This window comes from Coptis chinensis, chromosome 4, assembly GCF_015680905.1.
Source record: "Coptis chinensis isolate HL-2020 chromosome 4, ASM1568090v1, whole genome shotgun sequence".
Lineage (NCBI taxonomy): Eukaryota > Viridiplantae > Streptophyta > Magnoliopsida > Ranunculales > Ranunculaceae > Coptis > Coptis chinensis.
In genome coordinates this window covers 65,022,179-65,094,267 of record NC_141459.1, presented here as the reverse complement: position 1 = coordinate 65,094,267, position 72,089 = coordinate 65,022,179, and the positions used below count along the sequence as shown (strand labels likewise).

The 72,089-nt window shown below is 38.2% G+C and overlaps 4 protein-coding genes and 1 pseudogene across 4 annotated transcripts; 1 reads left to right on the top strand and 4 right to left on the bottom strand.

Moving 5' to 3' along the window:
- Positions 1–2,984: 2,984 nt before the first annotated feature.
- On the bottom strand, positions 2,985–3,913 carry LOC147504404 (putative RNA-binding protein ARP1; annotated as a pseudogene).
- A 12,555-nt stretch (positions 3,914–16,468) lies between these two features.
- Positions 16,469–18,866, top strand: LOC147504403 (sugar transport protein MST8-like). The gene is made up of 4 exons (XM_086604060.1): positions 16,469–16,801; positions 16,892–17,214; positions 17,492–18,124; positions 18,280–18,866. Exons 1-4 carry the CDS (start codon positions 16,669–16,671, stop codon positions 18,727–18,729), a joined length of 1,539 nt encoding a protein of 512 aa, XP_086460186.1. The 5' UTR covers positions 16,469–16,668; the 3' UTR covers positions 18,730–18,866.
- Positions 18,867–24,015: 5,149 nt separating this feature from the next.
- On the bottom strand, positions 24,016–25,879 carry LOC147504402 (uncharacterized). The gene is made up of 5 exons (XM_086605190.1): positions 25,845–25,879; positions 25,025–25,694; positions 24,926–24,976; positions 24,302–24,353; positions 24,016–24,173 (listed from the first exon to the last, which is right to left on the bottom strand). The coding sequence occupies exons 1-5, from the start codon at positions 25,877–25,879 to the stop codon at positions 24,016–24,018; spliced, it is 966 nt and encodes a 321-aa protein (XP_086461316.1).
- Positions 25,880–27,015: 1,136 nt separating this feature from the next.
- LOC147504401 (uncharacterized) lies at positions 27,016–27,537 on the bottom strand. Its single transcript, XM_086605188.1, has one exon. It carries the CDS (start codon positions 27,535–27,537, stop codon positions 27,016–27,018), a length of 522 nt encoding a protein of 173 aa, XP_086461314.1.
- Positions 27,538–40,434: 12,897 nt separating this feature from the next.
- Positions 40,435–40,878, bottom strand: LOC147504400 (uncharacterized). Its single transcript, XM_086605187.1, has one exon. The coding sequence runs from the start codon at positions 40,876–40,878 to the stop codon at positions 40,435–40,437; it is 444 nt and encodes a 147-aa protein (XP_086461313.1).
- Between the last annotated feature and the right edge of the window lie 31,211 nt (positions 40,879–72,089).

The window sequence follows — 72,089 nt, the reverse complement described above, 5'->3', positions numbered from 1 at the left end:
AAGGATTTGGGGGACTCGTGGGGTTTAGAATCTTATTTGTGGGGGACTCACCACATAATTCCTTATTCCTCGCAAGTTTTTTTTCCCTCTCTTGATTTCTCATGAATTTTGGGTTTAGGGAAATGGGACTACTATAATATATATATAAAGATGTATCTGTAAGTCCATGTATTTTTTTCAAATTTATTTATCTTTTTTACAGTGTTAGGCCATTCACGGCCAAAAAACACAACTCAAATATTGTACACAAAGTACTTGATAAGAAAAGTAAATCTAGGTTGTCAACAGATGAAAATTTTGATTGCTATTAAGGTCATAATGAAGAACACATTAAAAAGCTTTATAAAAATATTATTAATGCAGATACAATCAAGATGATGAGAGCAAGACTCAAGAAACCAAAATTAAGAATTTGCGAATGCACAGTTGCACACAAATATAAGCCCGTGGAAATTAAAACACAGGTAAGTAAAAAATAACTAACCATCCATTCAAACATTGTGTTGTTACAACATCTTCCCGTCCCACAAAGCATAGAGGTGTCCTCTTATTTCCCTACCTTCCAATTCTTTCAGTTACTATAGGTCAAGTTTTATAAGACAAAGCAAGCATACATACTTAATTAAATCTGAACAACATACCTTGATAACTAATCTGTCAGTAACTGCAAAAGGAAACTGAACACCTTTACCTCTTGAGAAATAGATTGAGAGATCACCACGACTTGACTTGCCCTGCACAAAAGAGAATGAAACTGAGCATCTAGTATTTTGTTAGGAGTTCATTTCAACTGACTGTTATTCTTCTTCTTTTTAGGCGAGGGAGTTCCCGTTTGCTTAGTTAGGGGCACTTATCTGCTGTATGTTTTCGGTGTATTTGCAATTGCACACTTGGCCCATCCCATCCCACTATATTATATTGTCCAATATATAATCTACATTACCAACCAAACTACCAAAGAGACAAAAAAAAAGATAGGACAAACTTGTTCAAACCTTTCTCTTCTTCTCTTTGATGCTCGACAAGAACTTAACTCTTTTTCCCAACAAAATTCCAGAACTGCAGAACGGATAGCTGTTCAAGTTTATGAAGAATGTTACATTTAGAATTAGTAAAATAGAAAACAATTAAAATGTCTATGGCATAAAGTGATCGAATAACCTTGTTATCTGAAGAATCAGACCAGGTAAACACCAAAAAAGATAGGAAATTTTAATACCTGATAATTAAGCTTAGTGTTCTTTCGTAGCACCGTGAGACGAAACAACATATGGCCCCAATAGGATTTGAGGTGGGGAATCAATTAGCGTAGGGTTTGGATTTGAGATAACAAAGTTTTTCATTATGATGCTGCGGTCAAATCCTATTTAACCCAAATGAAGAACATTGTTTTCTATAATCATTATCAAGTGTACCAATCCAATCGAGTTATAAGTGTGTGTGTGCTCAACAACTGTTTAAAACAGATGGATGAAGCAAAAGTGAAGAAGACCAATAAAAGTAAAACTAACAAAGAAACTTCATTAGAACAAAACCTTAAAACAAAATTCTACTTATCGTAAGGATTTTTTGAGCCTGAAAGATATCAAAGAAAACTCAAATTATAGGTTACCTAAAACAAATGGCAAGACAAACATGAAACCACCTTGAGGAATCAGCACAGTATCATGTTCATAACTTCCCAAGTAATAATCCCCTCATCGGCTTTAGCTGCAACAACATTGACTATTAAAATCTGATGCAATAAGTCTTAAAACTATGCAAATGATTCCCAACACATTAGTCACTCAGTAGCCACCGTTTTCATACAATCATGAATGACATACATACTTCCTAAAAGTCATTCGCCGAACAAATAAATAATCTTTATATTAAGCCCTGGGATATAGATAAATAATTCAATGAAGCTTATGATGCCAAATTGACAGTTTAATATGGCACGTAAAGCTCAATGTAAATGGGTATATAAAGCATATCGATGATCAAAGTACAATGGTGCGGAGAGCAACAAATCATTAAATCCTTAGCAAGGTTCAAATTAATTGTCCCAAACAGGAGAGGTTCTCCTATACTTTATCAGGTTCTTAAACTAACCAATTCCAAGTCCACGCAGAAGAACCAAATCTTAGTTTATAAGAAATAATGTCAGAAACCACTACTTTTTATGTAGTAAACAAAAAGGTCTGCACTGATCAAATGATTAAATCGTAAAAGGAAGCTTACTATTCTTCATGGAATAGAAACACAGTAACCTCATTATCTAAAAACCTCGGTCGGGGTATTAATTTAGCCTGAACTAATTAAGGAAACATGTATAATAGCACCACCTAAAGGAATCAGTTTTAAATCATTTAAGCTCCGCTTGAAATCAACATTTGAAATTGTTGCGCCATATCTCATTGACATCACCCTATGTAAATTTAATGAAGGTCCACTATCATTAAATAACCTATAGAGAAAATTAATTTCTAATGCAAACAAACCTGTATAAAGGCAGAGTACGATGCAAGTCCTATTGTCCTAAACATTCAACTTTGTAAATCATATTTCAGACCAACAGTTCAACGTAGTAAAACTTCAAGGTTATAAGTCTGTTTTATTTTGGCCACGATCATAAATTAGACACCACAATGTCAAAGAAGTGTTTTTACAACTTCAACATTATTATTGTATTGGTTATGTGATGGTCCTGAGTTTTTGGAAGAAGAGATTTTCATGTAATTTATTGCTTATCTCCATATATCTTCTTTCCCACCATTTTTTAACCTTTCCCATTATTTTTTTGACCTTTCTTACTATACAATATAATGTAATGTGTTCATATAGATGGTATCGATAACAATATAGTGTAATGCGTTTATATGTGCAATATAGACATTCTTTGTTTATTCAAGGTTTGACATCAAAGTAAATTGAATGAATAATTCGAACTTTGATACTTAATTGGCGAATCATGAATAGTGTGAGATCCTGGAGAAGACTACTCACCCATATTGAGGGTATGCAAACCCTTGTTGGTAGTTGTAAGTGACTGGCTGGTGGTAACTGGGGCTTCCAATGTAAGGCCTCGAGCTTTGCCCACTTGCAAAGTAAAGGGTCATTGCCCTCAAATACCTTAGGGGAAATAGTAGAAACATAAAATTATACTTGCCACACAAATTGCAAAAAAAGCTATTATACCTATACATTTTACACCTACTGTAAAGGTAGCAATTAAATGATAGAAAAAGATAAGGGTTTAGCCTCAAATACCTTAGGGGAAATAGTAGAAACATAAAATTATACTTGCCACACAAAATGCAAAAAAAGCTATTATACCTATACATTTTACACCTACTGTAAGGGTAGCAATTAAATGATAGAAAAAGATAATTAGTTCTGAGATGACTCTCAAACATCTATATATCGTATACATTTTACACATAAATGACATTTTTGAGCCTTCCATTTAGTAATCACGAAATAATAAGGAGGAAATAAGATATCCATAAGGCAGTAGAGGGCGAGGTCATCCAAGTGAAGCCAAATTGCAATTCACTCGTCTCCCGTCAATAACAGGACTTGGGTTAACACAGGCTCTCTTGGCAGCTTCGAGATCACGAAAAGTCACCTAAATAAATTAACTTTTTTTAGCAAAATGAAGAATAATAAGTCAATCAATTGTTTAAAATAAAAAAGAAGGAACACCGACAAAACCATAACCTTTGGATCTTCCAGTGATCCTATCGGTAATGACGACAGCCTCGAGGATGTCTCCGAATTGGTTGAAATAATGACACATGGTCTCGCTCTGGGTCTCCCAAGCCAATCCCCCAACAAAGACCTTGGTATAGGTTGTATCTCCAAAAGGGGAATTGAAGAGATGAAAGCCAGAACTGGAGCTCGATGGACCCAGAATCGATTGATAAGCCATGAAACGAAAACAAAAACAAAAGCAATAGAAAAAACTTGCCATATTAATAACTGGAAGAGGAGACTGATTTTTCTTCTTCAGAGAGTTTTTTTTGTGAGAGACTTTGGAGTGTTTGACGAAGGTTGGGTTTTGTTTTATTGTTGATTGCTATTCTTCTGTGAGATCGATTAAAACAAAAAGTGAAAGGTGAGATACATACCTGAGATATTTCTCTTTTGATTAATTGATGTGTTGGGTTTTGATATTGGAAGAGATACAATCTAATATAATTGAGAAGGGAGACGGAGAGTTTTAAAACGAAAATGAAACCAAGGTTTATTGGGTTTTGCTAATACGTTTTCCATTTTAAGTGGGACACTTTTTATAAGTTGTTCGCCAGTTTTTTCTTCGTTTTTTTTGTAACAACCCTGGTACTTAATACCCTGGGTATTTAAGATTTGCCTACATGGACATCCTTAGAGAGGTTGAAAAGAGACTGCTATTATATATATATATATATATATATAAAGATATATAGGAAACTATAGTTATGATCGTCGATATCGGCACCGTGAATCTAGTATAAGACAAGGAAACAGATGATGTGGTCGATTGACCTATGTAAGTAAACTAGGTCGAGCATAGTAGTAGCCCACTATTCAGGATTATGTCATTCACATCGAGCGAGTTGTACTACTACAATACACATGCATATTTGAATCTAAAGAGGTGTGTCCTGATCCTTTAAAATTCAAAGCAAACATGTCTTGATTGTAATAAGAGCTTGTATAGTTTAGTTTAGGGTTAAATAATTAGGGTTTATTCTTGTAGCCTCCACCTCCATTAAACCTCCATTAATAAATCTTAGTTTTATTCAATTTATTGTTTCAATGTCTTTTATTTACTATTTTGATATTGTTCATCTAATGAAACAAGGCTAAATCTCCATTAGAAGAGGTTTATGAAGTCATGTGAGGATGATTGATTAATTAGAATGGTTGTTATTTAGAATAACGTTTTAAGTTTGATTCGCATGTTTGTTTAAAGATAAAAACCATAAGAGTTGAACTAGAGTTTAGAGTCACTATCAAAAAGATTTGTGGTGGAGCTAAACTCTCATGCTAGTGGAATCTTGATCCGAGAGAACTTGGTGTTCACTTGGGATCAATAGGCAATTCGATAATCAACCTAATGATCAATCGAATCGTGTGGCGGATTACCTCTCTCTAATTATCTTTCTCATCTTTAAATTTACTGTTTTCAATCTTAAATTTATTGTTTTTATCAAATTAAATTACTCTCTCATTAGTGCAATAGTTTGATTATTCTAAATTTGTTACAAGTATGTACAAGAAAGAGTGGAGAACACGATTACTCGTCTTTATCACATGATATTTGAGAGTATTATTATAACTTGATTACCATGTTTTAGTATGTTAGAAACACTGTTTTTTACACATATTAAAAATTACTTGTCAAATGGTGTCGCTTGCCATCTTGCTTTGTTACGTATTGCGTGTTTAAATTAGCAAAACTATTTTCACTATTCACAAAAACCAGCACGGAAAACAATATTCATGATTTCTTCAATTTTTTCTGCTACTGTTCAAGAACATATGAGTTGTTCAACCAACTCTCTGCCCTCCCGTGACCTGACCCTAAATATTTGAAACCCTAGTTTTAACTCACGAGCACAACCCTCCTTCTACATCTTAAGCGCGACCTGCGCCCAATATAATTAACTTCTAAGCGCGCACGCGCCCTAGGTTAATTAGCTTAAATTAATTTTTTAATATTATATCCAATATTATCTCACAAGTACAGTACAGTACTCGTATGCTATCAACTACAAAATTTTAAAAAATTGTTTTTCTTCATTCTAAATGGTGTCTAGAAAACTGACAGAATTTGGGGTTCTCTAATTAAGGGACGTGCACGCACGGACAACCTCCCTCAAATTCCTAAGTGACCTGGCCGTTGGTTTGATAAAAAATACAAAAAAAATATAATTAATTAAATATTAATTAGAAAGCTCACCCACTATCAAAGCCTGTTTCATAGGCCTAACATCAAGGCCCAACACGAAGCCCATAGTAAAAAGCATTTTCCTAATTCTTAAAAATTTAAAAACTAATAAGGTTAATCTTTTTACAGGACTTCACTATCCACATTGTGTACCAGGACCTGTACTCGTATAATTGTTCAAGTAACATAAACGTGCTTCAAGGCTGTTGAAGAAGTTATTTATACGCGTAGCAAGGACGCTCCAGGTAACACCTCTTTATATCCTCGAATTTACTGTCAGAGGATTCTATTTCTAGTAATAATCAGACTATTTTTTGCATGCTCGTTAGGACTTGCCTATTAGACTTAAAACTTGCATGAGATTAAGATCTGGTACGCATAAACCTACCATATTAGTTTATCGTAGACGCAGAAATAATCGCCTATCTAGAAATTCACCAATCACCACACACACATCACCTACACCCACCAACACTACATTTGTAGCAATGGGTGAAGAAATAATAGAGAGGCCCCTCTTTGATTTTTATAAGGCTTTAAACGATGCACCTGAGTCCTACATAATTCTTGCAGATACTACGGGAGATTTTAGAATTCCCCCTAATATATTTAATATGCTACCTGTTTTCCATGCCTTAGACCATGAGAAGCCTTATCAACACTTACGTAGGATACAACAAGTAATTACTACATTTTATCATCCTAACGTAAGACGAACAAATAAAGCTAAGGGTGTTTCCTTTCACCTTAGCTGACAAAGCAGCAGCTTGGCTAACAGCACAAAAGCCAAACTCTGTCGACACATGGGAAAAACTAATTGAATTATTTATGAAACAATTTTACCCACCACAGAAGACTGATGAAATGCTATCACATATTAATTTCTTTCGCCGAAAGCCTCAAGAATCCTTTTCTGAGGCTTGGAATCATTTCATTGATCTTATAGTAGAATGTCTATATCATAATCTTAGTAAAAACACACTAGTTCGTGCCTTCTTCAAAGGTTATCCCAACACCATAAGGAGACTTTAGATATAATGAACGAATGTACTTTCTTAAGTAAAAGAGCCACAGATGTGTATAACTTCTTAGATAATTAATTCAAAAAAAGTAACAACTGGAGAGGTAACGATTACTCCTACTCCACTTCGTCTTCTTCAATAGTTAAGGCAACTAGTATGTTTGAGGTAAAACAAGATCCTAAACTTAGAACTTTAATTGAATCCCTCACTCGTAAGGTTGATGCCCTCCCTGTCAATAAACATAAAGCGAAACCTACTCCTGTCATGAACATAAACTCTTCTTGTTGTAATTTCTGTTTTAGTTTTAAGCATTCCGACTTCTATTGTCCTATTGTCTATGAACAACCACCACCATAGCCAGACAATGTCTGCACCTTTAATAACAACCCTAACACACAATGGAGGCAAAACATTATTTATAATCAACTACAACAAGCTACACCTCCAGGTTTTAATAATCAAAATGTTAGGCCCACTACAAACTTCCACCGATTTAACCAACATCTAGGACAATGACAGTTAGGTGACCAGAACAGGAGTTTAGTACCCGTGACCCAAAACGATCAACATCAAGACATGACCATGCACCAAGCCTTAGTTCCAGTCACTCCACCAGTTAAACCATCTACAGAGGATGTAGTAGTAAACTTTGCTACAACATCAAAATCAAATTATGTAATAAAACTCCAACTTGATGAAGGAACAAAATGAACAAAAATCCAACTTGATGAAGCAACAAAATGAACAAAACTCTAGATTTATTAAAGATTAGCATGATCAAAACTCTAACATGCTACAACAAACGATGTAAATGATGCAGTCTTTGTGCCAAAAGGTACTTGAGCTGTCTCCTAACCAAAATAATAACCAAACAGGCGTGTTTCCAGGTCAAGATGTGCCTAATCCTAAGTCAACAAATATTACCTTCGAAGTAAACAGTATTTAATGTAATTGTAATATAAACCAAGGGGACCTATAGGCAGTCACTACCCTTCATTCGGGTAAGATAGTTGATAACAAAGTGACTATGCCTAAAGATTGCCTCCAAACTAAGAGTGCAACCATACCAAATACTATCATAGAAACTGAAGACCCTATAACTGTAGAAGTTCCAGTCCAACCACAACCAAAAGGGAAAACCTTACAAAACCCATAATAAAAATTGATGATTCTACACCTATAGAGGCTCCAATATGGAAACCTAGTTTGAAAACAACAAAAGATAAAAACAAAGTTAATAATATTGTTGACCCTTATGCTAAATATAGAGAAAACCCACTGTTTCCCCAGAGACTAGTTGTGTCTAAAAAGGACGAGAATTTTGATAAGATTAGGGAAGTGTTTAAAAATATGACTATAAACCTATCTTTTCTAGATATTATAAAAAGTCTACGTGGACACACAAAGTTTCTAAAAGAGTTGTACACCACGAAGAGGAAAACCAACATACCCAAAGAAGCCTTCTTAACTGAACAATAACCTTTTTTATTTGAACAAAATGGAATTGTTAAGTACAAGGATCCTGGTCGTCCTACTGTACAATGCACCTTAGGCGATAACTTTATAACAATTGCACTATTAGACCTAGGGGCGAGTGTTAGCTTACTCCCTTTTTATTTATATAAATAGCCCCACGAACTAAAACCAACCAAAATGACTTTGTAGTTAGCCGATCGTTCTATTAAGTATCCCAAAGGTGTAGTTAAAAACATTATCGTTAAAATTCAGGATTTTTACTACCCGGTTGATTTCGTTATTCTTGACACCGAAGTTACTCATGATTCTATTCCCATCATCTTAGGGCGTCCTTTCTTGGCAACTGCCAATGCCCAAATTAATTGTCGGGATGGATCAATGACTCTTTCCTTTGGAAATATGTTTGTAGAGGTTAACATGTTTAGACTTAAGCAGGGACAACTAGGTTTGCCTGTAGAAGGAGAAGTAAAGTCTATTGAGAATTTTGTATCTAACATTAGTACGATCGATACATTAGTCCCCATCCTAGTAGATACCCCTCTTAGGGAAGAAGACAAATTCTACTCCTTGAACATAATTAAAATAGAGAAAGAATTTTCCACCCTGCCTTCTGACCCTATGGGAGATAGAGTCAATCTCACAATGAACGAGATAGATGAATTCCTCAAAGATGTAGATGAATACCTTAATTATGTGGATGTGAACAACCTAGATGAGGAATTCAACGAGTTTCTAATAGCCTGTGATGATCCACCCTTTCCAAAACTACCTAAAGCACCACCTGACCATCATCCACCAGAGCTAATCCCTAATAAATACCAATCATTTACCACCACCTCGATTCTCCTCCCTCCACCTTTTCAAAGGCACCTTAAATTTGCACTCAACCTTCTTAATTTTCCTGTGCTTCATGATTTTCTAAACCCATCCGGTGAAGAAGTAATACCCAAGGACAAGCCACCTGACACTTTCTCATTTTTTCCATTCCTTCCTTCTAAAACTTATCTATATTCTAAGTATTTTCAACAACCATCCATTTATTCACGATCATTCACTTGGACACCCTTTCGTTTAAGGAAAAAGAAGAGAGTACACGCTCGATTAGGTTCTAGGTCCATTAGACTTCACTCTCATTCTGTTAAGCTATGTCATAAGAAATCTTGCTGCTTAATTCTATTTGATGGTGCAATCCATGTTAACTATTTATGGAAATATCCACAACTATTTAGATTATTGATATATGGTAAATTGCATGCTAATACATATATTTTAGATAAAGTCTCGAGTATCTGACTATAAAAGACTCATTGTATTATCTGGTGTACTCCATTTCATTTCATATTTTATGGGAATGCACCTTTCATGTAACTCACGCATTCATCTTTTGCACTTTTTCTCGTTGTTTGAGTAGTGTTTCTCTATGGAGTGAGTTTCATTTTCATTTTATTTATTTCTCGTAATTTTGTTTTTCCAAAAATCAAACATATAAAAATTTTAAAAATTAAAGACATAAAAATATATTAGTAAGTCTAGGGAATTTGATTTTAAAAGACCCAAGTTTTTGTAAAATACCACCTTTCTGGAGTATAGGCCCTAAAATTTTGCAAACTTAAAAAGAGTTTTCAAATTTTGTTTGGGGGTGGCGTATTTTGGTCCTTCATTTCAAAACTCTTTGCCACCCTTTGCCTGTCATGTTTGCTCTTATAGAGTCTAGGTTAGTTAGTTATGTAATTTTGAATTATTTCATAAACCCCATTCTCCCAAATTGTTTGGGGGAGGTATATTTAATATTAGCACATTGTACGTTCACATATTAAAGCTGCATGTATAAATATTGAAATATTGATGCATAATGTAATTAGGCACCTTAATTTCGTGAAATTCCACTATTTCACGGAATTTCGGAAGCTAATCATATAGGAGCCACGATATGTGCATACTTGATTTGTGAACGTATGATTTTATTTTATTTATGTTAGAGTCCGCTTATGTCTCAAGCGCTATTTATTATTTTATGTTATACCCATAACGGGAGGAACTCATATAGGAGTTGCATATGTTTTTATTTATTTATATTAGTATAGATTAACATTCTTTTTCAGGTGCTCCCATTTACAAGCACGTTTCTATGGTACTCTCTATCTTTTATTTTAATTCCATACTTTGAGGACAAAACATGATTCTGTTTGGGGTTGGTATAGGAACACGCTGTAAATATTTAAGCACATATTAGATTGTATATTATATATTATTTGTCGTATAAAAAGTAGAAAAAACATAAAAATAGTTTATACTATTCACTTAGTGATAATGGTATTATTCCCTTCTCCATGATGATATTAGTCTATAAATCTCACGTAGTACTAGAATTAGGATTTAATTTTTGAAGTTTAGATTAATATGTAGGTAATAGTCATTTCATCTTTTCACAAACATCTTGCATGAGTATCTTTGATTGTATTTGACAGTATTTTTCTGAGACCTAGGTTAGAGTACTTAATACATATCCTGTGAGCATCTAGCCTAAAAGCCTCATATGAGTGAAATATCTTAGTAATGACACAAGGGAGAAATAAAATCCGAGTAGAAAAATCACACATCTACTTACTTGATCACCATACCATATCCTAAGCGAGAATTTAGCCCTCTTTGGATCAATATAGCTAAAAATTCATATCTATAAGTAATTATCCGATAGTCGCCCCGCTGAGCCTTTCAATTAGCCTTTTCATAACCACAAATTTTTTACCCATATTTTAAACCAATTAAAATAAAAATAATCCTACCCATCTTTGAATGAGTCTAAGAATAGGATTAGTAAAGAGAATAAAGAGAAAAACCTATGAAAAACCAAAATTAGTTAGTTGCTTCAGAAAAGAAAAAAATAAAAGAAGTTTCCATCCAAAGAAAAGAAAAGAAAAAGAAAAATAGAAATAAAACAAAAACTCCAAAAATAGAATAAAGGGAGTCAAAAAGCCAAAACAAAAAGGTTAATGATGGAAACTAAATGTAGAAGCAAAGTAAGAAAAACACCTACTCCCCGTATTATCTTAGACTTGTCTTTTTGAATATCCATTTTCTTCCTTCTTAAACCAACACCTACGCCCTGTATCACCTAATAAAGACCTCTAGCTCAATTAGGAATAGGTTGGTGTGACAGTAAGTGGTAGATGTGTTTAATCAACCTCGGCTTCCTTGGATTGTCATTGAGATTGTGAGAAAATGTGTGCCCACTACACACTGGAGTTAGCAAACTTGAGTAGAAAAATCAGAGTGTTATGTGTCTAGACACATTCATTGTGAGAACCTACTTAAGGCAAGCTACCCAAAAGTTTCAGAAATAGACCTGCCATTGCATTTCATAGCATAGTTTATTGTATAGTTGTTTATCTTAAGATGATTTGATTATTATGCATGTATTATTTTCAGAGTTAGAATGATGATCCTTGTTTAAATGCTAGTAAGATGTATAGATTCTGAGATAAAATTAGGGGACAATTACTTTTATTTCTTAGTCGTTGTAGTATAAATGAAGTTTGTGAGTATCTTCTCTGGAAAACTCTCACAATACTATAACTCGTCCACTAGGGAATTCCTATTGGTTTAAGGCCTTATTGCATATGGTCAATGTAATCGCACTCTGCGAAATGAGATTAGTTATAACCACATTGTTGGCCACTTATCTGTTTTTATTTCTCATCTTTGCTTGAGGACAAGCAAAATACTGTTTGGGGGTGGTGTGATAAGCACCCAAAAGTGTAATTTAAGGGCCGCAGTATTGACACCCCATAAAATGGAATTGGCACCCCTTTCACCAATTCAAAGGTACTAGCACCCCTCCATTAATCACATAAAAAACATTGATGGCAAGCAGTTGTCGCAAGATCGCACAATCCACGGCATCGGATTGCTGCGAGATCCCATATCCCACGGAATGTGGTTGTCGTGGGTCCTTTTTTCTTTTAAATTCTTTTTAATAGCCATAGTAAAAAAAAGTTAGTTGCCGCGAGATGGTTGTGTTCACTAAAATGGAGTCTTTGCTTGTGTTAATTATCAAAACTCTTTTTCATTAATTTGATCACAAAATTTTCTTATAGCTAGCATATGAAAATATTTGGCGCAAGATAGTAAAATTATGCCTCGATTGTACATTTTTTTTGTCATGGTTTTGGTGTTATTCTTGGAGTGTATAAAGAAGCTTTAAAGAAGAAAATTAGGTATCCATATATCGTGTGTGTTCAATACGCAAAATTTGAAGTGGAAAAAAACAAAAAACACAAAAAAAAAATGTTCCGCGGCAACTGCTTGCCGTGGGATATGGGATCTTATGGCAACCCGATACTGTGGATTGTGCGATCTCTCGGCAACTGCCTACCGTGGGATATGAAATCTCGTGGCAACCCGATGTCGTAGAACTACAGGCATGTGGGGTGTAAAAGGACATATAAGGAATAACCATTATTGTTTTCCTTTTTGCCAAAAGAGTATCAATCCCATAAAGTGGGGTGCCAATACCGCGCCCCTAATTTAAACCCCTCAATAGTATTCTGTTTAGGCCAATTATGTTTATAATAAATAAGAGTTAGTAATGTTTACGTGTTTTTTTGTATTCCAGGTCTTGAAGTTGTTTATGCGCTTAAAGGCGCCATTTTTGCATGGAAAATGATTCAAGATGATTGCTGGGGAAGTTCTACATTTAAAGCTCAAGAATCATGAAGAAAAGCCTTTTTCAAGCCCAGTCAAAGTCAATTCGGGTAGAAAAAGAACATAAAAGTTAACAGAACTTCAAATAGGCGTATCTTTGGACTTGGGCCTCAGAATTGGGCCTACTTTATGTCAAAACGACCATCTTAGAATAAGATTTCCAATAGACATAGTCTTGCCCTAATCAGAGTTATAAAAGTGGACAAAAATGGCACTGAAGTAATTTCCAACGTAATTGGCTCTTTCAGATTTAACCTAATGAACTTTGGGCTCATTTTAGAGGCCCAAAGTCTCCCTTTTTGGCCAAAGCATGAAAAATGTAACCCTAACCCTCTCATATATAAAGAGGGTTAAAACTAAACGTATTCTCTCCTTCCCCTCTTTAGTTAATAATTAGTTTAGTGTAGTTATAGTTTAGTTTAGGGTTAAGTAATTGGGGTTTATTCAATTTATTGTTTCAATGTCTTATTTATTGTTTTGATATTGTTCATCCAATGAAACAAGGCTAAACCTCCATTAGCTGAGGTTTATGAAGCCATGTGAGGATGATTGATTAATTAGAATGGTTGTTGTTTAGAATAACGTTTTAAGTTTGATTCTCATGGTTGTTTATTTAGAGATAAAAACCATAAGAGTTGAACTAGAGTTTAGAGCCACCATCAAAGAGATTTGTGGTGGAGCGAAACTCTCATGCTAGTGGAACCTTGATCCGAGAGGATTTGATGTTCACTAGGGATCAATAAGAAATTCGATAATCAACCTAATGATCAATCAAATCGCGTGGCGGATTACCTCTCTCTAATTATCTTTCTCACCTTTAAATTTACTGTTTTCAATCTTAAATTTACTATTTTTATCATATTAAATTACTCTCTCATTAGTGCAATAGTTTGATTATTCTAAATTCGTTACAAGTACGTACAAACAAGAGTGGATAACACGGTTACTCCTCGATCTTTATCACATGATATTTGAGAGTATTATTATAACTTGATTACCATGTTTTAGTATGTTAGAAACACGGTTTTTTACACATATTAAAAATTACTTGTCATTACTAAAATTAATTTAAATAACGAATATATCCGTTAGTAATTTTTTCCTAAGTGATTGTAACACCCCAGAGCTAACGGTTATAAGCGTTAGTAAAAATATAACTAATGGATATGGCCGTTGGTAAACACCTTTTTTGGTGTAGTGCTTGTTTGATTGATCTTTTCGGAACGACAATCACCATGCTTCGTGGCCTTGAAAAAACATTGAACTAACAAAAGAGAAGTTGAGTTTTCAAGAAATACGACCCGTAGACGACGCCAATGTAAAGGTGCATTTTAGTCACGACCTTACAAGTCTTGGTGATTGGGGAAGTTGATGTTATGATTGAGTTCGAATGATCGAACTGCCTACATATCCAGTTCTCCGGTGAACTGGAATCAAGTCAAACATAGTTCATATTGGAATTGAGTGATTGAATTGGAGATGGAGAGAATGTGAGCATGGAGCTCTGATGTCTCTTGCCTCGCCTTCTCCTCTTCCTTTTGTAGTGGTCTTTGATGAGACTCTTCCCTTTCCTCTGCGTCAGGTCGGGACCTCTTAATTGTTAGACTTCAATGAGCTTAAATGAGTGCATGATTGCTATTACAAAATAGATGTAACGACATGCATTTCCATCTTTGAGCATTACAAGACCTGGCTGAGGTCTTGGTATAAGCGACCTGGTTGTCTTGATATGAGCGACCTGGCTGAGGTCTTGGTATAATCAACCTGGCGAGTTTGTGCTGGACACGTGTATAATATACATTGGCTGTGTATATTAGTCCCCCACACACGGTTTTTATATCTTGTTGTCCTCAACTCGTTAGTACGTTTGAAAGTTATTGGGGTTTATAGTTAAACATTGTCATGAATATATATGGTTCAATAGCATGGTTGGTACTGCCATAGTTAGTAACTTAGAATTTTTAAGTTGCCAAAAGAAAGTTCTACTTATTTGTATATAGTTTCTTAGGATACTCTTGCGTTTTCTATGGCAGCTAGTCAATGTTAGTTTGTGAGACTATGGATCGATCTATAAGCTCAAAATGGCAAGAGAACTCAAATATTTGAGAGGTTGATGGTTCGAATCCATCTGGATCCAATTATATTTTTTTTTTCAATTTAAATTTGTGCTTTTGTGAATCAAGCATAAGTGACGTCAATGAGTTTTTATAACATCACTTTTAAAAAGTGATGTCAAATTGCTAACCAGTACATCCCTAAAAAAATGATTTTGTATTTTTATAACATCATTTTTTGCCATCACTTTTACGAAGGGAAGTCGTATCTTTACCCTTATATCATCATTTCAAAAGTGTTCTCATCACTTCTAGACATCAATTAAAAAGTGATGTTAAAAACACCAACTTTTAACATCACCACTAGTAACATTACGTTTTCAGTGATGTAATACGTCTTTAATTTCTATTGTAGTAATTTATTCGATCTTCAACGTCTTCTTCTTCCCCTTCATTATCTTCTTCTTTCATCCTATTATCTTTAAGTATAAGGCTATTTAGTACCCTACAAGGTCATGTGCCATCAAAGGGATTTTGTTGTTTCTAGGGATAAGTTTTGGGATAACTTCTATTTCTAGGAATAACATAACAATATGTGAAATATCCAAAAAAAATGCTTGTAATTAAACCTTGAAACTATAGTCATCATTGGAATACAATCCATAAAAATAAGCAGGTAGTAAATTGTCTAGGACAATTTTAACAGAGTCGAATGCGGTGGCAAGACAATATATCTTTGAGAACTCAGCAAAACTTATTCTTTTAATTTTTCGTCTTCACTTCATTTTTTTTTTCTTTTTCTCTTCCTAAAGGCTCGACCTAAAGGTTAGTCTTCAGTTCACCACCCTTCGCAGTTTTCTAGTCATAGCTAAGAAATTAATATCATATCGTACAATAAAATTGATAAGAATTATTTCATTGTGTTTTTAAAATAGGACGGCTAGGAAGGTTTTTAGAAATAGTTAAATCAATTTCGCAAAACTGAGCTCAACCAACTAGATGTGAAATTAGGGTCTAGTTGGGATAATACTAGTTAAAATAAGCATATATCAATCAATTATCTAAAAGTTCAAAGTAACTGAAAAAAAAGGCAGTGAGACTCGCATACTCTCGGGCTTCAATTTCTAGGGTTTGCATGATTTATGTTCCATAAGTTGAACTGGTAACTCAATTGAACCAAGTGAGAATCTAATTAACCCGGTATTGGCGTGCTCCTAACAAAGTGGGCAACAGAACTTATCCATAAGCAACCCTAGAATCTCTATGCATACATGCTTGTGTTAACTAGTTTCCGCATCAAACTCAAATAGTAAGGATAAGCTAGCACTTATCTAGCTTTCTTTGTTTTCTTTTCTTTTTTCGATAATCTTATCCAGCTTTCTAATAATATAATTACTTTAGATTTTCTCTATAAATACCACTGCACTTCTTTACATGTTCTTCCCTTCTCTACTTCTTGCATGAAAACAGAATACTAGTTAGTATACAGTTCACAATGGCTGGTGGTGGTGCTGTTCCAATAGGTCCCGGTAAAAACTACCCCGGAAATGTTACTATCTACGTTATTTTATCGTGCTTACTAGGCTCTACAGGTGGATTGATCTTCGGATATGACCTCGGTATCTCTGGTATGATCTATATGCTTAATTAGTTTTATTGCATTGCACTTCTTTCATTTTTTAAAATGAAGATTTGATTTTTGCTTGATATTGGTGCAGGTGGTGTTACGTCCATGACACCGTTCTTGAAGAAGTTTTTCCCTTCAGTATACGAAAAGGAGACTGGTATTCAATCCTCAAATCAGTATTGCAAGTTTGACAGTTCAATTCTTACTCTATTTACATCTTCACTATACCTGGCTGCTCTGGTATCATGTCTTGTTGCATCAAAGATAACTAGAGCATGGGGACGAAAGATCACTATGTTTCTTGGTGGTCTTGTGTTTTTAGCGGGATCAATAACGAATGCTGCTGCTCATAACCTAACCATGCTAATTGTTGGTCGGCTTTTTCTTGGTTTTGGCGTTGGTTTTGCAAATCAGGTATTAACTTCTTTTGGTTTGTACTACAATATCAAAAAATCCTGAGTCATCTAAACCGCAATTCGTAACTTCCAATTTTACCATACGTTTTACTTTTGTGACTTGTGAACCGACACAATTTCTCTCCCATACCTGAAGCACATGAGGAGTAGTACAATGCTATGATCATGTAGCGCTTAAGATATGAGTCATTTTCGGATTCGCCTTGAAATAACTGATGTTTTGATAATTTGTTCTTGTAATTTCTGACAACTTATGCACTTTTTTTCCACTACAGTCAGTGCCACTTTACCTCTCAGAGATGGCTCCATACAGGTTTCGTGGTCGTTTTAACATTCTGTTTCAGTTGTGCATCACAATTGGTATTCTAGTTGCGAACATTGTGAATTATAAGACAGACCAGATGAAGAGTGGTGAAGGATGGAGATATAGTTTAGGTGGTGCTGCAGTCCCAGCTATAATTATCACTATTGGTGGCTTAGTTCTACCTGACACGCCAAACTCTCTAATTGAGAGAAATCATCCTGAGGAAGCAAAAATAATGCTTCAAAAGATTCGCGGAACTAAGGATGTTGATGAAGAGTACGATGATCTTGTTGCAGCTAGTGATGCTTCAAAACTAATTAAAGATCCATGGAACAAACTACTTTTTGATAGAAAGTATAAACCACATCTGACCATGGCCATTGCCATTCCTATTTTTCAACAATTTACTGGCATCAATGTGGTGATGTTCTATGCTCCTGTTCTCTTCAAGACTCTTGGTTTTGGTGGTAGGGCTTCTCTAATGTCATCTGTTATAACTGGATGTGTCAATGCTGCTGCTACATTTTTTGCAATTTATCTTGCCGATAAGAAGGGCAGAAGGTGGTTATTTATTCAGGGTGGGATGCAAATGTTTATTTTTCAGGTATTCTAATCTCATCTTTCGAACTATGTTACAAAAGGCAATATGATTGATGAGTTTTTTAATGTATGATGACTTGCAAATTGCAATTTAGAAGGTGTACACTAATGTTATTTCTACTTCGCTTGCATATTAAAACTAAACTCTTAACATTGCAGTGTGCAGTTGGAGGTCTCATTGCATTTAAATTTGGATATAATGGTACTGCGTCCTTAAGCACTGGTTACGCTGCTCTTGTACTGTCGTGTATTTGCGTTTATGTTGCTGGTTTTGCTTGGTCTTGGGGTCCTCTGGGATGGTTAGTCCCTAGCGAAATTTTTCCACTTGAGATTCGTTCAGCCGCACAAAGTGTTAACGTTACTTTCAACATGTTCTGCACATTCGTGATTGCCCAAATTTTCTTGAAGATGCTTTGCATAATGAAATTCGGGCTTTTCTTCTTCTTTGCTGCCTGTGTACTCATCATGTCGCTCTTCATTTACATTTTATTACCTGAAACGAAAGGTGTGCCAATTGAAGAAATGACGGAAATGGTATGGAAGCCGCATAAGGTCTGGGGCAAATGTTTCCCTGATGATACGGCTGAGAAGAAAGTTGGAGAGCCCTAAGACGAAGGGCTACTTAGTTTCTCTATTTTATCCTAAATTTCGTTCTGTTATAATGGAAACAGCATTAGGCAATTTTGGTTGTAGTACGGGAACAAGAAATTGAAGTAATTTGTTAGGATACAGTCTTTAACTTTCAAGATGTTTCTCATTCATCTATTTATTTTCTTATCTTGCATGTGCTTGTCGATCTGACTTCAAATTTGAAAACTTTCAGTCAGGGAATTGGTAGGTTGTTTTGGCAAAAACCAAAATGGCAAAATTCTATCGAAAGGACTGCTCCCCAGTCAAAACTATGATGAGATGAATCTGCAACTGAGAGATAAATATTACTATTTGCATCAGAATTTTACCCCTGTTTAACTGTGTTTTGGACTTTTGGTTAAATTTCTTAATGGTTCCAAATATGCAGACCACACAAACACAACCTCTATCTCTAAATTACAAGATTAATAATGGGCGCGCCATTGTGCAAATTTGCTGGCCCAGTTTTGACGGTTTACCTCGTTCATTGTAGGATTGGCTCAATTTTCTCCATTGAGAATAAAATTGCCCAATCATTGCCCAATCGTCTGTATTGAAAGTCGAATGTCCGAATATTGCTTTGTACCCCAATTCCTTAAAATCAAAGGAGTTTATCACTTTATCCAAAAGAAACATATCTGTATACACTGTTATTAACCAATAAGATTACTTGTCTCAAGTCCTTACTCTTCACTCTTCTTTCTTCTCTTCTCTCTTTTGGTCCTCTTTTTCTTTTCCCTTCTTTCCTCCTTTATCCTCCTTCTCTTTTTCTAACCTCTCCTCTCTCCTGGTTCGTTTAGGATTCCGCTATCTCTTTCCACGTCTCACGTCGGTTCCAAAGTGGTTAGGATATCACGGATTTGATCCCATGCAGCATGTTCGCCCGTACTATACCGCATCCGATCCATTTGTCACCACTAACCTCTTAGGTCATGAATATGACCACCACAAATGCCCTCTCTCGGTCTTATTGATGGTTCGCGGACATCGATGGGGCCGAGAACTAACATTTCCTCATTCCTTATACCCTTTGCCCGTATATCTCTCTTCTTTTACACAGTCATCACCTATTATTTTACTCTGTCCTCACATTTTCTTTTTCAAGGCACAAGGCACGTACTCCACCCTTATTGCCATGTGGAAAAACGGTGCATGCGCATCAGAACTGTCTCTTCGAATTTCGAGATTCCACGTGTCTCAATTCCCTTGGTCCCTTTTTTGGTAAATCCCTTTTTTGCCCTTGCCCCTTCAAATCCCACTCAAACTTCTCTCTTCTCTCAAAACCCAAAACCTTCATTTTTCTCTTCCACTTCTATTTCCTTCAACCACTTCAATTTCCTCTCCACTATTCTTCCCTCTGGTAGATCTTTCCAGCGCCGTTCGTGTTCTCCAATCTTCCTCCGTTGCTTTGGCTACCTCTTACCTCAGGTTTGTTTTCCACGTTCTTTCTTCCTCTTGTTATTTGTTATCTTCATTTTGGGGGTACTGTTTCACCCTTTTTCTTCTTTTCTTAAATTGCACTATCCCCTTTTGTGTAGAACTCCTATCTTAGCGCTGATTTCATCATGTCGAGATCGGAATCGGTGGATACCTCCGCCACCAAATCTGATAGATCTGAATCCTCTACCCCCAGATCTAGCCACCATTCCACGGACCGATCTGAATCCATGGCTTCTGGCTCCGCCAGTCCAGTCGCTGTTCCATCTACTTCTGGGAGGAAATCTTCTCTTCCTCCTCCGCCGTCCTACTACTGCAGACCTAACTTAGATGCAGTTAAAGCCGCTTATGGCATACCCAATGACGTGGTTCTAGAACACGTGTCTGGAGTCACCCACTTCCCTCACTTGGTATCACCGCGACCTGGTTATCTCATCGCTACTGTAGGACAGATAGCGGCTGGTTTGCGTTTTCCCTTAACTCTTCTTGATGTCGAGGTATTTAACCATTTTAACATTCTGCCAGGTCAAGGCATAGGTAACTTCTGGCGTGTTATGTACGCCGCCAACCATTACAACGAAACCCACACACCTAAAATCCAACTCCACGATATAATTGCTCATTATTATATAAAGAAGAGCACTAAACTTGGGAGTGTGGGATATCAATCCTTTTGTACTCGTCCGCAGAAGAAGTCTTTTATTCTCCACATCACCACTTCTGACAAGGTGTGGCACTATTATCCGTTGTATGTGTCTGGGAGTTTTATATCCGCGGACCTTCCTTTGGAAGTTTCTCTAAGGCATCTCCATTTCCTTTCAAGTGGTAAGTAAGACATTTCGAGTTGCAGTGTTTCTGTCTAACTTGTTTGTAACTTGTCTTTATTTTTGGTGATCCAGGCTGGAAACCCGATTCGTGATCACAGATATACACCGGAGTTTCTTCAGAGATTTTCCAATCCCTCCGCGAATTGGGGAGTGCCCAGTGTGAAGTCCTCGGCATTGATCCCGAAAAAGCGAATCCTCTCTTACTTGACCCTTCTCTAAAAGACATCGGCAAATATCAAGGCCCTCTCTATCGCCTGCCGCCCCCCAAAGAAAGAAAGCCAAAACCTTCTCCCCTCCAAAAAAGGAAGCGCCAAGCTCATAAGTCATTCAAGTACACCACCAAAATTTCTCATTATCGAGCCGTTGCCCAACGTGCCGCTGTCTCCAAGACCCAAACTACTACCACTGACCCCACTCCTCCTTCGTATTCTTGTGTGGCTAACTGGGAAGACAATTTTGCCAACACTGCCTCTCCTCCCACTGCAGCGGATATGGATGTTAACAAATTCAAACTCTAGGAGAGCGACTCTGATGGTGATGCGCCCATCGAAGTTTCAAATAAGAGTCCTCCCCCGAAAAAGGCCAAGACTACTGCTCATCCCAGCACCGATATACGCACTGAACCTTCGCGGTCTCTAGCTCCCGCACGCCGCCTTAGGCAGGACCCAACTCTGGCGGCCCCCCTATCCTCCGGTCCGGTCGAAGTTTGGCATCCCAAATTCAAGGCCAGAGATCGCAAAGTTACAACCTACAACTCAGCTTTGGACAACCCAGCAGTCGCATCTTCCTTGTTTTTCAGCTCTCATATCCCTCGGGACCAAGCCTAAGGAGACTCTGGCACGTTCACGTCACATAGGGTTGCCATCTATACTGGTTGGGAAAAGGTTTGTGTGTTATTACTTTTGCCTTTTCATTCTCTTTACTACTACATATGATAACAATTATGTCTCTACAGCTAAGCCTGGATATTGGCTTTGTGTTGCGCGGCCTAACTAGTACTGTGGAGACTCTGGAGGCTGCGAAGCAGGAGATTCATGGCCCTGATGGCTGGAAAGCTAAGAACGCTAGGTTGGAGAAGGAAAGGGACGATCTTCAGATTGTGGCTCTCAAGGCCCAAAAGGAACTCAAGATGGTCGAGGACAAGGGCCGCGACTATGTAGCGGGGGTCACTTCCAAACTGGACAGCCTGAAGGAGACGGAGAAACTTGCCTCCCAAGCTGCCTTAGACAAGGCTATGAAGGAGGCCGCAGAGCAGTTCCAAAGCCTAGCTACAAAGAAGATTTCTCGTGAATTGAAGTAGCAACTTGATGATCTTACTGCAGCTGGCCGTCTTCTTCCCCTGCAGCCTCCAGGCCCTGATACACCAGGTTTAGTCCCATCGTCTGCGATTCTTGAGACTACTACAGCTGATCTGCCTCTTTCCACTCCCAACGCTGACACCTCCCCAGTTGAGTTGGACAATGATAACCACAACGCTGTGGATGAAGACGCAAATTTCCCTCAGGAAGAAGTGAATGTTGAGCAGCAATAACATTTGTGGCTTTCGTTCTTTGCAGTTTACTTTTTGGACTTTTTGTATAACTTTTACCTGTGTTTGAACAAATATGTTTGATCAAAGTTGGTTTATCTTTCAATCCGCATTCTAGACGTAACCATTCTTCCAATTCAATGTGTCTTTAAGCCAAATCTTCCAGAAATTTTAAGTTCGATTCCCTGTTTCTGATGGGGCTATCTTTATTTGCTTCAAAGTTGTTTCGGATGAAGAGACCGCCAAGCCCCCCGCTGTCTTTGATTAGCCATGAAGCTAGCTAGGGTTGCCCCCAAGTTGATTCGGACATACTGTCCGCGAAGGGCTCATCGCCCCCGCTCTCTTTGATTAGTTGTGAAGCTAGTTAGGGATGCCCCCAAGTTGATTCGGACATACAGTCTGCGAAGGGCTCCTCCCCCCCCACTCTCTTTGATCAGCTGTGAAGCTAATTAGGGTTGCCCCCAAGTTGATTCGGACATACAGTACGCGAAGGGCTCGTCCCCCCCGCTGTTTTTGATCAGCCGTGAAGCTAGCTAGGGTTGCCCCCTAGTTGATTCGGACATACTATCCGTGAAGGGCTCATCCCCCCGCTCTCTTTGATCAACTGTGAAGCTAGTTAGGGTTACCCCCAAGTTGATTCGGACATACAGTCTGCGAAGGGCTCATCCCCCGCTCTGTTTGATCAGCTGTGAAGCTAATTAAGGTTGCCCCCAAGTTGATTCGAACATATAGTCTGCGAAAGGCTCGTCCCCCAACACTATTTTTGGTCAGCTGTGAAGCTACTTGGGGTTGCCCCAAAATTGATTTTTCTTATCTCTTTCCTGACACAGTTGAAAGAAGTGTATCTTTATTTCATAGACATAATAATATTGAATACAAAATATCATTCTGCTGTTCACATAGCTTTATCTAAAATTCTCCACATTTAGAAGACTAAACAAAGACTCTAATCATGGAACTTTTTCAACATTCTGATGTTCCACAACTTTTCTATCTTTTCCCTTGTCATAGTCTGTAATCCATAAGTTCCAGATGTACCCTTTTCCCTAATAACATAGGGTTCTTCCTAGTTTTGACTCAACTTTCCTTCATTTTCTTTCTTGGTAGCAGGGGTAACCCGTCGCAGCACATAGTCACCCACCATAAAACTTCACGGCTTCACACGTGTATCATACTGTCTCTGTAGAGTCTGATGATAATCTTCCAACCGAATGCAGACTATTTCTCTCATTTCTTCAACGAGATTCAAATCAGCAGCTAATATCCTCTCATTTACTCCTCTTTCAACAGCAACGGTTCTAGTCGTGGACTCTATCATCCCCACTGGTATGACGGCCTCTACTCCGTACACCATTGCGAATAGTGATTCATTAGTGGATGTTCGCGGTGTGGTACGATAAGCCCATAGCACATGATTCAATTCGTTTGCCCATGCACCCTTCCGCGCCTCCAACTTTCTCTTTAAATTATCCATTATGATTTTGTTAGAAGCCTCTGCCTGTCTATTCCCTCAGGATTGTAGGGAGCTAAGAACCCCTGCTTCACCCTAAACGCCTGAAGAAACTTTTGCACTTTACCCCCGTGTAAACTGAGTTCCATTATCCGCAATGACCGTATGTGGCAGCCCGAACCTACATATGATATTCTCCGACAAGAACTTTTTCACGTTTTCTTTCTTAACCTGTTGCAAAGCTACGCCTTCCACCCACTTGGTAAAATAATCAGTAGCGACCAACATAAATCTCCTTTTACCGCTTACCATGGGTAGAGGTCTTACAATATCCAATCCCCACATGGCGAATGGCCATAGGCTGAACACATTATAAAATGGCTCAGTTGGTGAATGTATGAACGGTGCAAATCTTTGACATTTCTCACACTTCTTGGCATACTCTGTGGCATCTCTCTTCATATGGGGCCAAAAATACCCCTGTGATAGCAACCTGTGAGTTGTTGTCCGCCCAGTGGAATGACTTCCGCAATCGCCTTCGTGAACCTCTACCAGAACTTCTTGGGACTGCCGTGGACCTATACACTTTAGCAATGGTCCGCTAAAATTTCTCCTATATAAGTCTCCTTTTAGTAATGTGTATCTCTAACTCAGCTGTTCCATTCTTCGCTTTTCTTGCTTATTTTCTATTTCTACTCCCCTCAAGAAAGTTTTTATGGGTTCCATCCACCCCTGTTCAGTTTCAGTGGTTAACCAAATCCCTTCCTCTTCTGATGTACTTGGTTTGCTTAACACCCTTACTTCAATAGATCGACCCTCTGTTCCAGGATGAACCGCTGCCACATAAGCCAAGGCATCGGCGTGTCTATTCTCTCCGCGGCCTAAATGGGCAAACTTTATCTTGCTGAACCTACTTGCCTTTCGTTATAGGACCTCAAGGTATATCGCCATCCTTGGGCAGCGTGCTGCAAACCCTCCATTCACCTGACAAATTACCAAATTAGAATCTGAAAAAATAGATAACTCGCTCACCCCCAGATCTTTGGCCAAATCCAATCCAGCTATCACCGTTTCATATTCAAACTCATTATTTGAAGCCGTGAATCCCAGTTTCATAGATAACTCTAGACGATTGTTCTCAGGAATCACTAACAGGACCCCAATTCCATTTCCCGTATCTGTAGCAGAACCATCCGCGAAAACTCTCCATCCATTGCGAATATCCCAAGGATCCAAAGGATAGCAACTAACCTCCCCTTCAGATTCCATTACCATATCCTCTCCCCAAGTGGAGTCTTTTGCCGAAAATTCGGCCAGAAATTTCGCCATGGCTTGCGCCTTTTCTGCCATTCTGATTTGGTAATGGATCTCATAAGAACTGAGCATCACCGCCCATTTTAACATTCTTCCTGACTTTTTGGCTTTTAAAGCTTGCTTGAGAGGCAAATTTGTCACTACCACCACTGAATGTGCTTCAAAGTAAGGCTTCAACTTAAGAGCTAAAAATATCAAAGCCAACACATACTTTTCAATCCTACTGTATCGGGTCTCGGCATCCAGCAAGGTTTTGCTCTGAAAGTAAATTGGCTTCTCTATCTTATCGATCACCCTGACCAGGACTGAACTTATGGCGTACTCGGTAACTCCCAAGTACAAATACAACTTTTCTCCTTGCTCCGGACATGATAGCAAAGGTGCCTTCCTTAAATAAGTCTTCAACTCCTAGAAGGCCCCTTCACATTCCGCGGTCCAATAGAAATCTGGTGTTTTTCTCAGCAAACGATATAGAGGACGGCATTTGTCCGATGACTTGGAAATGAATCTATTTAGTGTCGCGACCCTTCCAGCCAACCTTTGCACTTCCTTCACATTCTGCGGGGACGACATTTCAATTAATGATCGAATCTGCTCAGGATTTGCCTCTATTCCGCGGTGAGTGACTATGTACCCCAGAAACTTCCCTGAGGTTACCCCAAATGTGCATTTCTAGGGATTGAGTTTCAGTTTATGCTTTCGTAGTATGCCGAAAGTCTCCTGTAAGCCCTTTAAGTGTTCCTCTTCCGACATGCTCTTTTCCACCATGTCGTCAATGTAGATTTCAATCTCTTTTTGAATCTTTCCTTCGAACATCTTCTCTCCCAACTGCTAAAAGGTAGCCCCCGCATTTTTTAAACCAAATGGCATCCTTGTGTAACAATAGGTACCACCCTCCACTACAAAGGTCGTCTTCTCCTGATCTGGCCCAAACATCGCGACCTGATTGTACCCCATGGTCGCATCCATGAAGGAAAATAGTTTGTATCCCACCGTTCTGTTTACTAGCTCATCCACTCGGGGCATAGGGTAACAATCTTTCGGGCACTCCTTGTTCATATCTGTGAAGTCAACACACATCCTAACTTTGTCGTTCTTTTTCGGTACCGAGACCACATTAGACAACCATTCTGTGAACTCGACTCCTTATTATTTCAACCCCCTTCAATCGTATAACCTCTTCACAAATCCCCTTCGCGTACTTAGGTTTTACACTTCTCATATTTTGCCTTACTGGCTTAGCATCTTTATTCATATGCAAGTGATGACAAGCATAATCTGGGTCTAAACCCATGATATCCTCAATCACCCATACAAATATATCTGTATTTTCTATCAAAAACTGCACTAGCTTACTTTTCCATTCCTCCGGCAAGTCAGACCCAACTAATGTAAATTTTTCCTCATCTCCCACCCCTAGGTTCACTACCTTAATCTCATCCAAAGTTTTCGGTCCCGGTGGAGGCTCGTAAACTTCTGTCGCAGCTGCCTCCTGTAATTGCTATGCTGACTCTTGTTCGGGTGATGACTCCTCCCCTTTCTTTCCTTGGACCATTCCCTTTACAGTTACCTGATGGATGTTCTACGACCACTTCATCCCCCCTTATTTCATACGTCCCCCCACTAGTGGGGAAGCGGATCACCTGGTAAAATGTCAATGGAATGGCCTTCATTTTGTGGATCCATCTTCTTCCTAGAATCACATTGTATTAGGAACTAGTGTCCACCACCATAAACCGAGTGAATATAGTCGTCGGACCTGCTGTTACTGGTAACACCGACTCCCCTATGGGCTCTGTCATACTGCCCTTAAACCCATATAAATTTTTTTGAGGAGCTTTCAACTGATCTCTACCAATGTTCATCTCATCCATGGCCCCTTTAAATAGCAAATCCACTGAACTGCCGTAGTCTATCAACACCCTCTTTACAAGATAATTACCCATCGCTATAGTAATTACCAATGCGACCTCATACGGTGAAATTACTGACTTCAAGTCTTTTGGGGTGAACATTATGCTTTCCTCCCCCATCGCGGTTCCACAAACTAGCCGCGGTGTGCTCACCACCTCATTCACCTGTTGTAAACTCACTGTCTTTCTTATCTTGTCTCTGTGCGCATTCCTTTCCAGGATTTCTCCACTAAAGATGACATTGATAGTACCTAAAATTCTAGCCGGCGCTGGCACTCTCTCTGCCTGACGAACCTCCACGACAAACTCCTTGAGCATCCCCTTTCAATCATTCTCTCCACTAACCACTTCAAGGCGTAACATTTATTAGTGGCATGATTCCTGATTTGATGATACGTGCAAAATGGTTTCCCCCACTACAAAAAAATTGAGTTTAGCCGACAGACCCAGGAGAGATACACCGACGGCTATAATCTGTTGGTTGTTTCCAACGGTTTTAGCTCGTTGGCCTCTAAAATATCACCATCGGATTAGTTATTAAACATATTGTTAGTTTTTTTTCTTACCCGACGGATATCCCACTGTTTTAAGCCGTCGATATAACCGACGGTTAATAACAGTTGGACATTTTCGACGGATATTTTATTTGTACCGACTGTTCTTAGAGTTGGCCAACCGGTTGGAATGAAATACTGCTGAAAACATAAGGATTTAACAGAGCGCGAAAAACGTTTCAGTTCCCACCCAAAATAATAGAAGGAAACATAGTCTGAAAATAGAAGGAAACATAATCTCACACAACTACAGCAAACAACAGCCGACAGCAAAAGGTATTCTCTCTCACTCCCTTACACACTTTTGTCTTAAAAATCTCTCACCCCCATTTTTTTTGCTCTTTTTCAGTAAATCCAACGCCTTCTCTATCTTTTCAACGCCTTCAATCAAAGGTAATTTTTCTTCCTCTAACTCATTTTCTATTTTGGTTTTTTGGTTTAAAGGTAGTATTTTTTTCCTCTAACTTATTTTCGATTGAGCTCAAATCAAGTAACTTTATTCATATTTTGATATTGATATAAACAGGTTTGATCTGCGTTCTTACATCAAGGTGCGTGTTTATTTTTTTCCCTCCTTTGGATTTGTGTGGGTTTCTCATTCTAAGCATCAGGTTGTATATAAATTAAGTTGATTTTTTTAATGTGTAGACAATGAGTCTGTTTTGAAGTGTGGGCTTGTTGATTTACGCCAACTATTTGCATGATATTAGATGAATTGTCTTAAAGATAAATCTTTGCAAGTTGGGTGTTGATTAAAATTTGGGTTTTGGGGTGTATTGGGTTGGAGGATAGTGATACATCTCTTATCTAACAGTGTATGTGAATGGTGAATTTTAGTATTGATTCCTTGTTTCTAATCTGATGAGCTTAACTCACTAACCTGAACTATTAATGAAATTAGGCGAAAAAAAATGAAATCTTGAGTTTGGATGCTATGTTTGGGTGTGAGTGATTATAAGATGCATGAATATATATATGTTCTTATTTTATTTTATTTTGTTCTGAATTCCTCTCTTTTCTATTTCTTTTAGAAGTTTATTAAGCTATGGAGTCAATGAGTTTGATAGACAAGAGTTGGATTAACTTGGACAATTTTCGAGATCCACGTTTTATAAAAGGTGTTGAGGATTTTAGTTCCTTTGCCGTGGAACACCATCACAACAAGAATGTTATACCATGTCCTTGTAGAAAGTGTCGAAACCAAGGCCCGGCAATGAGTCACGATGATGTTATAATACATTGTTTTAGCCATGGATTTGACAAGACGTATAAATTCTGGTTTTTGCACGGTGAGAAAGAAAGGCCATAACAACTCAATGAAAGTGGATAAAGTTTTCAAGCAAATGTGCCTGTGGTGGACATGAATGCAGCATTCACCATTCTTGCAGAAGAACTTAGTCTTGATAACTTGGATGCTGTTTTGGGTGAAGATCCAGGAGGTCGTACCGAGGGAGAAGAACTCGTTGAAGGTGTTGAGTTTAATGATAATTTGTGTGAAGCCATGACTGAATTGTATCCTGGATGTACTGACTTCTCTGTTCTTAGATTTGTCGTGAAATTGCTTAATTTGAAGATCACAAATGGGTTGAGCGATAAGGCTTTTACTGATTTGCTTCAACTACTCCGGATGGCGATGCCTAGTGGTAATAAGATACCCGAGAATGCCTACAAAGCAGATAAGATGATTAAAGACTTGAAGTTGAAATGCTAGAAGATTGACGCATGTAGAAATGATTGCATCTTGTATTGGGGAGATAATGAATTTGAGGTTTCTTGTCCTACATGTGGAGTTTCTAGATACAAAACTGCAACCATTGAGCAATTGAGGACGCGGACTAGTAGGGTGCCTGCAAAGGTTTTGCGATACTTTCCTCTTACTGATAGGTTGAAGAGATTGTATAGTGTGGGTTGGGTGGCAAAGGAGATGCAGTGGCATTCCCATCAGCATCAAAGCCTGGTATTAATGAGGCATCCCGCTGACTCGGCAAAATTTGATGTGGAAGCAAGTGGATTCAAGTATCAAGATTTCTCTCACCGAGCCACGAATGTTCGTCTGGGACTAGCCACTGATGGTTTTAATCCTTTTGGTACTTTAGGAACACAATACAGTTCATGGCCTGTAATGTGTGTGACATATAACCTTCCCCCTTGGCTATGTATGAAGTCACAATTCACCATGCTTACAACACTCATTGAGGGTCCAAAACAACCGGGTAATGATATTGATGTGTATTTGCAGCCCTTAGTTAAAGAGCTGCAAGACTTGTGGCATGATGGGGCGATGGTTAAAGATGCATTCAAAGGTTAAGTGTTCAAAATGCGTGCTATTTTGTTGTGGACAATCCACGATTTACCAGCTTATGGAAATATATCCGGTTGTAAAACTAAGGGCAGATTTGCTTGCCCTGCTTGTGGTCCGAAAACTGCTTCTTTATGGCTTAAGCATGGAAAGAAGCATGTGTATATGAGAACTAGACGTTGGCTTCCATTGACATCGAAGGCTAGACATGATACAAGGGAGAGCACGATGATAAGACAAAGGAACTAGACGAAGCAACCAATTAGGTTGGACCGGTGTTGAAGTTAAGAGAATGACCAAGAATTTGAAAATCAAATTTGGAAAAGGCAAGAAAAGGAAAGATGGCGAAGGTGATGAACAAGAAGGCAATGAAGCAGCTTCATGTTTTTCCAAGCGGTCTATCTTTTTTAGGCTCAAGTATTGGAAACACATTGTCGTTCGTCACATCCTTGATGTCATGCATATTGAAAAAAATGTGTGTGAAATCCTTCTTGCTATGATGTTGAATACTGAAAGAAAACTAAAGATAATGCCAAAGCACGCAATGATTTAAAGCATATGAAAATTAAAAAGAAATATTGGGTGACTCAAGTTAACGGGAAACGAGTTATGCCCCAAGGTATTTTTTGGCTTCGAAAAGAAGAGAAGAAGTTGTTCATCCAGACCTTACAAAATCTAAGTGTGCCTGTTGGCTTTAGTGGTAATTGGTCCAATATTGTCAAGGGTGATTGTGTGGATTTGAAACAAATGAAGTCACATCACTATCATATTTTGATGCAACATTTGCTCCCGGTGTTGATCCAAAGCATGCGATATAGAGATGGGAAACGTAAAAGAAGCTCGATCTATTATTACAACTATTTGTACTTTCTTTGGTGCTTTATGTTCCAAAAAAGTGGAGATCGAAACACTGAATGTACTGGAAAGGGGTATGATCAAGGCCCTGTGTGCTCTTGAGAGAATTTGCCCACCCTCACTATTCGTTTCTATGATGCATCTACCTATTCACTTAGCTTACGAGGCTCGTCAATGCGGGCCTATTTTTTGTAGGTGGATGTATTGTTTCGAAAGGTACACAACTTGTTTCTGTTTTTGTTTCCTTTGTTTCAACCTGCTTCCATTGCTTCTACTATAGTTTAATTATTTTTCATTTTTTCCTGCTTTGGAAAGATACATGAAAATCTTCAAGGATTCTGTTACAAACAAAGCGCCAAGGTTGTTGTATTATGGAGCGCTACTTGAGGGAGGAGACACTTATGTATTGTGCTGGATATAAAGGAGGAGGGGGTATGTTAGATAAACTTGATAAGATGGCTGATAATGAACCGCAACGTTTACCAGATTTTTCAGATAGTGTGGAGGACAACCCCGCTACCAATGAGGGTGGACCACTTGGCCCAAGTGCGACGTATAGATTGGAAGGTGTGGAGTATGAACAAGCACGTCAATGGGTACTAAAAAGCCATCTGAGTTATGAGCGTTGGCACATGTAAGTATATGATGTGTCATATTGACATTGTTGGATACTAAACTTAACGAAATAATGTACATGTTATGTGACTAACTTTTATAAGAAATTTGTGTAGGAAATATAGTAGCTTCATTGAGGACAGTAGAACAAGTGCAAGGAGGAGGAGGGGCAAAGATAAAGTACCATCCTCATATGATTTCATCACTTGGTTGACAAAAGAACCCTCAATTCTTGAATCGAACGATGTTCATTTTAAGGATTTGGTTAGGGGACCTACACGGTTTGCTACTGAAGTACCATAAATACTGTGGTCAATGGGTTTCTTTTTATCACCAAGGATTACCGTAAAACTAAAAGGAACCAAAATAGCGGGGGTTAGCACAAGCCGCATGACCACCTTCGCTCAAGTGCTAAGGACAAGAATCCAATTGATGGAGATGCATATTACTATGGTGTCCTAACAAACATTGTTCAACTAAATTATCGTGAAGGGTACAAGACTGTATTGTTCAAATGTGATTGGGCTAAGTGCACACAACTTGGTGTGAAAATAGATGAAGAAGCAAACTTGAGGCTGGTTAATTTGTCTAATCTACTCAGTTCAAACCGTATATGCGATGAACCATTTATTCTTGCAGAAAAAGCTGCACAAGTTTTCTATTCACAAGATCCAAAGAATCTTGAATGGCATGTAGTGTTGGAGGTTCCAAAGAAACTGTATTTTGATCAAGATCAGCCTTGTCTTGCGGATGAGAGAGTGCTAAGTGATTCAGATCTAGGGCCTAGCAACCTCGAGCTTCCCTTGGTGGATGAATTGATATTCAATGCCCCAGAAGACATGGTTGAAGTTGTTGAGAGTTCTAGAAAAAGAAGGATGACCAGAGTTGTTGAGAGTTCCAGAAAAAGAAGGAAGACCAGAGGATAGCGACTCTATATATGTATTGGATTAATAGTATCTTTAATTTACTTGCTCACTTTTGTTGCTTTTTTGGATGGTATTTGTGTTTGTGATTTATTATGGTACTGAACTTGGTCCACATTATTGTCTGCATGTTTATTTTTCTTTCTCAAACACATGTCTATGTGCTAGCTCTAGTCTTTTTCTTTCAACATGTACGCGTTTGTGTCTTTGGTGAGTGGGTGGGTCTTCTTTGCATTTTGTGCATAAGTGTATATGTATGGTGCATGGTATTTTGTGTGTGTTATGCTTAAAATGAGTACTGCCTGATTTTGTTGGTTTGTAAAGCTCTTTGGACCATGGAGGATCATCTAACACATAGCCACTCACATTCACTAAGCAACGACCTTGATGAGGACATGGGTAAGAGCACAACTTTTACTTTTTTTTTTTTTTTTTTCCGTAGTTCTTATGATAATGTATATATGCAGATGACACACACGTTTCTGGTCCATCCACTCGGTCTACAGAGACAAGAGGCCCTTAAATTGGTATCTCGGAGGAAATTCCCGATGATTACCAAAAGAAAGTTCTTACGTTTAACAGTTTGGGCCAACCAAGTAAGCCCAAAAAAGATGTTCATTTCTTCATAACCAAATTGGGTCACATTGCTCGTCGTGACATCCCAATTCGCTTTGAGAATTGGAAAGAAGTTCATTTGGACAAAAATGACAAATGCATCGTAGCCAAGGCTGTTGAGGCTTTAGGGAAAATGTTTGCGTTTGAGCACTTGAGTTCGATTGACATAGATTGGACACGAAACAAATTCAGGCTTGCGTGGAAGGAGTATAAACATGAATTGTATAACAAGTATGTAAAAGATCAGCCTCCTTCCATCGTGAAGGAAAATCCCCAAGATGGAATTCCTTTGCAAGATTGGCGACGATTTGTAGATAATTGCCATTCAGAAAAGTTCAAGGTTTAGTTATTTTCTTTGTTAACTTATTTCTCTCTCTATTTCTCTGTCCTTGGATCACTCTGGTAATATATATGCAATAGGAGAACACTTTTATAATATTTATGTAGTTACTTGCCGGTTGTCAGCAGTGCCACTCATTCACTCATTCATTTAGCCGACGTAGGCGAGTATTGGATCTCAGCCCCACGACAAGTTTTATCTTGGGCTGGACTTCTTTGCTCATTCAAAGGTTGCATGTCAGTTAGACTTCTTACCATCAACCTGAACCGAAGCTCGGGTCAGATTGAGTTGGTCAATGACATGTTGGTCTGAACTCTAAACTGAGTTGCTCGCTCTTCAACCTCAGTCGTCTCGCGTCCATTAAGTTTTAGCCGTAGTCGCAAATGCCTTATTGGAGTATTGGACAACGAGGAGTTGAGTAACACACTACAACAGTGAGGTGATTGTGTCAAATAAGCATGCTGGGAGCTACAAGTTGGAAATATTTTTCTTAGTTAATAGATTGGGAAAGACTTTGTGAGCTGGAATCGTATTTGCGAGATTGTTGATGTCTATCATGACAAATACCAAAGTGATTACAATAAATACTTGCTGACAACCGGCAAGTATATTTATTTATTTTGATATATAGAGTTCACCTCTACTAACCTTCTAAGTCATGCAGGCTTCTAGTCTAAGGAACTCAGCCAATCGTAAGAATCAAAAAAATTCTTCATGTCTAAGAAGGAAATCTGCAGCTGTTGCTCGAGAGGAGATGGCTATGGCAAAAGGCGTCCCTGAATCATCGATTGGAAGGGTGGAGTCATACAAGTTTATCCATAAAAGGAAGAGCGGGGTAGCACAAGATCCAGAATTGGTGGTTAGTATGCTGGAAATTTCTCATCATATCTTATGTACTCTTGTTGGACTGTTAAAAATATAATGTGGCCTATATATTTGACTATGTCATATTAATAGGAAAAACTTGATAATTATACTACTTTGCACCCGGAGTCGGTAGAGACATCGTGGATGATGCACTCACACAGTTTGAAGCTTTGATCCTTGAATAATTAATTGGTGTTTTTGATATATGTTGCAGCTACTAAGACTTTTATCCATTTATAGTAGGTTCTTGGGCGGATAGTAGAGGTCGCTTTCGAGGCCCTGGGGAAGGGGTGTGCAAAACAACGCTAAAGAAGATGAAACCCGCGGATGCAGCAAAATATTGCTTTGATGGAGAAAAATACAAGTCTTGAGAAAAGGTAGATGTGCTTCGGGCTTCAATTCTAGAGAACACAAATGTTTTGAAAGCCTTTATGAGCCAAGGATCTAACCTCTATGCCGATGTTTCATCGCCATGTTCTAGTCATGCACATTACCCCTCTACACCGGTAATAATCTAAGTTATAATGATAAATGGTATGATCACCACTTTGATGTTGCAAAGATTGACAACTCTTTTTAATTTCAGGTTTTGAATGAATTCATTGGTAAATAATGTGACTTATGTGGTGGTTGGCCACTTCGAAGTTGTGGCTAGGGGGTATTGTGCAAGATGTTGATCCTACTATTGAGTTTGGTGATAGGAGATTAGAGGAGGGGAACTTTAAGGTTTATGTCAATGTTATTTATGACGGAACTGCTGCACTTCCACTTTATCATGATGCGTGGAAATCAAAGCTTGGCGAGATTGCTCAAGGAAGTGTTATTTGGCCCAAAGAACTGTTGATGTTCTAATATATTGGTGAAGTTCTGATACATTTGGATTCCCATCCAAATAAATAGGTTTTTGATATTTTGTGTAAGTAAGAATGTGTTTACATTAAAGTTCATACTGCATAAGTCTATGCACTTAAGTCTTTGGTTGGATTTTGTAGTCCAAAGTAGTAAGTAAAATATGTAAACCATGAACTTTTGGTGTTTTATGTATTGTAATGTTTTTAATGGACGTTGCATTATTATAATTTTGTTATAAGCTATATTTTACTAACCCCCCCCCCCCACCCTCTTTTAACTCCGCCAGTGCAAACTATTGTCAAGTTTTACATTGCGGTCCCAAGCCCGGATAAAGGAGGAGGGAAAAGGGCGAAGTAATTTGTCTCTCTGTTAGTTCATGAGATTTTAAGTTATTAATTATTTATTTGGTTTTTGCTTACTCTGCTTATGTTTTTTGGTTTTATAGAACACGAACGTGAAATAGCTAGTGAAGAAGTCGTAGGAGATGGTGTGAATGATGCTAATCATAGTGGCAATGCCCCAGAACTTCTGAGCCATAGAACAATCATAAACCAGGTGATGTTATGTTTCTTCCCACTCGTTGCATTGACAAGGTACTGCTTTTCTTAGTTGTATCATATCTACTTCTTGACTTGAAGCATAACCTGTTTTAGCTATTGAAAAGGAGAAATGCATCGTTTAATAATTGTACCAGTAGCTGAGGAAAGACAAAAAGTAGCGTTGTGAATAATGTGAACAGTAGCTTATAGATGGTTGGCCTCTGCAATGCTATACTTAGGATTTCAAATTTTTTGTGTTTAGTTACTTGGGTATATTGTAACTGTGGGTTATATATGCTTCTTTCCCCTGCCAACTTGCAAAAATTTTATATCGACTTCATATGTTAATCTTTGGCTAACCTTGAAAGTGCTCCTCAAAAAGTGGGGCAGAATTCAATGGGTGTGATAGGGCATCTTGACTCTCTTAAGCTTTGTTTCTTCGATGGTCTCTACAAAGATCCGATGAGAAGCTCTTATTTTATTTACTACTATATTTTTTTTCTTCCTCCGTCCCCTCGCTTCAAAACTTACCAAATGATTTCTAGTTCACCCGGATAGCCTTATTCTCCCGTGTTATCTATATACTAATGGTTAATTTATCATCAAGATATTGTTTATAACCCCGAGTCTAGCTATGGTGCATTAAACATTTTCTTTTTCTGTTCCCTTTTGTTTCTCTCAGGTAAACAAATTTAGATTCATGGAGTCCAGAGCAGTTAAAGATGATGAGTTTTAAAGCCTCCAGAGCAGCTGGGCTCCAGCAAGCTAGGAATACAATGTCGATATGATACCTAAGGTATTATTTTAGCTGTTAATGCTCACTGCTGTTAGATAATAATAATCACTTGACTCTCATCCTAGCAAAAAATATATATAAAAGAATGAGAAGAGGAAGTGTGTGGGCTCTGTTTGATGGGGGTGGCGTCCTTATGTCATTTTTTTGGCTAATATGTTGAATTTTGTTGTTGGTTTATAGTTCAAACCCCTAGAGGACAGGTGGTTGATGCTGAGTCATTTCTCGACTTAACTGGTATGTTGGCAAGTTTTCAACTCAGCATGGATGTGATTCGGGATGTTCTTGGTACGTATTTTATTTTAAATTTTCTTACAATAATTTTTGCGCCTATTGTCTAGCTGAATTGTGTCCTTTTTGAGTTCTTTTGTTTGTTTTGGTTTTGGTTGTGTTTTGCAACTTATGTGTTTTGTATTTTTAATATCAATTTATCTTGATTTTCTTGTCAAATGAATGCGGTCTTTCTACATTGTTTAAGTATGCATTTTAGATGGATATCCCTACCATCAGTCTTACTCTTACATTTACTTTTCTAAGATATACAAGCTCATATAGTTGCCCAATGGTTAAACTTACATATTATAGATCTGATTTGCTTTTTAGTGGTCTTTATATAATATAGAAATTTGCATTGCACTTTTAGTTCTCAGAAGTCCAGAATTCTAGAAGCATGGTCGTGTTGTTAGACTGCCCAGATTTAATGCATGAAGTCCAGAAGCTTTGCTGTTCAAATTTAAAATGTGTCTGTTTGGTATCTAAAACATGGTCGCTTTTAAAAATTCCAAAATCTCAATTGTGAGAATTTATGGTTTATGTGCATTTTTTTTATAAGTAAACTTTATTAGAATGGGGTGCAAAAGCACGCCAGTACAAACTAGTGAGCGAAGTACCTCAATTGTATCAGTATGACTACGTAGAAAGAAAACAAAAGAACAAAGAAATAACTCCCTTTTACAAAAGTCTCCCACCCTCGGGGTCCCCTAATGACCTTAGTCCGATCTAAAAGCAAATCTCTGAAATGGAAGTTTTTTTGGCTATATTTGGAATATTTTGATAAAATAGAGATGACATCAGATGTACAAATGGTTATCTACTAATCAGTTGTTAATTGATTTGCAGGTTCATGTGGGTATGATACAAATAAGGTATATAACTTCTTTCTTCATAGTAATGGTATATTTTCTTTAACTTCCTCATATCTTATCTTTGTTTTTTTTTTTGCTAAATATCTCTTATCTTTGTTGACTTCAATATGTAAAATGGTATTAATATAATTCATCCTGTCTTCATAACTTCATCATTACGTTTGATCTATTACAATTTATTAATTTAACCTTCACCGGTAAAAAAAAAATAACTTCATCATTATATTTTTTGGATTCGGATCGATGGACTACCACCACCAAAATATTTATAGTTAACTTAAAATGCTGGCGCTGCTATTTTGAGGCTCGGTTATATAGCATTCAAGATTCTTAATTCTTCGTTTATTTCGATTTGATATTTAACCGCGTGTAATTTTGTTTGGTGAGTATCTCTAGGTCTTTACGCGGTCCGCGGACAGCTTAGGCCCTTTACTTTTACCAACTAAGCTAGCTGCCATTTTGGTGACTATTGAGTTCATCGTTAGAAATACATGATTGTTATAGATGTTGTTTCTAGGAAACATTTCCTTGTCCTTTGTTGTAAGGGAAAGCTTCTCATCTTGTGGGTTTCCTTTTTGTTGTTCCAGAAAACTAGGGGGTATGCAAGTTAAAAACATTCAAATCTATTAAGACAATATTAACTTCTTTCTTCTGGTGTCGCTATAACTCCTTATAACAAGCGGTGTTATCTAGATGTACCTTACTAAGATTCTAGTTTTGATAGATTAGTCAAGTTATCTATAACTCCCTATTAGTCGGTGTTATTCGCTTTGCCGCTAGTGCCTCGCCGCTCTTGGGTGTCGCCGCTAGTGCTTGCCGCTTTTGGTGTTGTTGCCGCCACCGGTGCCTACCGCCGCTGCCATGGACCTGGCGGTGCTTGCCGGTGTCTTTGGGTGTCTGCTTCGCTACTTACGGTGCCCGCTGCCCATGGGTTGGAAGAGACCCTACAGGATGTCAACCATTTGTTTGGGGCTCTCATTTACACCATGTGTCCAAGGTAAGTTAAGGTAAGCAAATCAATTTATTTAACTATTATTAAAGACAATTATATGGCATTTCAGGCATTTGCTCGTCTAAGTGTTGTTTATGGTGGCACCTACATGCTTAACAAGCCAGAGTGCAAAGTAAGTTTCTTACAGATCATGATATCCAAAAACTTATATGTGCCTCAGTTCTTGTCTATAACTGCCATATACAAACCACCCTTATAGTCCTGTGGAGTATGTTTAGCAAATTGGTCCCACTTGAATGAGATGGATTGGATAGTGGCAGATTTGAGTGGCCTTATCCTTTTAGGTAGTTTTCTGTACAGAAAACGGTGATTGTTTGTCCACAAATCTAGCAAGTCTATGTTACTTGCTGCAGCTCACTTTCATCCAAGTTGAATCTAGGACATCATTAGCATCTCAATCGCCTAAATTTCTTATGCCAGTAATACTTGACTCACCTCTAGATTACATCTTAAGTTATGACTACTATTTTCTATCAATTTCTTGAAAACATTACAATAAATCGTTTTTCACAACTATAGTGTAATGTTGTTGCCTATGGTGAAAATGACCCTTGCATACTAGGAAGAGCTAACACATATACTAGTTTGATTTCCTAGGACTAGCTATATTATCCGCTGCAAACAAAAACATGGCTGTAAAATGGGGAGACCCAACCTCGCATAAATGTCTGCTCAACCCAAAGAAGGTGAGTAGTTGTATACATTTTATCATTTGTATAAACAATTAAACTCAAAGCTTTGAAATATTAAATTGTCTTTGCTTGAACATAATATGATGTTTTGATCTCATACAAATATCTCTTCTTAACAAAGATTTATATCTCTTCTGCTTTGTAGTACATTCCTAGAACAAATATGGGTTTTTATGGACTTAAGAAGGCTCATGAACGTGTCGATCTCATTGCATACCTGAAATCAGCAACTTCATCTTAAGCTACTCCCGGCGCTTCAACAAGAGTAAGAACAATAGTGGGGACTGGTTGAGCTTGTGTAGTGAAAGGTTTAGTAGACAATATATGGTGTTAGTATTTGTAAGCTTTAAAACAATTTTGCTCCTCGTTTTTACCTATTTCAATGGTGTACTAAACGAATTTGTAAGCTTTATTTTCTTGATTCATTTCTACATGTTTATCTAATCAAGGTGTTCACAATGCAATCTTGGGGGTTAAAGAGTTTTTGTTATGTTGTACAGGGTTTTTATTTTGATGTGAGTAGAAGAAAAATAAATATTTTTTTAAAAAAAAAATTAACTCTTCCGACGGATTAAGTCCGCAGGAACATTCTTTACCGACGGCTACAAACCAATTGCCATGTGGTCAAAAACAGTTTTGGCGTCCAACATAGACCGTCGGCATAGGTAACTTTCCGACGGTTCAGAGCAGTGGATATTTTTCCGACGGCCTTAGACAGTAGGTAAATTCCGACTGTTAATAGCCGTCACATATCCGTCGGCGTAGCATATTTTAGCCAACGGCCTATTTCGACGGTCAAAACAAATTCGAGAAGGCTAACCCGACCGCCCATTTTCCGGCGGCTCCGACGCGCTTTTTAGGCGTTGGGTATTATCTTTCCCGACTGTTTTAGTCCGTTAGAGAAGGTCATTAGTTTTGTAGTGCCCTCTATCTCCCCTGGCGTACTTAAAGGCAAGATTTCCTCTAAGGGCTTGTTGAGATGAGTCTGTTCTATTTTGCGGTATGGCTTGCTCTCTCGGATATCCCTTCTACCTCGATCCCCCGTCCTCTCTGGACCTCGGTTTTCTCTTCTGTATGATCCTCTCTTTCTTTCTTCTATCATGCCTTTACCCTTTCAGTCATCTCCGTTGATAGCCTGTACTGCCTTCCCTGATTTCTTCTGTTCCTTCACAGTTCTTTGCATTATATCCTCATATTGTATGTATTTTTCTACTTTTGGGTACAGAGCGTGCAAAGTAGTGATTTCGATCTTGGAAACCGACTCATGAACTCTAGTTCCCGACCTCAAGCCGTGCTGGAAGGCTATGACCGCTGTATGTTCATCCAGATTTTCCACTCTCAGTGTCTCCTCTTTGAATCTGCACAAAAACTCCCTTAATGATTCTGTGGACCTTTGTTTAATGTTGAACAAAGCCGCGATATCAACCACCCTTCTTTTCTGGTGGATGAAGTGGTCAACGAAAGCGCGCTCCAGCTCTTCAAACCCTTTGATGCTCTGCGAAGCCAACCTGTAATACCAATCAGATGCTCCTCCCTTAAGATTGGTAGGGAACATCATGCAGCAGAGTCTATCATACTTACTCTCCTGTCATAACGACATCTGTTGCTGAAAATGGTGTAAATGATCAGTAGGATCTCCTTTCCCATCATATCTCTCAAATCTGGGTTTGGAGAACCTCTTAGGCACTTCGGAATTCCATATTGAATCTGCCAACGGATTTTTATTGAGGCTCCCAACCTCCTTCTGTGCAACGCTCTGGTTCGCTCTTTCTGCTACGCGGTTCAATTCCCTATCTTTCTCAATCATAGCCTGTACAACCTCCAAAGTGATGCCCGCTGTTGGTTTTGCGTTGGGTGGTGGGTACTCCTCATTCTCCCCCTCCACTTCGCTGGCTTGAGGATCCCCCCACTCCGTTTTACCACGTGTTGTCTCCCTCTCCTTTCTCAACTCGTCATTCTCATTCCTTAACCTAACTATCTCCTCTTGAAGAAGTCTAGTAGTGTTTGCCGCCACGTCTGATATTTCTTCCTCTCCTACCCCTTCCATCTGAGCGCTCTCTATTTCTTCGACCACCTCTCTAACCGCTACTTTCTTAGGTCTTCCTACTCCTCTTTTCGCTACAATGGCCATTTTCTTACTGTTCCCCACAGACGGCGCCAAAATGTATACACTGTTATTACAACCTATAAGATTACTTGTCTCAAGTCTTTACTTTTCACTCTTCTTTCTTTTCGTCCTCTTTTTCTTTTCCCTTCTTTCCTCCTTTATCCTCCTCTTTTTCATTTTCCCTTCTTTCCTCCTTTATCCTCCTCTTTTTCTAACCTCTCCTCTCTCCTGGTTCGTCGATCTCCCTTTCATCTAGTGTCACTTCGCTCTCCATATATCGCGATAGTTACCTTGCAGTTAGGATTCCGCTATCTCTTTCCACGTCTCGCGTTGGTTCCAAAGCGGTTAGGATATCACGGATTTGATCCCATGCAGCATGTTCCCCCGTACTATACCGCATCCGATCCACTTGTCACCATTAACCTCTTATGTCATGAATATGACCACCACAATATCATAAGGTCAATTTATCCAAAAAAAAATAATCAAAACACGGTGTTAGTACTAGGTCAGTACCATTTTATTTTATATATATATATTTGGCTAGTTAAGTTAAAATTGCATTAAAAAGAAAAAGTACAAGGTGGGTAGGGTAGGGCAATAATTTGCACCTCCCTAGTTCAAAACAAGATTTTCTTTCTTCTAATTTATTGGGTGTTTTACATCTCTTCAAAAGTCTCAACAAAATCTATAGAATTTTTGGAACCAAGCTTCCCATTTGTGAAGCCATGGTGGTTTCCCTTCAAGGACAATAGCCTCATTCAGTGGTAAAAAATTGCTAGCTTTCACCAGTGCATCCGCAGTAGTGTTAGCTTCCCTCCACACCGAAGTAATCCTGACATCTTGTAGTTCTTTCAAACAGTTCAGCCACTGTGGTTTTAAATCCCATAGCATTCGTTTACTGGTGAAAGCTCAATCAAAATCTTCTTCCATCCCTTCTTAAGTGCCAGTTTAACACCCTCAAGGATTGCGAATGATTCTGCTCTATAATGTTTGAGTTATCCCTCACGTGAGGAGAAAAAGGAATTCAGCCTGCATGGAGAAGCCTGAGCACGCACGCGCTCATATTAGCCTTGCTCAAGGTGCGACCCGCGCCTATGCCTTGACGAACCTCTAGGCGATTGAGCGCACCCAGCCCTTGACTTTGCCTGGCTAAGGGCGCGGTCGCGCCCATGCCTATTTTCGTCAGGATTTCTATTTTTGCAAAACCGCAAGTTTGCAATATAAGGTTTGGGTTTTTGGAAAAACCTAAGCACAAGAGAGACAACACAAAAGTTAGAGAAACCCAATCTTGAAAGCAATCAAGATTGAGAGATAACCTTTACAGAGAGACAAGCCTGTAAAGAGAAAGGAGTGATCTAGTAAGGTGAGAGACTGAAATGAGAGATTGTAATCTTCCTTCTCACTTTATAAAAGGACTAGCTCTTGTGGAAGTAGGCACCATTGGCCTATTTGTAATCTTCCTTCCTTCTCTTTACATTATTATCTATTGTTAATAGTTGTTTAAAGAGTTGGGCATGTTAGCTAGGTTGTAGTTGATATTTAGAATTTGTCTGGAGTTGAAGTGTGTTCAAATACAAGTTATCTGTGTAATGGGGATCGATTGATATCGCTAAATTCCCCAACAAGTGGTATCGGAGGCTTTGTTAGATTAACCTAGGGTGTTATCCAAATATTGGTCGGAAGGTGTTTGACAAAATTCCTGAGAGAAGATTTGAGTTAAAATAGGTTATAGAGATAGACCATTCTATGAACACTCACATGACTAGTCTGAATATAGCGAACTACACCATCTGGAAAGCCAGGATGGAAGACTTACTATATTGCGAGGACCTGGCACAACCCATTGAGAATGGGGTAGTAAAACCGGATACAGTATCCGATGCCGATTGGAAGACGCTTGATGAAAAAGTGATTGGGTGCATTAGACAACGGATTGACTACAAAGTAATCTGCCTTGTATCCTAAGAGACCACAGCTTTCAGCCTGTGGAAGACTTTAGAAGACCTCTATGAGAAGACAAGAAAGGACGCACAAAATAGCTCTTGTCACTCAGAGATCCTTGTTACAGAAAAGCAAGAGAGAGGCAAAAGCAGAAAACCATCTCATTCTAGAGGTGAGTGATATAAGATAAAATTGATTAGTCTACCTACGAAATGAACGATGAACTCAAAACGTAAGTAAACTAAAACTTTCTACGTGTCTATTTTTATCAAAGTTTCTACTCTCGAATCTATCGAAATAGAGTGGAGTAACAAATTCGTTCCACTCCTAGTGCTCTAGCATGGAATGTTTTCTAATCTAATTAGTCGGTCTTAAGTCTAATGAGAGCTTTACGAAGGGTGTTATACTACGATACCTATATGCAATATATTATGTTGAATTTAACTACTAATGCTATGGAAATATGATTGTTTTGAATCTAGATAAAGGATTATTAGGGGAATGAATCCACCTCGAATCCAACTTAATAACCTAGTATAGATTCTTGTATCTCGATTCTTACGCTCTTACGGCAAGAATTCGAAGTTCTAATCCCTAGTGTTCATAGCATTTCTACCGAATACTAACTAGCATGTGAGGTCGCCCACCCATTCTCATAGCTTAATCACGACCTTCTAGATTGGAATAGATTCTACAATGCTTCTACACTATACCACTAAGTTTTCATCAAGGCTTCACAACCCTCTAATGGAGGTTTTAGCCTTGAATCATTCCAAATCATTCCCATATGAATCTAAACTAAACATATTATCAAAGATTCAAATTTACTAATCTAAATTAAACAATAATTAAATTCTAATTAACAACTAAGAAATGGTAACCAACAATAATTAAAACTAGATCTATAAATTGAGATGACAAAATCGAAATTAACAAAATAACTATTTTATTTATCTAATCAATCAAGAACAGTGATTCAAAGACTTAATCTAAAACAAGAATTGAAAATGGAACTAAAACTTAATTACAATACTGGAAACTAGATCTAGAATTATCTATATTGTTTAGGTCTAACTAGCTACCATTAACAAAGAGCTAAGCTTTTGTTTTTATATGTCCAGATCCAAAAATCGTGCATGGGCTTGGAGCCATGTTTTGGGCCAGAGAATCAGGCCCAAAACCCAATTCTTTCAGTCCAAAAAGGCCTCTTCAGCTGCAGTTGGCTTCAACAGACTTTTCATCCACTTCTACTCCTCTGATTGGGTCAAGGCTTAGACCATTAGAAAGCTCTTTCCGAGCTGGTCGTTTTGACATAAGGTAGGCCCAATTCCGAGGTCTGAGTCCAAAGATACGGCTTTTGGAAGTTTTGCTGACTTGTGTGTTGTTTCAGCCCGCGTCGACTTTTCAGCTTTTGACCGGACTTTAGAAAGGCTTTGTCTTTTTGAATCTTGGCCTTTAATAATGGAACTCCTTAGTAACCGACCTTAGCTCCTTTATCTTGCTAAAGTGGTACATTTCTGCACATAATGGACTTTGAAACCTGAAATGCATAAAACACGTGTCGTGTTAACTCTTAATTATTACTCACATAATTGGTCTAAAAGTATGACTATTATAGGGTTAAAACTACAGTTTTGGGCTCTTATCAAACCACCCCCAAACAGCATTTTGCTTGTCCTCAAGCAAAGATGAGAAATTAGAATAAGTGACCAAAAATGGAGTTCTATCTACTCGTTTACTGAGTCGCGATTGCATTGACCATATGCAACAAGGCCTTAAACCACTAGGAATTCCATAGTGGACGAGTTATAGCCTCGTGAGAGTTTTCCAATGAAGGTACTCACAAACTTCAACTATACTACAACGACTAAGAAATAAAACTATTGTTTCCTCATTTATGTCCCAACTATCTATATATCTCACTAGCAATTGAATAAGAATAACTAAGTCAAAACCCTAAGCTAATACATGCATAATAATCAATCATCTATGATACAAATATAAATACTACGAGTAATACTATGAAATGCCTAGCAGGTTCGTTTCTGAAAACTCGGAATAGCGTCCTTAAGTAGGTCCTCACATAAATGTCAAGACAAAACCACTGATTTTTCTCTTTCAAGTTTAAGCTACTCTAGTGTGCAGTGGGCACACTTTACCTTACAATCTCAATGACAAACAAGGAAGCCGGAGTCGATCAAACACATCTGTCACTTACTATCACACTAACCTAATCCTAATTGAGCTAGAGGTCTTTATTAGGTGTTGCGGGGATTAGGAGATGGTTTAAGAAGGAAGGAAATGGATATTCAAAAGGACAAGTCTGAGATAATAGAGTCTTCATATTATGTAACTTAGAGAAAACCTTGTTATTTTCTTTTGCTTCTATACTTTGTTTCCATCCTTAGCCATATTTTTCTTTTTCTTTTCTTTGGCTTTTGACTCCCTTTTATTCTATTTTTTTGGAGTTTTTATTTATTTATATTTTTTTTCTTTTCCTTGGATGGAAACTTCTTTTTTTTTCCAAGCAACTACTAATTTCTGTTTTATTACGTGTTTTTCTCTTCTTCTTTCTTCACTCATTCTATTCTCGACTTATTCTATATTGGGTAAGTTGAATTTTTATTTTGTTTTGTTTTTGTAACAGGTAAAGGAATTGTGGTTTATGGAAGGCTAAAGGAAGGCTCGAGGGGCTTAACTAGAGAAAAAATAATTCATAGGTTTGAATTTCGGCTATATCGATCCAAAGAGGGCCTAAATTCTCGCTTAGGATATGGCATAGTGATCAAGCAAGTGGACGGTGATTTCTCTATACGGATTTTACTTCTCCCTTGTGTCATTTCTCAAATGTTTCATTCATATAAGGCTTTAGGCTATATTCTTACAGGATTTGTAGAATAAGTACTCTAGCCTAGATTTCGAAACTTTACTCATAACAATCATAGATACTCATGTAATATATTTATAGATAGATGCAAAGATTATTACCTACATATTAACCTAAGTTTCTAACAATTATTCTGATGCAAAAGCTACGTGAGACTTCTAGATTGTTGAGAGCATAGAGAAAGAAAACAATACCAATATTCCTAAGTGTATAGCATAAACTTATTTATTTATATTTTTTTTAAAATTTTTTATAACTTGAGACAAATGCATATTATACATATCTATATCCTAACAGATGCCTTAATTACATGTGTTTCTATGCAAAACAAAGTTAGAACGTACTAATATAGGAAATAAAAACTGACGCAACTCTATAAGAGTTCCACCCATTATGGGGTTAATAGAATTAAATTGCTTGGGACATAAGCAAACACTAATAAAGCTAATAACTTACCTTATCTCCCGCTTAAACATCCTCTTCCTCGTTGGTAAGACGAGGTTCCTTCGCATCCTGCCAGTCCATTACAATTTGCCAAGCTTGCCGCCATTTATCATCTACTAATGCTAACCTGTTAAGTGTTATCATGTCTGATGGGATGTACGGGGCAACCAAATGAGGCTGCACCTGCCATCCCGGCCAAGTCATTATTCGCAACGAGCGAACCACCCAATTGGTGGGTCTCATGACTTCAACCCTTTTCCAATCTGTGAATTGTTCACAGAATACAGGTAAATAACTACGCATGATGCGGCTTACCAAAATAGGCATAAGAAGATACTTATGCCTCATGGTTTGGGCTCTCTTAAGACTAGCGACTAATACTCGGGGAATGTCATATCGGCGACGCCCCTCAAATAAAAGCGAGGAAAATGTCACCAGCATCGCTTTTGCGAAATGAACTGCCATTCCCCAAAATATTCATCGGGATGAATAACATGGTGGTGCCTACGTTTAGGAAAAGGTTACCAAAGGCAATGCTATATATCGCCTCGGTCCATTACTCGAAATACCCTCCCCATAATACTCATGGAAATATGTATAATCATAAAGATATGCATTATCGGTCATATATGCCCATGTGTGAACAGGATCGGTATTGGTAATCCCGAAACTAAAGCGACACATTTTTATCGAATTGATGTGTCGTGGTCTTCGACTCTGACGAGAGAATTCTTGTTCTCCATCCCGATTACAATAGAATTTAACATGGTCGTAGAAATAAGCGATAGTCGTGGTGAATATGAATCGTCATCACTTACCAAGATGACGCCATCCTAATCGCGAGGATCCCCGTAGCCGGAACCAATGTCCATAGGCCTCGGTGCCCAACACATCTTGAAGGACTATTCATGTATGACTATAGGAGATGTCATCACAACAACTCTTTGAACAGTTCCAAAAAATCCTGGACTGACCCTCTGAAAATTGGAATTTCCCGCGTTAACAGAAGGCAGGGCGCGGGTGCGCTCACATAGGGCGCGGTCGCGCTCGTGGGTTTTAGAATTACAGTGTTTTGGGCGCGGGTCGCGCTCTGACAAAATTTTGTGAAAATGTAGAGGGCGCAGGCGCGCTCGTAAGTGCTGAACCCGGAGTTTAGAGCAAAAAGAAAGAAAAACTTGGAGTGGAAGGTCCGGGATGATGGTGGGGTGTAGTGTGGTTTGTTAGTGTAGAAAGAAGGGAGTTTAAATAGGTTCTGAGCTACCAAAACGAATCGGCAAGTTCCCAATTTGTTTGAAGGCAATTTCCGGAAATAGAAAAATTCCAAACCCGAAAACGAAAACAAACCATTTCCATGATTTTCTATAAATCCTGGTATCTTTCATACTTGATTTAGAATAGTAACTTCTAAACTCTCCTAGATTTCATGCTACCACCACACAAATCATAGATATGCCGATATCGGCCAAATTATCAACCTTTCCTCCAATACAACTTTACAGCCAGATGATCATATAACAACTTATGCTTTCGGTATAAATATTTCCACCCCCAAACAAGCTCTAGGAAGGTGGGATTAATGATAAAACAAGCGAAGACTTTCGAAAATAACCAATTATATTAAAAATAAAATTTAAATCCAAACAACATTAAATAAACATATTACTATTTAAATTTAACTACTGAATTAAAATTCAACTAATAAAACAAAATTATGAAATAACAGCGAACACAACTGATGGTGAACACCTAGTTCTGTGATGATGATGGACCCTGGGATGGAGATTGGCTTGAACCATCTGTCCTTTGGCGACGACGCTCATGCCTGTCGGACTCGGCTGAAACAGAGTCCTCCATGGGTGGCATGCGTCGTAGCATCTCTATTCGGAACAAGCGCTGGGCTTCCGCCTCCGATCGAAAGTAATCGCATAATTGGGTTTGTTGATCTGGTGGATAGTCTCCATGTTAGACAAGATATCGTCCGAACCCCTTCGAGCATTTCAAATCACGCCCGAAGGTTCCCTTTGCTTCTTTTGAACTACAATCTGTCTATCTCGGATATTTCCACAAATACCATAAACGCGACCGCAAAGGCGGTTTTGCAACACTTGCATGCGTTCTAAATTAGAATTACAATTATCTAATGTATCTTCATCCAGACATGTCATATCTTCCCTTTCATCCTCTGACTCAACCATTTTTTCTTTAGACAATGGCCAAGTCTCTTGGATGCAATCCGTATAGATACTTGCATTAGAATGCAATTTGATCTTAATAGGAGCAGATCTTGCGACAGCTCTAAAGGTGAGCATGATCTTAGTGATCAATACGGGAAGAGCCGCCAAGCTCTTCCCCACTCCTCGAATCACATTAAACATTAAATCAAGGATGCAGAAATTATACTTATTTGTTTGCAAAATCCAGAGAACGTGCAGACATTGCAGGCCGATATCACCGACTTTGTCTTTCCCGAGGGGCGTTCCTACCAATCCACCGAGCTCTGGCCGGTTCATTGGTTCTCGGTGGATCGGGGACGAATGAGATGTCTGATTGTATTCACCCTCCGGGGCGGTATCCTTCATCAAAGCAGGAACTCCAAGATAATCGATTCCTCGAATTGTCGCTACCAGTGTTGCTTTCAAAGCGAAATTCCTAACATTCGACCAACAACAACTGCCTCGCTATTTCCCTCCTCGCCTCCTGCTACCTTTATGAAAATCCTATCCCCCCAATTCTCGCTTTTTATAAAACTGTTCTACCAAATCATAGTGATAGAACTCCTCAATGAAAGTACCACAAATTCCGTCCAATCCCTCTTAATCATCTCCGCGTCGTAAAATGGCTGAACCGCTCGGAAAGAAACGCTCCGCTTCGGCAAAATTCTCGTCAGAGCACCATTGAAGTTTCTTAGACAAGTAATGGTTTTGTAGACTGTGGGGGAGGCGAGTGTGAAGAAAAACTACTAAAAACACGGGTGGTGGCGGTGGTTTACTTGAACCGGTGGCTGTTTTTTCTGAGTTAGGGTGGTGGTGGTAATGGTTTAGAGAAGATTTAAGTTGGCTTTGATTATCTTGGTGTGGGTGTAGTTAGGTTTCCTTCTCTCTCTCTCTCTCTCTATATATATATATATATATATATATATATATATATATATATATATATATTATTTTTTTTTTTTTTTTGGTTTTCAAAGTTTATTTAACTTGTAACCGGCGGGATTGAAAGGGAAACACTGTGCGTGCGGTTTGGGAAGGAAGGAGACGCACAGTCGTGCGTGCGGTTTGGGCCTAAGCCCAATGTAAATTCCGAAATTTTTCGATTTTTCGCGCAATTTCCGATTCAATTTGCCGCTTCGTTACTGGCCCGATTTTGGCGAATGAGTTATGGAAATGATCAGTAGAGAATTTCCAATCCAATGATCCATAAAACATTCAATTCCAACCATGGGTGACGTATAAGAGGGTGGAAGAACGCCTCGGCGCGTGTGTGGCGTAAGTTATCTTAACGAAAAGAAATCTAAGTTTAGATTACGTCAACCCAATTGAACTACAAGTACTGGGCCTAAGCAACACAAATGGAAAGTTCGAGCAATCCAGATGGAAAGATCGACTACCCACCCCCAAACAAATTTTTAAACACAAAATTTGTTTAAAACGTGGGTCGTTTAAAGTCAGATTCCCAAGACTTGTTGGATTGCTATTTCTATGATTTTAGAATTTTTATTTTATTTTTATTTTTTTATTAGTTTATTATAAGAAACACGAAAAACAATAAATACATAATTCACCCCATAGAGGAACATGACTCAAAAACCGAGGAAACATGCAAAAGTGGAAAACGTGAATTATGTGAAACGTGGACTTAGGATCCGGTACTTACAGCCACACACTCCATAGGGAGGGCCCGGTTACCTGAATGGTGCACTTACCACTATATGGGAGTGAAAGGAAATACACCAAATGACAAGGTCAGTCCTCATAGACAGGGTCCTGTAAAAGGACTTCCTCTACATCAGGGGACAGAAGTTCATGAAAATGTTTTAACCGTTGACCATTAACTTGAAAGGTATGCTGTTGTCATTTGGATTTACCAAGGTGATTGCCCCGTAAGGGTGACTTGATAACTGAAAAGGGCCGACCAACGGGTTTTTAGTTTTCCTGGGAAAATATGTAGACGGGAGTTGTAAAGCAAGACCTTTTGACCGACCACAAACTCTTTGCGCAAGATATGCTTATCATGAACACGTTTCATGTTAGCTTTATAATCCTTCATGAGATTGCATGAAATCGCTACGGATTTCTTCAAGCTCATTCAATTGCAACTTGCATTTGACACCCGCCTCATCAATATTGAAGTTAAGGCTTTTATAGCCCACGAGCACGGTGCTCTAATTCAACGGGCAAATGACATGGTTTCCCAAATACAAGTCTAAAGGGAGACATACATATAGGAGTTTTGAAAGCAGTTCTATACCCCATAAGGCATCCGATAGACGCTTTGACCGATCTTTCCTATCGGGGTTTACAGTTGTTTCTAAAATCTTTTTGATTTCCTATTAGAAACTTCTACTTGTCCGCTAGTTTGTGGATGATAAGGAGTTGCTACTTTGTGTGTAACTCCATACTTTTTTCACTAGGGATGCAACAACTCATTGCAAAATGTGTTCCACCATCACTAATGATGGCTTTCGGAATGCCAAACCGACAGAAAATATATTCTTTAATAAAAAATACAACGGTCTTATGGTCATTGCTACGGCAAGCTAGGGCCTCTATCCATTTAGACACGTAGTCCACAACAACTAGAATATAAATGAAACCGTGGGAAACCGGGAAAGGACCCATGAAATCAATGCCCCAAACGTTAAAAATTTCTACTATCAAGATTGGATTTAATGGCATCATATTACACTTCGTGATTCGCCCGAGTTGTTGGCAACGAATACACGTCTTGCAATGCACTTGGGCATCCTTAAAAAGGGTAGGCCAATAAAAACCACATTGAAGAACTTTAGCGTTGTTTTCATCCTACTAAAATGGCCACCACACTCTTTGTCATGGCGTAGAATGATAGAACTTCATTATATTCCCACCGGGAATACAACGACGAAATAATCTGATCCGCACAATACTTAAAAAGGTAGGCTCATCCCAAAGAGTATAACTTAACTCGGCCAAAACTTCTTACGCTCATTTCTTGACCAATTATAAGGCATAACATCAACCGCTAAATAATTTACAATGTCGAAGATACCATGGTGCTTGAAAAAATGGCATACGATGCTCATCGGGAAAAGAGTCCGTATGGACTCGAGAATCGACCGATCGCCGTTTTGTGAGTCTAGATAAGTGGTCGGCAACTACGTTTTCGACCCTCTTTTGTCCTTTATTTCTAATGTGAACTCTTGCGGAGAAGGATCCATCGGATTAATCTCGCTTAGCATCCTTCTTCGCAAGAAGGTACTTAAGGGTCGCATGGTCCGTGTAAACTAAGGTTTTAGAACCAACCAAATAAGGACTAAACTTATCTAAAAAGCATAAATGACGGCTAAAAATTCTTTTCGGTAGTTGAATAATTCCGTTGAGCATCGTTTAATGTTTTACTAGCATAATAAATAACAAAGGGACTTATTATCTAGTTTACGTCCCAAGATCGCACTAACCGTATAGTCACTAGCATCACACATGAGTTCGAAAGGTTTAGACCAATCGAGGTCAGATAATGGGTGCAAGTGGTTTAGGGCGGCTTTTACAGTTTCAAAAGCTTGCATACAGTTAAAATTAAAATCAAAGATTGCATCTTTCAAAAGCAGATTAGTTAAAGGCCTAGCTATTTTCGAGAAGTCTTTAATAAACCGCCTATAAAACCCTCGCATGGCCTAGAAAGGTTCACTAATATCACCTGACAGTCCGTGGTTTTAGGTAGAATCGCTATCTTATCTAGTTTGGCCTTATCTACTTCGATGCCATCACTAGATACAATGTGACCTAGTACTATGCCCTTTTTCACCATGAAATGACACTTTTCCCAGCTTTAAAACGAGGCTCTTTTCTTCACACCGTGTCAAAACCTTAGACGGGTTAGACAAACGATCATGAAGGAGTCTCCATAGATAGAAAAATCATCCATGAAAACTTTCATAAAGCTTTACCATGTCACTAAATATATGAAGCATACAATCACCGGAAGGTTCCGGGAGCATTACAAAGGCCAAAAGGCATTCGCTTATAGGCATACGCTCCAAAGGGACATGTGAAGGTAGTCTTTTCTTGGTCATCAATATCAATAATAATCTGAAAATAGCCCGAGTAGCCATCCGGAAAACAATAAAAGCATGACCCGACTAGGCGCTCGAAAGCATTTGATCTATAAAAGGTAAGGGAAAGTGATCCTTTCGTGTCATAGCATTTAACCGTCTCAGAATCAATACGATCCTCCATTTCATAGGACCTTGTGTGACAACATATAGTCACCCTTCCCGCTACGCACCATGGTAACTCCCCGATCTTAGGAACTACATGAATGGGGCTTACCCATTCGCTATCGAGATTGGGTATATGATACTCGCATCGAGTAATCATAAGACTTCTTCCCTAACCACCTCTTTCATGGCGGGGTTCAAGCGACGCTGAGGTTCGCGAAAAGTCTTCGCGTTATCCTCCAAATGGATACGATGAGTGCAAATATTAGGGTCAATTCCCTTAATGTCGGCTAGTGACCAACCAATCGCAGACCGATGTTCCCTAATCACCCAGATTAAATGTGTCTCTTCATTCTTAGATAACAGAGAAGATATAATTACCGGATGACTACCATCCGGATCAAGTTGAATATATTTTAACTCTGGTGGAAAGGGTTTAAGCACTGGGGTGGAAGGAAAATCAATAGATGTTTCGTCAGGGTCCTCATTTTGCATAATGAATACTTGCTTAGGTAGCAAGTCTTCATACTCAATATGTGGAACAACCGAAGGATCTACAATTGGTGTGGACTCAAGGATGGTGTTAACTTCCTCTAAGTAGGAGTCATTTACAAAATCTGAAGTTCCAAAAGAAAGGAATTTGTACATATTGTTTTCAGGAAACGTGTTGTTAAAATAATCTTGAGCTAAGCTCTCGATCATGCTAACCTCCCCATCTATAGACGAATCTGGTAATTGTTTCATCATTTTAAAAACATTTACCTCAACTATAAGATGGCCAATAGATAAGGACATCTTACCATCGCGGCAATTTATAAGTGCGTTGGCAATTGCTAAGAAGGGGCGCCCTAAGATGATCGGTATAGAGTCGTTGGCGACTTCTGTATCGAGGATAACAAAATCAGCAGGATAGTAAAAATCCTGAACCTTAACAAGCACGTTTTCCACTACACCCTTAGGATACTTAATTGACCTGTCCGCTAATTGCAACATTATTTTTGAAGGTTGCATTTCTTGTAGACCTATTTGTTTATACAAGTAATACGGGAGTAAGTTAACACTCGCCCCCAGGTCTAATAAAGCGGTCGTCGTGTGGGAATCTCCTAAGGTGCATTTTACAAGGGGATCTACCCGTGGTCCTTGTATTAACGATTCCATTATTTTCGGATAAAGTTGGGAATTGTTCGGTTAAAAAGGCGCCTTTAGGTATGTTGGTCTTCGCTAGTAGTGCACAACTCTTTAAGAAACTTAGCATGGTTAGGGAGCTTTTTAATAGCTTCGAGAAAAGGAAAGTTTATCGTTAGATTCTTGAAAAACGCTCCTAATCTCCTCAAAGTTTGTATCCCCGGTTAGCCCGGCTAACTTCGAGGGAATGGTGGTTTTGCTCTATATTTAGCGTATGGCTTGACTTGATGTGTTACCTTGGCTTTCGTTTCTTAGTTTGTTGTTTAACCGGTACCTCTACGGTGGTAGGGTCTTCGGTTTCTACTTCGCATCTAATTCGATATCCGGTGTAGGAGTCTTGATGGGGTAACTATAGGCATAGTTACTTTGTTATCAACCACTCTTCCAGAGGAGGAGGTGGTGATGACATTTAGGTCACCTACTATTGTCGTTTCCGTACTAGTATTTTACCGCTACCTCAAAGGTGTGTTTGTTGTTTTAGGGTTTGGTATCGTTTGTCCTGGAAACACGCCTTTTGGTTGGGCTTTCTCTTGGGCTAACTGTTGTATGCCCTGATTTATGGATTGTAAGATCTGTTGGTTTGATTGAGTCATTGATTGGAAAAGTTGTTGGGTAACCTGTATAAAGGCGTCGATACGATCCGATTGTGTAGGTGTAGTAGTCACAAGTGGTGCGACTGGAACTATCTCACGTTGATTATTAATGGATGGGTTGTGATAGTTACTATTGTTAACCGAAACGATACCTCTATTGGTATTATAACTATTATAATTATTCTGACCTTGTGCTACACCTTGTCATGGTTGCGCTTGGTTGTTATAATTATTATAATTTCCTTGACCTTGTCCCTGTCCTTGCCTAGGTGGAGCTTGATTATAGTTGTTTGCTTGCCTAACATTTTGGTTATTAAACCCTAGAGGTATAACTTGTTGATTGTTTCGCCAACTAAAGTTGGGATGTTGTCTCCATGGGGCATTAGGAATAGGATAGTTATTAATAGAGCAAACATTATCTTGCTCTAATTGTTGTTCTTCATAGGCGAGAGGACAATAGGAGTCAGGGTGCTCAGGACTCAAACAGAAATTACATGGGTTGGAGTTTACATTCATGACGGGGATAGGCTTTTGTTGAATAGAAATTGCCTATACCTTTTAGTTAGAGATTCGATTAAATTTTTAAGTTCGATCGGGTTTCATCTCAAACATACCGCGTGCCTTAATCATTGAAGAAGAACTAGCGAGCGGGGATATCATCACTCCCCTCCCCGATTGTTATTGCATTTAGTTTGTTCTTCTAAAATTTGTAAGCCTCCAGAGGCTCCTTTACTTAGGAAACTACCCCCATTCATTATGTCAAGGGCTTCTTTATGGTGATGTTGAAGTCCTTTGAAAAGGCACGAACTAACGGTCTTTTGCTAGATTATGGTGTGGACACTCTATAAGCGGTCGGTGAAAACGATTCCAAGCCTCGAAAAATGATTCATGAGGGTTCTCACGTAAGAAATGAATCTTGGAAAGCATCTCATCCGTCTTTAGGGGTGGGTAAAATGTTCCATAAATAGCTGAACAAGTTTAGCCCACGAGTCCATTGAGTTAGGAGTTAGGCGGGCGTTAACCAAGACGCTTTATCGGGCTAAGGTGAAGGGAAATACCCTCGCTTTAATTTGTTCCGCACCAACCGTAGGATGATGGAATGTTGTAAGGACTTGTTCAATCCTACGCGTGTGTTGGTAAGGTTTTTCATGGCCTAAACCATGGAAAACGGATAACAAATTAAATATGTTTGGGGATTCAAAATCCCCAATCGGTCCGCTAGAACGATGCAAGATTTAGGGCTATCGCTCAAGGCTTTGTAAAAGTCAGAGAGATGAGTCTCTCTTTCTTCAGCCATTGTGTCAGGTGTGGTTGGTGGAATAGTAGTTAGAGGTGTAGTGATTGGTATACTCAATAGATTTGTTTGTTGACGTTGACGGTTAATTACGTTCGGTGTTTTTCTCCGACCAGACCTTAATCTCATGCAAGTCTAAGTCTAAACACGACAACAATCCAAACAATCTTGATATATTAGTATGAACCTCTAACTGGAGATGTGAGGTATGGAAGAAAGGAATACCTGATAGCGTCCTTGCTTCGCTTATGAATAGCGTCTTGTGTACGCGTGTTCAGTGTAAATAACAAGTTAGAACACTGAAAAACTTAAAAATCGAAGTTTGAAACAAACCTGTTGAAATCCGGGATTTTTGGCTTAGTAGAGCGCGCCACATATAGAAGCCGGTCGCTCCCTTGTTCGAGTGACTTAGCGCGGGTCGCGCTCGTGGTCCAAGAACCTTAGTCGCTGGGTATGCAGGGCTGGTCGCTTCGTGTTCCGCATATAGGGCGGTGTGCTCTCCTTATAGGCCGGGTCGCCATTAAATTTTGTCGCGAATTTTTCGACAAAACAGATAACCACAGTATGAATCAAACAAGGGTGGGTGGGTTTAATGGGAATTAAAAAAGACTAATTCTACCATGAAAACAATGCTAAAGTGAACTAAGATGGCAGCGGCGCCATTTGATAAAAGATAAAATTGATTAGTCTACCTACGAAATGAACGATGAACTCAAAACGTAAGTAAACTAAAACTTTCTACGTGTCTATTTTTATCAAAGTTTCTACTCTTGAATCTATCGAAATAGAGTGGAGTAACAAATTCGTTCCACTCCTAGTGCTCTAGCATGGAATGTTTTCTAATCTAATTAGTCGGTCTTAAGTCTAATGAGAGCTTTAACGGCGGGGTGTTATACTACGATACCTATATGGAATATATTATGTTGAATTTAACTACTTAATGCTATGGAAATATGATTGTTTTGAATCTAGATAAAGGATTAGAGGGAATTGAATCCACCTCGAATCCAACTTAATAACCTAGTATAGATTCTTGTATCTCGATTCTTACGTTCTTACGGTAAGAATTCGAAGTTCTAATCCCTAGTGTTCATGGCATTTCTACCGAATACTAACTAGCATGTGAGGTCGCCCACCCATTCTCATGGCTTAATCACGACCTTCTAGATTGGAATAGATTCTACAATGCTTCTACACTATACCACTAAGTTTTCATCAAGGCTTCATCAACCCCTCTAATGGAGGTTTTAGCCTTGAATCATTCAAGAATCATTCCCATATGAATCTAAACTAAACATATTATCAAAGATTCAAAATTTACTAATCTAAATTAAACAATAATTAAATTCTAATTTACAACTAAGAAATGGTAACCAACAATAATTAAAACTAGATCTATAAATTGAGATGACAAAATCGAAATTAAAAAAATAACTATTTTATTTATCTAATCAATCAAGAACAATGATTCAAAGACTTAATCTAAAACAAGAATTGAAAATGGAACTAAAACTTAATTAAAATACTGGAAACTAGATCTAGAATTATCTATATTGTTTAGGTCTAACTAGCTACCATTAATAAAGAGCTAAGCTTTTGTTTTTATATGTCCAGATCCAAAAATCGTGCATGGGCTTGGAGCCAAGTTTTGGGCCAGAGAATCAGGCCCAAAACCCAATTCTTTCAGTCCAAAAAGGCCTCTTCAGCTGCAGTTGGCTTCAACAGACTTTTCGTCCACTTCTACTCCTTTGATTGGGTCAAGGCTTAGACCATTGGAAAGCTATTTCCGAGCCGGTCGTTTTGACATAAGGTAGGCCCAATTCCGAGGTCTGAGTCCAAAGATACGGCTTTTGGAAGTTCTGCTGACTTGTGTGTTGTTTCAGTCCGCGTCGACTTTTCAGCTTTTGACCGGGCTTTAGAAAGGCTTTGTCTTCTTAGCTCCTTTATCTCGCTAAAGTGGCACATTTCTGCACATAATGGACTTTGAAACCTGAAATGCATAAAAACACGTAATCAGTGTTAACTCTTAATTATTACTCACATAATTGGTCTAAAAGTATGACTGTTATAGGGTTAAAACTACAGTTTTGGGCTCTTATCAGTGAGGATAAAAGAAAATCTAGGAGCACGGGCAGACCTCCTAAGAAAGACTTGTCATGCAATCATTGTGGTATCCATGACCACTTCAAGTATGAATGCATAGAATTGAAGAGGGATGAGAAGACTAGTACCGTACATGAAGACAAGGTTGAGTTAAAAGAAAGCACCACCGATAGAGACGCCATAGATATCGCTTCACATGGTGAAGTAGGAATTGTGTCAGATGGTGACGAGTTATGCTTAAGCACTTCAGGCTAGGGTACAGAGTGGGTGGTAGATACAGGTACTTCTTACCACGTCACACCCTACGAGAGTTTCTTCACTAGTTACAAATCGGGTGATTTTGTTGAGGTGAAGATGGGCAACAGTGGAGTCTCAAAGATTGTAGGCATTGGTGATGTTCATGTAGAAACCAATGTCGGCTACACCTTGACACTCAAGGATGTAAGACATGTCCCTGACATTCGGCTAAGCCTAATTTCCGCTGGAAAGTTAGATGATGATGGCTTTCTAAACTCGTTTAGAAACGGGGTATGGAAACTGAGCAAAGGTTCCATAGTAGTAGCCAAAGGGAAGAAAACTTGCCCTCCTTACTAGACACAGGCTAGTTTGTGTAAAGCAAAAGCAAATGCAGCAGAAGAATAAGCTTCCTCCAAACTGTGGCATAAGAGACTATGTCATATGGGCGAAAAAGGCATGGAAGTTCTTGTCAAGAAAAAGGCCTTGACAAACACTAAATGTACGCATTTAAATAGATGCACTCATTATTTGGTAGGAAAGCAACACAGGGTATCTTTCCAAAGATTCCCATCTCACAGAAAGGACAATGTCCTTGAGCTTGTTCACACTAACTTATGTGGTCCAATGAAAGTAAAGTCCAACGGGGGAGCTTTGTACTTATTGACCTTCATTGATGATGCGTCAAGAAAGATATGGGCCTATAGTTTGAAGACCAAGGATTAAGTACTTGGCGTGTTCAAGACATTCCATAACATGGTGGAAAGAGAGACAGGGAAGCTTTTAAAGTGTATTCGCTCAGATAATGAGGGGTGAGTACATAAGGCCGTTTGAAGAGTATTGCCAGAGTCATGGGATTCATCATGAGTAGACCGTTTCCAAGACATTGTAACAAAATGGAATAGCAGAGAGAATGAACCGTACCATTATAGAGAGGATGAGATGCATGCTATCTCACTCTAAGCTACCTAGAAGTTACTGGGTAGAAGTAATGCGTACAGCCGTGCATGTGATCAACCTATCACCGTCAAAGCCTCTGAATAGTGATTATCCAAAGAGAGTATGGTCAGGCAGAGATGTTGATTATGGATACTTTAGGATATTTGGGTGCAGGGCATTTGTGCATATTCCGAAGGATGAAAGATCCAAACTTGATGACAAAGCCAAGCAGTGCATTTTTCTGGGTTATGAGGATGAGAAGTTTGGTTACAAACTCTATGATCCGATTAACAAGAAAGTAATCCGAAGTCGAGATGTTGTGTTCTTGGAAGACCAAACTATAGCAGACTTTGAGGAGGGTGAGAAGCTACAGCCTTTCACTAATGGTCTTGTTGATTCAGAACCAGAAGTTCCTACTGTGGAACGTGCAGAAAGCATTGAGTATGCAAAGAACCATGAGTTTGAAGCTCATGATGATGATCCTATTGCTCATGATGGGATAGAACCTATTGATATAGAAGATGCAGATGAGGTGCATGAACCACCACCTGAGCAAGCAGAAGTGCATCCTCCTGAGGCACTAACAGATGGGGCAAGGAGGACAGACAAAGAGAGACAAGCTTCAACCAGGTATCCACCTCATATGTATGTTTTACTATCTGATGGTGGAGAACCTATGTACTATCAAGAGGCTCTTGAAAGTACAAACAAAGAGAAGTGGTTAAAGGTCATGCATGATGAGATGGATTCTTTGCATAAGAATCACACTTATGAGTTAGTTAAGAAACCGAAAGGAAAAAAAATTCTCAAGAATAAGTGGATCTACAAAGTCAAGCATGTGGAGAACAATCCACACCCACGGCACAAAGCTCGCCTTATAGTGAAGGGATTCGGTCAAAGGAAAGGGATTGACTTTGATGAAATTTTCTCTCCTGTAGTCAAGATGACTTCTATCAGGGTGGTATTGGGTATGGCCGCAAGTATGAACCTAGAGGTTAAGCAACTAGATATTAAGACAACTTTTCTTCATGGAGGCCTTGAACAAGATGTGTACATGGACCAGCCAGAGGGGTTTGAGGTCAAAGGCAAGGAGCACCTAGTATACAAGCTGATAAAGAGCTTGTATGGGTTGAAGCAAGTATCGAGACAGTGGTACATAAAGTTTGATTCCTTTATGGCGAAGCAAGGATACAAGAAGTCTGCTTCCGATCATTGTGTGTTTGTTCAGAAATTTTCAGATGGGGATTTCATAGTGCTCTTGTTGTATGTGGATGATATGTTGATAGTTGGCCCAAACATCAATAAGATATCCAAGCTGAAGAAATACTTGAGTAAGTCCTTTGAGATGAAAGATTTTGGTTAAGCAAAGCAGATACTTGGGATACGGATCACTCGTGATAGAAAGAGTGGGAAGTTGTGGCTTTCTCAAGAAAGCTACATTGAGAAGGTGTTGAAGAGATTCAACATGGATCAAGCGAAGCCAGTTAGTTGTCCGCTTGGTGGCCAGTTCCGTATGACTAAAGAGATGTGTCCAAAGGGTGAGCATGAGTAGAGTCAGATGGAAAAGATTACTTATGCATCCGCAGTGGGCAGCTTAATGTATGCAAAGGTGTGTACAAGGATATTGCTTTCATCGTTGGTGTTGTAAGCCGATTTCTGTCAAATCCAGGTAAGGAGCATTGGAAAGGTGTTAAGTGGATATTGAGATATCTCAAGGGCACTTCCAAATCGTGTTTGTGCTTTGGTGGAAGTAAGCCCTTACTTGAAGGCTACACTGATGCAGACATGGTAGGTGATGTTGACTCGATGAAGTTCACCTCCGGTTATCTGGTTACGTTTGCAGGCGGAGCAGTTTCTTGGCAATCTAAGTTGCAAAAGTATGTTGCCCTCTCCATTACAGAAGCCGAGTATATTGCAGCCACTGAATGTTGCAAAGAGATGTTATGGATGAAGAGGTTCTTCGATAAACTAGGGCTAAAGCAGAAACAGTTTGTAGAGTTCTATGTGATAGTCAGAGCGTCATCCATTTGAGCAAGAATCCGAGTTTTCATTCTAGATCCAAGCACATACATGTGCATTATCATTGGATTAGAGAAGCACTTGAAGACAAACATTTATGTATCGAGAAGATCCATACCGACAAGAACGGGTCGGATATGATGACCAAAGTTTTACCGAAAGGTAAGTTTGATGTTTATTGTGCTACCGCCGGAATGGTAACACACTCCTCCTGCTGATTTGGAAATTGCATGGAGGTATCCCCCCTCACTGTTCGGGAGGGGGAGATTGTTGGAGTTATCCCTCATGTGAGGAGAAAAAGGAATTCAGCCTGCATGGAGAAGCCTGAGCATGCATGCGCTCATATTAGCCTTGCTCAAGGCGTGACCCGCACCCATGCCTTGACGAACCTCCAGGCGATTGAGCACGCCCCGCCCTCGACTTTGCCTGGCCAAGGGCGCGCCCGCACCTATTTTTGTTAGGATTTCTATTTTTGTGAAACCGCGAATTTGCAATATAAGGTTTGGGTTTTTGGAAAAACCTAAGCACAAGAGAGACAACACAGAAATGAGAGAAACCCAATCTTTAAAGCAATCAAGATTGAGAGATAACCTTTACAGAGAGACAAGCCTGTAAAGAGAGAGGAGTGATCTAGTAAGGTAAGAGACTGAAAGGAGAGATTGTAATCTTCCTTCCCACTTTATAAAAAGACTAGCTCTTGTGGAAGTAGGCATCATTGGTCGAACCACGGTATATCTTTGTGTTCTGGTATGCTTGTTCTTCTCCTTACATTATTATCTGTTGTTAATAGTTGTTTAGAGAGTTGGGTATGTTAGCTGGTTGTAGTTGATATTTAGAATTTGTCTGGAGTTGAAGTATGCTCAAATACAAGTTATCTGTGTAGTGGGGATCGATTGATATCGCTAAATTCCCTAACATATAATTGGAACCAATCCCAACATTTTTCCAGAAAGACAATTTAAAGTCTCCCAAACTGTCATGTCTCTGTATGAAACACTGATTCCTAACATACCTGGGTTACCCCTAGATGAGCCATCAGTGTTGAGTTTGACGATATCTGGCTCTGGAGGTATCCAACCACACTGCTTGATTTGTGGGGTTTTTCGTGGTAATGAATTGATGTCCTATAACCGAAGAATAGCTAGGTTCTGTACTAAATTTGAATTATAGCCAGTAGAAAGGTTGCCAGTGATTTTAACTTGGGTTCTGACATAAAACTTACATTCCCATAGGCTCGGTCTTCTGCTCTCAACTTATTTCTCTATTTCCAAACACTCATAAGACCTGCAACTAGGCATGCATTCCATGTATGCCGTGTTTGAATGCACCATTTCTTTGCCAGCTTAATAGCTTCCCTGAAATTCTGAAGTTTTTGTGTGATACTGAAAGATTGAGCTATCCACTCCCATATCTTCTGAGTAAATGAACATTCCCAGAAAAGGTGCTCATGAGTCTCAGTGGCTGACTTACATAATCTGCAGTAAGGTACAATGTGGCACTTTTGAATTCTTTCATCGATGGCTACACCTTTTTGAATGATTTTCCAAGCAAGTGCAGCACATCTCGGATGTATGTGTTTGTTCCAAATAAATCGAAACCAACCATTTCTAGGCTTCTTTTTCTTTATTTCAGATATGCTGATTTAGTACAAAATTTACCTTTGAGGTCAGGACACCATACAAGGTAACTTCATATACAGGATCACATTTATGCATGAGATTAGTGAACATGTTAACACTATTCAGGACATCCTGTAATACAGTAGGGATACTCCACTTGTTTGCCACCAGTAAATCACAAACTTTCGTACAACCCTTAAGGTCTTGGGAGCTAATGTTAAGAAGTTGTTTCAGAGAGGTTTTCCCCATCCAGTTACTTTTCCAGATGTCGACTGTTTCACCACTAGCAACCATCCACTGAGATCTTGAATGCACCTCTTCAAGAACATTCTTGATGCCAGACTAGATAGATGAAGGCTTGTAGAAATTGATAATTTCACCATCCAAGTTATAATACTTTTCCCTCATAAAATTTGCAAAATTAATGTTTCCAGCTATAACTGCCCATCCAAGCTTCATCAACATTGCAGTGTTCATATCATGGAGTCTTCTGATTCCCAATCCACCCTCACAAGTCGGTTTGAAAACCTTTTCCCAGCTTACAGTCACCCCATTTCAAATAGTAGGATCCCCTTGCCATAGAAAATTTCTCATAATCCCCTCTGCCTCCTTAACCACTGATCTTGCCATTTGTAAATGGCCATGTTATATATAGGAATGCTACATAACATGGACTTGATAAGAATAATTCTTCCCTGAAAAGATAGCATTTTACCCTTCCAACTAGAAAGTTTCCTCTTCATTCTATCCAGCACTGGCATGACACATGATCTGGTGATTCTTCCTTGGTGTAAAGGGGTGCCAAGGTACTTCTCAGGTAATCCTCCTTCAACCATATTCAGTTCTTCAAGCATAGTATTCTTCGTAGTCTGTGTAAAACCACCAAAGAACACCTTGCTTTTTGATTTGTTGAGAAACTGTCCTGAAGCTTTCTGATATCTATCCAAGATATAGTTCAAATTTCTGATGCCTCTAATGTCACCATTAGCGAAGATAGTAATATCATCGGCAAAGAGGAGATGAGTAGGAGCCTCAACATTCTTAATAGTCACAAGGGGTTTTAAGTACTTCATGCATCTCAAGTATTGTATAGCTTTGCTTATGGTATCTTCAGCAATTGCAAAGAGCAAAGGAGATAGAGGATCTCCTTGCTTGAGACCCCTTTTCATAGGAAAATAACCAATAGGACCACTATTAAAGAGGACAGAAATGTGTGCTGAACTAACTTACAATACTTGTAACCCATTGAATCCATTTTCTCAAAAATCCCAGTTTATGCATGACTTTAAACAAGAACTCCCAATTCATAGTATCATATGCCTGTGAGATGTCTAATTTCAATGCAATTGTTCCCTCATATACCTTCTGCTTCATCTCATTCATGAGCTCAGAAGCTAGACAAATGTTTTGTTGTGAGCATCTTGCTGGTACAAACCCCATTTGTTCCTTTGTAATGAGTTTCTCATCCACCGTATTAAGCCTTAATTGGAGCAGTTTTGTAATGATCTTCATTTGAAAGTTGCCCATGCAAATAGGTCTGAATTGACTGAGCTTTTTTGCTTTCTTATCTTTCAGAATGAGGGCAATGAAATCGGAGTTTAGTCCCTTAAGAAGATACCCTTTAATAAAGAAAGACTGAATGGTTGCACATACATCCACACGAATTATATCCCAACACTTGTGAAAGAAGTGACCCTAAAACCCATCTAGACTAGGTGAACTGTCTTTCTTCATACTAAACACACTTTTTTGAATTTCTTCATAGGAAGGTGTCCTAGTGAGAAAGTAGTTATCATCATCAGTTAAGATTCTCGGAATAATGTTTATAAGCTCGGGGTCTTGTTGAACTTGCTTGTCATCAAATTTCTCAACAAAAAAGTTAGTGACATAGGCTTTCATCTGTTCCTGGTCAGTAAGAAAAGTGTCATCTTCTTGCAAAAGCACAGTAATCATGGTTGCTCTCTGTCGAATCCTATAGATGTTGTGACAATAAGTAGAATTTTGATCTCCATCATCTTCAAAACTGACTCTACTTTTTGGTCTGATAAGAGAAGCTCCATTATTTCTAGCAGAATCAAGGTCCACCTCTTTTTGTACCATTGAAGTTGTGAGTCCTTCATCTTCAATATTTTCATCCGCTTCCACCTGAGCTCTAAGGAGTTCTGCATGTGCTTTTCTAATGCTAACATCAATATGTCCAAAAACCTCAAGATTCCAAGCTTTTAGGTCCTTTTTCAGTCTCTTAAGTTTTTTTTATGACTTTTAGTATAGGTGGTAGGAAAGAATCAAAAGATTGGTTCCAACTAGTGAAAACAAGATCCATGAAGGTTGGATGGGAAATCCACATTTTTATTAAACCTAAAAGGGATGTTATTAGGCTTAGGAATAGAAGGATTGTGACCAACAAGAGGGGAGTGGTCTGAAGCATGTCTAGGGCGCCAACCTTGTATCTCCAGCCATGGAATTTGAGGTTCCAAGCTTCATTATAAAAAAAACTCGATCGATCAAGCATACAAACCACTCTATTAAGACCTCTTTGATTATTACACCAAGTATGTTGTAGACCCTCCTAGTTACTTTCCATGAGATCAACTTAACTGATGCAAGAGTGGAAATCACACATAGATCTTCTACTTAATTGGTTGTCTTCCGCCCTTTTTTTTCTTCATTTCTCAACACTGCATTAAAGTCCCCCATAAACACCCATGGCAAAGTAGTAGAAAGATTAACAATGTCTTCCCACAGCTCTATTATGGTAACTCGAGAGCAATTGGCATGGGTAAATGAGAGAATACAATCCTCCACCATGACTGTAATCATTTGTTGTGAGCTATAGAGAAACTCCAGCTGAATACCATACCACTCTTATAGAAGATCTAGAGATTTCCCAATTTATCCTGAGAATCATTATGCACAATAATATTCTCAAAATAATTCAAACTAAAAGTGTCCAAAATACTTACATAGGGTCTTATGAGAGGTTCGACCAAGCACACCACATCAGGACTATGAGCAGCAATCATTTCCTTAAGTCTATCCCTTGCAACATTTTTCTTTACTCCTCTAATGTTCCAAAAAATGATCCTCATTTGGAACTTGGTACAGAGGGGCTAAATTGAACTCTTAACTGTGCTCTGGTCTTTAGAAGAGGAGCTGGAATATTGTTCTTCTTACTAGATTTGAGGTTGCTCACCACTAGTGTTGGCCTTATTCTTAGCCACTTTGCGGTATGTGATATCAACTTTATTCTCTACTTCTTTGATAGTTGGTGTTTGATTTTCAGGATCATCGGCATCATTTCCAAGTATTTGAAAGTTGTTAATCATAGAGTGTCATGGCAATATGGCACTGGGACCTTTTAACAGTGGTAGTAACTGAATGTTCTTCACAAGGACACTGGGGTGCACTGGTTCAATATTTGGTAGTAAAACAGCCAAACTTCCAGCTTCTGTAATCTCAATGCTAGTAGTTGTAGTTGCACTACTATCACTCTCATCAAGCAAAGATTATGTAGCCGAGACCACTATATCTTCTTCGGAGTCAACAGATTCATATTCTGATTCTGCACCATCTTTTGCAGCATTTACTGTGTACAATATTCGACTCAGGGCTGTCTATGATTTCAACCTCATTTGTAGCCTCATGCACAATTAAGGTATCAATCAAACTCTCCGGTTGTACCTCTATAGGTGAGGTATTGGTTTGAATGACACTTGGTTATGTAACTGGAGCATCCTTGTTAAGAACCACATCTGTGTTAACATTTTTTCCCCACATGTCCAGCTTGTTTCTTTTTTTTCTTGGTTTTTTTCTTTTGGTTTTTTTATTGTTCCTCAGTGGATAAAGTTCCCTTTTCATTCTTGTCACGCTTGTTCAAATCCTCTTTCAAGATTCCACATTCAATAACCACATGACCTACCCTTTTACAATGATTGCAAAATTTGGGTAATTTTCCAGTATCCACCTTTTGCCAAAAAGAGATATTTCTGCCTTCCACCATACCTCCACCCATATCTTGTCTAGGATTATCTTTGTCAAATCTACATCTACCAACACACTTGCAAAATATCTTAAGGTACGTTTAGCAGTGTTTTCATCTGTATGTATGGACCTGCCAATGGTTTTGGCTAAAGAGAAAAGTGTTTTAATCTCCCAAAACTCCAAACTGAGGTGTGGGAATCTAATCCATACCAAGGCATTAGAATGATTCTCTTTAATTTGCTGGTGCAGAAGTTTGGAGTCCATTTGTTAAAATAAGTCTGAGAACTTGGTCGTTGAAAACAAACGTTCCTTGACAACAAATCCTATGATAGTCATTATCATCAGTGATCGAATTTGAACATAATATACCCTTCCCTGAAGGAGTAGCTTGCCATTCATGATAGAGTTTCCATTCCTTAGTCACAAAATCCTTCACATCCTTCATAGTAATTTTTGTTAGATCTAACCGACCAACAAGAGCCAACTTACAATATTCTAACCCCTTGTCCACTTCAGAAGCTTAGATTGTTATGGTCGGATACTCACCTTGATGGCCAGGAGTTGGTAGAAGTGTGGTATCAATCTCTCTTCCATATGTTGGTTTCGAAACCCGAGCAACATTGGCATAAAATTTCCTTTGTTGTCATAGATTAGTTGGAGGTGGAGGCTTGTCAACCACTACCACTTTGCTTATCTCTTTCTATGTAATATTTGGTGAGGTTTCTTTCTCATTTAGACCATCCAAAAAACCCCATGGGCACAAAGATACCTCTTTTGTTGAATTCACCTCCTCAGGTGGAAAAGGGAGGGGGGTTTTCCATTGTGAATTCCGATCTCTAGTAACTTGAAAAAGGGAGGTCAACCGCCTGTTAGGCCAGTCAACCCATTCAAAAGAAGAAAGATTTCCCTCCAAGCAGGAAGGGTTATCTATAATAGGCTCGAAAATTAAGGAAATGAAATGGCTAATTGAGGAATAGAAAAGGAGAAAGTCGGTAATGCCCCTTGGTTTCTAAAATCCTCTCACTCTAGACCCCGGCCATAACTCTTTTCACATCACCAAAGAAACCACCGGTACCAAATTGTAACACAACACTATACTTATTATTCTGGTAGCTTTCTGACCAGTTTAATAACAAGTAACACTGTTTACTAACACTAGTTATATTCATCAAATCAATAAGTAAATAAATAACAACCATTGTTTATTAAAAGAACTAAATATAAAAGAGAATAACGAAATTCCATGAGTGTAAAGACATATTGATGATTCATCTAAAGAAATGCAACATGCTAATTTCTCCTTAGTTTTGCGTCAGTTATCCTTCCAATTGGTGTAGCAATCTCAGTTAAATGTGGCAGATACACACAACCATTGACCCACGAAGAGAGCGCTGCAATTGAGATTGGGATTGATAGCAACAAATGTTGCAGTTGTTGAATTGCTGCTCTGTATGATGCCCAAGCAAGTATCACCACCTTGTACTCCAACAACTTTATCACATTGTAGAGTTTTCCCTCTTCCAAATGCAAGTATTAATCACATCAGATACATATTGATTAAATTGCCCATGTAGTGCACCGTACAAAAAATATATATAGAGTTGTATGTGTATGGCTATATATAGCAATATAACTTTTTTTTTCCGCACACAAGTAAGGATATATTATTAATATAATAATAATGTTACAGGAGATTTAAGAGCTTAAAACTTAGGGTGATACATGACCATAGCTAATTAAACCGGTAGTACGTCCATATAGCAATAACACGCGACAATATTTTGAATGATAAACTCATGCTTAATAACATTTTCACACCAGATATCATCTTTCATATTAAATACTTTGAAATCTACAAATTTAAAAGGATAATCTTGACTCTAGGCTTCGTCTGGAATCTTAATAAAAATGACATATTTTTTCTGTCAAATAATCTTTAATTGGGTTTTTTTAAACAAAAAATTGGAACTCTTATATCCATCTTTTATACATTCTTCAATTAGGGTTCTATTCAGAAATTCCAGGCCTAATTGATCCAAACCCATTCTTTGGAAAATTCTCCACAGTAATTGTAAACATATACCCTTTGTGAAATACACCTTTTAGAAAATAACATGTGTCCAAGAGTAAGTATGAACCAGTGACCACACAACATGCAAAAAAATATTGGTCGCCACGTATTTTTAGTATCTATAACTTGTGTCCAATGTTTGTGCATTAAAGATTTAGTTCTAAAAATGTACTATCAATCTATTTGACCAAAAAATATATATACCCGCCCTCTCACATTTTACACTTATTGGCTATGTCATTTGGCTTGATAGAAAAAATCTTGCTTCAATATAATCTACATACTACTACGGTAAAAACTTCCGCCCAAGAAACCTGCCGTCTGCCATGGACACAATGAGAAGAAGTGAGAGCATGAAAACAATGTTAAACATGGCTGCTTTATTGTTGATCTTAGCCATTTTATTACTCTTCTATTTTTCTCTCAATTAAATTAGCTAGAAACTCTCTCTATTTCTTCTGGCTCTTCACTTTGCAAAAATGATCTATATATAGTGTTGAATCAATTGATTGGACCAACAAATTAGCCATTGTTTATCTGATTCTACCTATGACCGACTACTCTTAACTTAGTAACCTTGTGAAACAACATATGCTTTTTCATTTGTATATGCTTTTTAGGATAGGCGAGTTACTCTAGGCAAAACTATAGAATGTTTTTTCGGTGCAGGCAAAATTTTGGAGTGTTTCTTCCCATGCAGGCCAAAAAGTAAAAACGAGTGCGGGTTAATTAATTAGACTAAACCCCCCAAAATATATATCATTAATTCACTAGCTTTCGACCTCGTCCTACGAACGGGTGTCGTTATATTAAATTATTGTAAAAAATATTAGCAACTATGCATAACTATGAGATATGAAAATTATATTAATTAGTCATTCAAATTTTTTGCAGCACTCTCTATAAAAAGGAAGCATCAAACCTTGATAAAACTCATCAACTTCTTTTTGTTGTTAGGTTTAATAATAGAAGTTTGATTGAAGTTTTGTGAGAATGCCCAATGTGACGAAGATAATATTGAAGCTACTTGAATAGCATGACATTCTTAATCATAATAATAAAAAAATATGATAAACACTTCTTAAAATGCAAAACTATATTTGTCGAGACATTTATTCTCCCTACATATAATACAAACATGTTTTAGGGTTATTAGTTCAATGCATTTGCATCAAGTTTCTGATTTTCCATTAATTATTCTTTGAGGTTAGTTCAATATATTACATTGCATTCAGTTTCCAATTTCTCATTAATTATTCTTTAATGTTAGTTCAATGCAGTTCCATCAAGTTTCCGATTTTCCATTAATTATTATTTGAAGTTAGTTCAGTGAAATTGCATCCACTTTATAATTTCTCGTTAGTTATTCATTAAGGTTAATTAAGTACAGTTGCATCCAGTTTTCGATGTTTCGTTAATTAGTCTTTGAGATTAGTTCAATGCATTTGCATCCAGGTTCCAATTTCCCGTTAATTACTCTTTGAGATTAGTTCAATACATCTGCATCCAGTTTATGATTTTCCATTATTTATATTTTGAGGTTAGTTGAATGCAGTTGCATCCCATTTCCGATTCCCATTATTTAGGTTAATTCAATACAGTTGCATCCAGTTTTCGATTTCTCGTTAATTATTACTTGTGGCTATTTCAATACATTTGCATCTAATTTTCAATTTCATGCTAATTGTTCTTTAAGGTCAGTTCAATGTATTTGCATCCAGTTTCTAATTTCTGGTTAATTATTCTGTGAGATTAGTTTAATGCATTTGCATCCATTTTCCGATTTTTCGTTTATTATTTGATAAGATTGCATTTGCATCTAGTTCCCGATTCCCAATTAATTATTGTTTGAGCTTATTTCAATGAATTTACATCTAGTTTCCGATTTTCCATTAATTATTTCTTGAGGTTAGTTCAATACATTTGCATCCAATTTATTATTTATGCTTTGAGGTTAGTTCGATGCAATTACATCCAGTTTCTGATTTCCCATTAACTGTTCTTTTAGGATGTTTCAATGCATATTTGCATTTAGTTTCTGATTTCCCACCAATTATTCTATGAGGTTAGATCAATGCAGTTGCATTCGGTTTTTGATTTTCTGTTAATTATTTTTTGAGTTTAGTTCAATGCATTTGCATCCAGTTTCTGGTTTCCCATTAATTATTATTTGAGGTTTGTTTGATATATTTGCATACCGTTTATGATTTCCCATTAAATATTTTTCAAGGATTTGCATCCAATTTCTAATTTTCCGTTAGTTATTCTATGACGTTAGTTTAATGCAATTGCATCAAGTTTCCGATTTCTAGTTAATTACTTTTTGAGTTTAGTTTATTGCATTTGTATAAAATTTTCAATTTCCCGTTAATTACTCTTTGAGTTCAGTTGTGTATTTGAATCCAGTTTTCGATTTCCTTTTAATTATCCAATGTGGTGTGTAATACCAACTTCTACTAATCCATCTGTAGTGTCCTTGCAAACAAGACATAAAAAATAATTATATTTGATTTACTATGTTGGATCATCAAAGATTATCCAGTTCCTGATTTCCCATTAATTATTCTTTAAATTATGCATGACTCACTATGTGGAATCTGCAAAGATTATCTATGAACGGGTACTGTTATATTAATTATTCTAAAAAATATTTGCAAATATACATAACTATTATATATTAATATTATATTGATCACTCATCCAAATTTCTTATAACGTGAAAACCTCACTCTCCATTAAAAAAAACTCACATTTGATAAAACCCTCAAACTTTATTTTGTTGTTCAATAATAGAAGTTTGATTGAAATTTTGTGAGATTGCCTAATAAGGCAAAGTTCATATATATTGACGCTACTTGAATAGCAAGAAGTTACCAATCATACGGAAAGAGATAAGATAAACACAATTTTAAATGCAAAACTATACTTATT

Coding starts and splice junctions, on each gene's coding strand:
- LOC147504403 (XM_086604060.1), top strand. CDS start 16,669: ATGGCTGGTGGTGGTGCTGTTCCAATAGGTCCCGGTAAAAACTACCCC. Junction 16,802..16,891: donor ATATGACCTCGGTATCTCTG/GTATGATCTATA, acceptor ATATTGGTGCAG/GTGGTGTTACGTCCATGACA. Junction 18,125..18,279: donor TGCAAATGTTTATTTTTCAG/GTATTCTAATCT, acceptor TTAACATTGCAG/TGTGCAGTTGGAGGTCTCAT.
- LOC147504402 (XM_086605190.1), bottom strand. CDS start 25,879: ATGTCGTCCCCGCAGAATGTGAAGGAAGTGCAAAG. Junction 24,977..25,024: donor ATTTGGCCAAAGATCTGGGG/GTGAGCGAGTTA, acceptor GTAATTTGTCAG/GTGAATGGAGGGTTTGCAGC. Junction 24,354..24,925: donor GGATGGCGATATACCTTGAG/GTCCTATAACGA, acceptor TAATGTGTTCAG/CCTATGGCCATTCGCCATGT.
- LOC147504401 (XM_086605188.1), bottom strand. CDS start 27,537: ATGCTCAAGGAGTTTGTCGTGGAGGTTCGTCAGGCAGAGAGAGTGCCA.
- LOC147504400 (XM_086605187.1), bottom strand. CDS start 40,878: ATGATGTTCCCTACCAATCTTAAGGGAGGAGCATCTGATTGGTATTAC.